Here is a 71782-nt window from a genome sequence, read left to right as displayed (position 1 = left end):
TTACTACTTTTAGGGTGTGTTCACACGTACAGGAGCCGCAGCAGATTTGATTTTGTGTTCAGTTTTTTAGATGGTGCGGACCCGCACCATCAAATCCGCTGCGATGCGTATGTGTGAAGCTACCCTTATAAAAATAAAACTTTGCATTACCATATTTTCCCATTTCCCCCCCAATCTACACAGCTGAAGCTCATTTCTGGGGGAATGGCTGGTTAATTTTACCATTCTCCCTTTCCTAGGTCTTATACCAGGGATGGGGAACCTTCGTCCCTCCAACTGTTGCAAAACTACAATTCCCATCATGCCTGGACAGCCAAAGCTTTTCCTGTCCAGGCATGATAGGAATTGTGGTTTTGCCACAGCTGGAAGGATGAAGGTTCCTCATCTCAATCCTATACTTTAGGTAGGAGCTGCTGCCCAGTTGAGATGCCCCCTTCCCATTCCTATACCTGCAAGATTATTAGTCCCAAGAAGGGGCAGTGATATGAGGGGTAAGGAGGTGTTACAGAGTTCAGTTGCTTGGGAAAAGCCTCTCTGAAATAGTGCACTGATGAAAAAAAAGTATTTTTCTACATTCTGGAAGCACAGACAGATACATGAAAGGTGCCATGTGTCTCCTTGTCCTTACAGCTATCTAACAGTGTCAGCAGTTTTGAACGTGAATTGCAGCTGACCAGTGCACTTTAACACCCATTGAGCAGTCTGAATACAACTGTACTAAACTTTCAGCTGTGAGGGGCTTTGTCCTGTATGTGTTTTATGCCTGCATGTGTTTAGGGTTTGGTTTGTTTTTTTAACATGTTTTTGAAATTCTCTTTTTTAGGTCTGAAACTTTGTCTCTTTTCACCACCATGATTTTGATGCCTCCTGAGATGTTTTATTCTCATTATGGACCAGTTAGACATCTTCCAGCAACTCATCTGTGCTATGAGGTGTATGATCAGGGCAAACTTATAGATATAGGTCACCTTACCAACACCGAAGAGTCCCACGTGGAGGAAGTATTTCTTGGTGAACGATTTCAAGGTGCTTGGAAACAATGTACTATTGTATGGTATATCTCTTGGAGTCCTTGTGATCGGTGCCTTAGGATGTTGATGGACGCATTCCTCACCGATAACCCTCATGTCAAGTTGTACATCATATTTGCCAGGAAGTATAGACACACTTCAACGACTAACATTCGGGAACTTAGCAGAAGAGGAGTTAAAATACGAGCAATGAGTCGCATAGGTGAGTATGACGCATGGGAGTTCAGCTAAAGCCACCACTTTCATATTTGTCCAGGTTTGGAGAATCTTATAGCCACCAACCCTCTTCCCATCATCAAAGGGTGACCTACCCCGATGTGTAGTGAAACTAGTGAACATCATGAGATTTTTAGTGTTTGCTTTGTGATGTGTTTTTTAATCCAAAGCAAAGGGATGATAGTAAATGAAAGTAATGTGCATTGTATGATCACCTGCTCAACAGGTCGGTACACATTCTTCAGTGATCACAGCTGTAAGACGTCAAGGAATAAATTCTACTAAGTGGCAACCATCCTTCATATTCAGCTCCAACCATGCCCAGTGAGATCAGATTTCACAGCCTATTCCAGCATATCACAATTGTTTTCAATGGGATTATAGCCCACTGAGTTTGGGGGCCAAGATGGTTTGGAGAATTCATTGTCATGTTCTTTTAAATACTCCCTAGTGATCCAAGCTTGATGACACAGAACATTGGGAAAGACTTAACATGAAGATATGGGGGAGATCGTCAGCTATTAGGTCTATATAGAATTCACCATTCACGTATTGTGATATCTCCGGCCCCCTCCGCCACTCGCTTTCCCTTCAATATACCTTGTTGGGCTCCCCTCCGGAACAGCCACCCCCTCCTTTTTCACACCTGTACACACTCCTCTTACCTGTACACTTGAACACACTCCTCCTCCATTTCTTCGCGCCTCCAGGAGGCGGGTTTTAAGCTACTATCACATTGGTACCGGGTCCCTACCCGTCTTCACTGGATCTTCCCTGATGTCTCGCCATTATGCTGGAGAAACTGTAGTGGAGAAGGCTCATTTTTACATACCTTCTGGAGCTGTCCCAAATTGGTCCCCTTCTGGAAGGAAGTGTGGTGCATCGCCTCCACTTTCACTGACCATCAACTTCCCTTTTCTCCATCGCTCTTTCTCTTGCATATATCAGACATTTCCCTTAAAACTTACCGGCGCTCTGTCCTCCAACATCTGATTAACGCTGCGCTAGCATGTATCCCGGCTCTTTGGCACCACCCTGATCCCCCTAGCATTGCCATGTGGATCCGCAAAGTCGAGGACATCAAATACATGGAAGACCTCACTGCACAGTTACACGGAAGTGACTACGTTTTTTCGGACATGGTTTTACTGGGACCAATTTACCGAGACGAATGAATATAAGACTCTTCTGGCTCAGTGAGGCGCAGCCTTTCCTACTCCCCTCCCCCACCCCTTTTTTTTTCTTTTTCTTCTTCTTTCTCTTTTCTTTCTCTTTCTCAGAGGTTTTTCCTTGGTCTTTGACCGAACGTTAGCTCACTCTCTACTTTTATAAACCCATGCAATACTATCCCTCACTGGGAGTCGTGAAGTGCACTTGTTTAGTTATAGTAGAATTGCCTGATGTTTTTGCTGTTCTTTTTGCAATTCCACATGTGTGCCTTGTAGTAGTAGTAGTACCGTTTCACCCTTTTGGTTGTGGTTTGTATTGTTGTTTTTATGAAAATGTGAATTTAATAAAATTTTGATTTTTTTTTTTAAGTATTGGGATATCAAAGGTCATACAGCATGCCAGGAAATGGGACTCCTCACTCCAGATGACCTTCTGTCCAAGGTCTAGTGACATCTCTTCTTAGTTATTAGGAGCACGGCCATCAAGTGCACCCTTCTAAGTCTCTCATTACTAAACCCCAGTCAACACAAGGAATTCTATAGTGGAAATGTGTCTTACTTGCCCACTGTGGTACTGCTGGGCCACTTGGTACACTGTGGTACATCGTTGCAAGACAAACATGCCATTTAGATACACACCTTTGAGATCAACCACACATGGCCTGCTATTCTGTGATGTTCTGTCAGGTGTCTGTCCATTGTTCTAGTCTAGTCTTGGTACACACTTGATACCATGGTTGGAAAAAGCCAGCAAGTGCAGTTTTCCACTTAGATGTCCTTGATTCGACATTTTTGCATTTCCCCACCTTCTTTTAGGCTAAGTTCCTCATAGGGAGTTGTGCTCCCTAAGGCTATGTTCACACTGCGTATGAGTCCGGCCATAGTGCGAACCGCAAATATATGCACGTAATTTTGAGGTTGATGCGTTTGCTTGAAAGTATATGATATACGTCCGCACAATGCACACTACGAAAAATGAACAAGACCATTGTTTGAGGACGGAAATGTTTCAACTCACGGCCATGGATTTCCATGCGGTCCTGTACGAAGTACTTATTTCAGCCAAATTGAAATTGATTTTTCAATCCAAAAGGTTCTGTGAGTTTTATTGGGCTGGTCGAAGATTTCCAAGTAAATGACCTGTTTCAGATCGCTTCGAAACAAGCTAGGGAAGCATAACTGTACTACGGGCGTATGTTTGTGGTTCGTACGCATCCGGCCGCATGTCGATTTTTCCCACGCCCGTAGTTTCAGCCGCACATGCACGGCGGCGTATGTAATGCGGCCGGACTCATACGCAGTGTGAACATAGCCTAAATGTTATACTGTTAAAGCAAAGGTATCACACGTAGTGCCCCTAATAAATGTGTTCCATATGCCATCATAGTGCAAAAGAAGTGTCACAAAAGCAATAATACTACAGTGTTCCCCTAAAATAAGGCACCCCCTCCCGAAAGTAAGGACATCCATTGCTACCCGCCGCCACTCACCTACTCCCTCCCTCACCGTGATTGTCCCGTGCCGCTTACCCCTCTGTCTCCCTTCCGTGCCGCCCACCCCTCTGTCTCCCTCCTGTGCCGGTCACACCTCCTCTCCCTCAATGTGCTTGTGTGGTGCGAAACAAGACACCCCACTAAAATAAGACAGAGTGCCTCTTTGGGAAAAAAAATTAATATAAGGCACTGTCTTATTTTCGGGGAAACCCGGTAATAATAATCACTTCTGCCCCCTTGTCATCATAAAATGAACCAGGCCAGATCATGTTTTCAGCCATGAGGCCCTATGAAGGTGGTGCACTGATGTTATCATGCTGACGGGACAGGGAGCCAAGCAAAACTCACCTACACAGGGCTCCACATACAGTATAGGCTACTACATCTGCGTTCTATGGACACTTATGCAGTGAAACCCATCGGGCGTCTTAAAGTCAGACATTAGGAAAGGTGGCCAAAAAGAAGCTGCAAAGAAGTAGTGCTACCCATGTAACTACCTACCATAGTGTATGTCATTGGTGGTAGTATAGTTTTCCGACAAATTAGACAAAATCTCAAAGAGCACGTGCCGTAAGTGGCTTTCTTATGCATCAAAATTGGCAAATATAAGATGCCAACAAGCCACATTTACTTGGGCAAGAGGGGTGGGAAATGGCCAAGAGGGGTGGTCTTTGCCTCTACAGTATATTGTTTGATGAAGCAGTAACTCTACAGTACATAAGACTAGGCAATAACAGAAAAAAATTACATTAATCTTTTTTTTCCCCCTGTTGATTTTCAGATTTTCGTTGGTGCTGGACTCGCTTTGTTGAAACTACAAATTCCTTTACTCCATGGCCAAATATGGACCGACATTATTGCTGGGTTTTTCGGTGGTTACTGGATGCGTTACATTCTGATTAGTACATATATACTGTAGGTTTAAAGGAAATGTATCACCACCATACCCCATATATGCCTTCTGGTATGTGGTATGATTTTCTTATTAAAATCTGTTGTGCTGTTTCGCAGATATTGTTTACAAAAAATTGATACACAAATGGGCTTGTTTGGTTTATCGGGAGTGATCCCAAGCACCCAGTGCCTCACTTCTGAAACCAGGAAAGGTGACTGCTCCCTTTACAGTTCATAGACTGCAAGGATGTCCACAAATTGCCAAGGGGGCGGTCACCTACCTCTGCTCAGTTCTCAGTGGGGCCTGGACCGGAGCTCTCCTCAGAACTGAGCAGTGTAACCGCCTGGTTGACAGTCTATGCCCCAAAGGTCCTCCTTATTTCTCTGTGTCAGGATCCTGCATCTCTTTTAACACACCACAGTATTTTGGTGGCTTTAGAGGCAGCTGGTTGACATTGTTTGGCAATATTTAGCGATTTAGAGAAACGGCAACTTGATGTATGGTCTATTTTCATATTTACAGACAAAAAGCTATATAAGTAAAAAAGCAAAAACCTTGGTTATAATAAATGAAAACAGCCTAACAATAAATTTGACTTTGGTGTCTTTTTTTTTTTTAACTAACATGAGCCTGGCTTCACTTCCTTAACTGCTATACAAAAAATTTTGAACGCTGTCTATGGGCACCAAACTAGTTTTAGGGTCTTTTCCCGCTGGCTGATAGACAATTTTTTGCAATTGCTGTGCTTGTTAGAAAGTGGCCATGTAGGTTTTTATGTCTTGTGATGACAGCTTTAAAGGGGTTGGCCACTTTATAGTAAAATTGTTTTGTGTGTGTAGTTTAAGTAATGCTGCGTTTACACGGAACGATTATCGTGCAAATTCGCACGATAACGGTCAAATTCGATCGATAATCGTACGTGTAAACGCAGCGAACGATCAAATGATGAACGAGAAATAGTTCATTTTGATCTTTCAACATGTTCTCAAATCGTCGTTGATCGTTCGCAAAAAATTCGCATATTGTTCAGTGTAAACGGTTGTCGTGAAAGTCCGGCAGCCCGGCCCCCCGCTCATCCGCAGTCCGGCTACGCATCCTACAGCCCCCTGCGCCGGCTCGATCGCCACCCCTGCCGGCCCATCAGCAACCCCGCTGCTCCTCTTCAGCACTGATTGGCTGTTTGAAATTCCCGGCTCCCCTCTTCAGCCAATCAATGCACTGAAGAGGGGAGCCGGGAATTTCGAACACCCGCTACGCCGAGCAGGTAAGGTATGGTGAGTCTGTCCATAAGATGGCCGACATAGAGGAGGATGTGACCATGACCCGCCCCCCGAGTGTCCAACATAGGTATGTACAGGCTCAGTGGTGGACACTGGAGGGCGGGCCATGTCACATGCTTCTCCATGTCTGCCATCTTATGGAAAGACTCACCACAGAGCAGGACAGCACAGCCCGCAGGAGGGGAGTCTGATTTTAGCTCTATGAGTTACACAGGGAGCTGCTGAGGGAGCTCTCAGCTGCATCTCCTCCACCCTCACTACAGTTTACTGCTTTATTCTCCACCCCAACATATTGGCAGAGTGCCTAGCTGCAGAGACTGGTGGAAGATGAGTATACAAGCTTTTTCTCCTCCCATCCTGTGCACAAATATTTCTCTGGACAGTCCTGTGATATTATAGGCAACTTAATGACAAGATGAGCTATGAATTCGAACGATAATCGTACGTGTAAACACAGCGAACAATCAAACGACGAGCGAGAAATCGTTCATTTTGATCTTTCAACAAGTTCTCGAATCGTCGTTGACTGTTCTCAAAAAATTCACAGATCGCTCCGTGTGAACAGTCATGTGAGATCGGCTTAAACGTTCGCAAAACGATTGCAGAACGAATTTCCATACAATATATCGTACCGTCTAAACGCTGATCGGTATGAAAAAAAAAATCGTTACTCCGACGTTGTTAATCGTACGATTGGGAGAATCGTTCCGTGTAAACGTAGCATTACACAGAGCGATTATCATGCAAATAATTGTCAGATCATTCCAAGTTAAAGTGAGAAATTGAGAAATCATTCATGTATCATTGATCGTTGAATTTTGTGCAGACACTAAAATCATTGTTCGCTAATCGGTCAGTGTAATTCCACATTGTTCGCTCTTTTGTTGGGATCAGATGGAGTAAATGATCATAGAAACGACTGTAACTAACAAGTAAACTAAAGAAAAAAGCGGGCATCATCTGTATATACCTGAGTGCTACACCAAGGCATATAATATATCAAATAACCCAAAAGAAGAAAAATTCATACTTTACTTGGAGGGGCTGCCCATCTTTGGCTACATTCATACGTTCCCTGTTCCGCATGTGGAATGCCTGTAACAGACTTCTCCCTTGCCCGAGCAGCATGCTGGGAGCGGGGGGAACTGTACAGATATGCGCCGCGCTGTAATGACAGCACCGCATGCCGCTAATTCATTACAGCGCAGCGCATATCAGAGTACAGTTCCCCTGCACCCAGCATCTTATTACAGATGCTGCCCAGGCGGGGGAGAGTCCGTTATAGGCATACTACGTCTGTGTTCGGTGCGGAACACGCAACGTGGGAATACAGCCTTTCTCTGCTGAACCCCACAGCCACGATAATACTTCTGTTCACTTCTGCTTAGGATTTTGCAACCAAAACCAGGAGTGGATTGAAAACACAGAAAGGCTATGTTCAAACACAGCTGAAATTGAGTAGATAGCCGCCATTTTTTAAGGTTATTACAGAGGCTCATAGTATCTGTATGATATTGTAAACATACAATCCTTTGTTGCCTGTGAGCAACTTTCTTTTTGAATATGTAATGAATTTTCAATATGTATGTTCAAATATTACATAAGCCACTAATAAAATATCGTTAAAAAAAAAGATAGCCGCCATTTAATGGCAAATAATTGCCCTTGTTTTGAAATAATTATTTGCCATTAAATGACGACCATCCAATCCAATTTTAACAGTGAGAGAACATAGCCTGTGTTTTCAATCCGCTCCTGGTTTTGGTTGCAAAATACTGAGCAAAAAAAAACTGTGTGGGAACATAGCCTTACACTGCAGTCCGTTTAATGGACCCGTTTTAAAAGAGGATTTTTTTGTACTCACCGTAAAATCCCTTTCTTGTGGCTTCATTGGGGGACACAGCACCAGTGGGGTATAGGCTACTGCCACTAGGAGGCGACACTAGACAGAAGAAGAAGTGACTCCGCCTGGCAGCCTATACCCCTCCTACAGACACCAGGCTAACTCAGTTTAGTCACAAGCAGTAGAAAGTAGTAACAAAAACAGGCAAAAAAACCAGGCTGGTCCCGGGAACGAAAAAACCCCAAGAACAGAACAAGCCCCGGGAGCACAACCTCAAACAGGGTGGGAGCTGTGTCCCCCAATGAAGCCACAAGAAAGGGATTTTACGGTGAGTACAAAAAAATCCTCTTTTCTTGTGCCTGTCATTGGGGGACACAGCACCAGTGGGACGTACAAAAGCAGTCCCAGAGGGTGGGGAAAGAAGATTACAATCCCCATGCGGCCTGCCTAACGCACGGCGGCCTGCAGAACCTTGCGGCCCAGACTGGCGTCAGAGGAAGCCAGGATATGGACCTGATAAAACTTTGAAAAAGTGTGAACTGAAGACCAGGTGGCGGCCTTGCAGACCTGGGACACTGAGGCCTGATGGCGAACCGCCCAAGAGGCCCCCACAGCTCGAGTAGAATGAGCGGTGACCCGAAAAGGAGGAGCCCTGCCACGAACGCGGTAGGCCTCTGCGATGGCTGCCCTGATCCAACGCCCAATGGTGGTCTTGGAAGCCGCCAGCCCCTTGCGCGGACCCGACGGGACCACGAACAAGGAATCCGAGCGGCGGAAGGAAGCAGTGACTGACAAGTAGATCCGTATGGCCCGGACAAGGTCCAAACAATGCAGGGACCGTTCCCTAGGATGGGAGGGCGCAGGGCAAAAAGAGGGGAGAATGATGTCCTCATTAAGGTGGAATGCAGACACGACCTTCGGCAGGAAGGAAGGAAGAGGACGAAGCACCACCTTGTCCTTGTGAAGGACTAGATAAGGGGAGCGACAAGAGAGCGCTGCCAGTTCAGACACCCTACGGATGGAGGTAACCGCCACCAGGAAGGCGACTTTCCAAGAAAGGAAACAAAGAGACACCTCCCGAAGAGGCTCAAAGGGAGGACCTTGCAGAACCTCGAGGACTAAATTAAGGTCCCAGGGCTCTAAAGGCTGACGAAAAGGAGGGGCCAAATGGACCACCCCCTGAAGAAAGGTCTTCACCTGGGGGCGGAAAGCTAGAGCCCGCTGAAAAAGAACAGACAGGGCGGAAATCTGCGAACGCAAAGTGGAATGACTGAGGCCTTTATCCAGCCCGGACTGTAAAAAGGAAAGAATCTTGGGCGTGGAACACACCAAGGGGTGAAAATTATTCTGTTCGCACCAAGAAAAGAAGGCCTTCCACACGCGATGGTAGACCCGAGCTGACTGAGGCTTACGGGCCTTAAGCATGGTTTGGATGACTGGTTCCGAGAACCCACGAAACCTCAACACCGCGGCCTCAACAGCCACGCCGTCAAACTCAGCTGAGGTAAATTGGGGTGGAATATTGGCCCTTGTGAAAGGAGGTCGGCCCGCAGGGGAAGGCGCCAGGGGGCGTCGGCCAGGAGGTGCACTACGTCGGCGTACCAGGACCGGCGCGGCCAGTCTGGAGCGACAAGAATGGCGGGAACGCCGAGTGCCTTGATGCGCTTCAGGACTCGTGGGAGAATGGGCAGAGGAGGAAAGGCGTAAACCAGGGAGAACTGCTCCCATGGGGTCACCAAGGCGTCGACCGCGAACGCGCAAGGATCCCGGGCCCGAGTCACATAGATGGGGAGTTTGTGGTTCAGCCTGGAGGCGAAGAGATCCACATCTGGGGATCCCCACCGCCGGCAGATTTGAAGAAACACCTCGGGATGTAGAGCCCATTCGCCCTGATCCAGTCTTTCGCGGCTGAGGTAGTCCGCCGCCCAATTGTCCACCCCGGGAATGTGGACTGCCGAGAGAGCTGGAACAACCCGCTCCGCCCAACGGAGAATGCGAGCGGCCTCGGTCATGACAGAGCGGCTCCTGGTGCCGCCTTGACGGTTCAGATAGGCAACGGCGGTGACGTTGTCGGTCTGAACACGGACCGGATAACCCCTCAGGCGATCGGTCCACTGAGACAGGGCGAGAAAGATGGCCCGGAGCTCCAGGATGTTGATGTGAAGCCGAGCCTCTGTCGGCGACCAAGAGCCCTGAGCTGTGTGGCTCCCGAAGACAGCCCCCCACCCGGACAGGCTGGCATCCGTAGAGACGACCAGCCAATTGAGGGGGAGGAACGAGCGGCCGAGGAGGACCACCGGAGACGTCAACCACCAAAGAAGCTCCCTGCGAACAGCAGGGGACAGGAGGATCTTCTTGTGGAGAGACAGAGGGGACCTGTCCCACTGCGTCAGAATCGCTTGCTGCAGAGGGCGCGAATGAAACTGAGCAAAGGGGATCGCCTCGAAAGAGGAGACCATCTTGCCCAGGACTCGCATGCAAAGGCGAATCGAACAGGGGGCGCCCGAGCGGAGCAGAGAGACTGCCGAGCGCAGGGAGGCAACTTTGTTTGGAGGAAGGAGGACGCGGGCCATCTCGGTGTTGAATAGCATCCCGAGAAACTCCATAGAGCGGGAGGGAAGTAGGGAAGATTTTTGATAATTGATCACCCAACCGAAATTGGTCAAGAGATCGAGTGTGATCTGGAGGCTGGACAAAGTGTCCTGCTTGGAGCGGCCCTTTACCAAAAGGTCGTCCAGGTATGGCAGGACAGCCACCCCCTTTGACCGAAGCAGAGCCATCAAAGGTGCAAGGATCTTGGTAAAGACCCGAGGCGCCGTGGCGAGCCCGAAGGGCAGGGCAACGAACTGGAAATGTCCAGAACCGACGGCGAAACGTAGGAAACGTTGATGACTGGCTGCGATGGGAACATGCAGATAGGCGTCGCGGATGTCTATAGAAGCAAGAAATTCGTCCTGCTCTAGAGACGCGACCACCGACCGCAAGGATTCCATGCGGAACCGCCGAAGGCGAACAAACCTGTTCAGCCGTTTCAAATCCAGGATAGGACGGACCGAGCCGTCCTTTTTGGGGACTGTGAACAGATTGGAATAGAATCCCTGGAAGTGCTCGGAGGGAGGAACTGGGACCACAACTCCTTGAGCTAGGAGATTCTGAACCGCCCGAAAAAGCTCGGAAAGCCGTGCCGAAGAGCGTGGGAGATTTGATGGAAAAAAGCGAGGAGGTGGAATGCACACAAACTCGATTTTGTACCCTGAGGACACCACCTCCCGAGCCCACACATCGGACACATGGGCGAGCCAAATCTCCTTGAAGGAGAGCAGACGACCCCCTACTTGAGGGAGAGACCCGAGTGGTGAAGGACCCTCAGGAAGAAGACTTGGGTGCAGGACCCTTAGAAGGGCGAGAACGGGGCTGCCAGGTGGGGCGGGGTTTGAAGGAGGGCTTCCTAGAAGGAGCTGGAGGCGTATCCTTAGCCGGGCGACGACGTGCCGGAGGCTCAAAAGAGCGGAAACGGCTGGAACGCCTGGGAGGCTGAGGGCGCCGGGATCGGTTTTGAGGAAGCAAGGAGCTCTTCCCCCCCGTAGCGTCCGAGATTATCTTATCCAGCCGCTCCCCAAAAAGTCTGTTTCCTGCAAAGGGAAGAGAAGTCAGAGCCTTCTTGGAGGCGGCGTCAGCTGACCAGCATTTTAACCAGACAGAGCGTCGGATGGCTACAGAGTTTGCCAGGGCCCGCGCAGACAAACGAGCAGCTTCCTGAGAAGCGTCGCACAAGTATTTGGACGCATGTAGAATTTGTGAGGCCAGAGACAGGAGATCCTCACGCGGGGTGTCCAGGGAGAGGTCATGGACTAACTGCCTGGCCCAAGAGGAACAAGCCTTGCTGACCCAGGATGCAGCAAAGGTAGGACGTAGGGCCGAACCAGCTGCAACAAAGACAGACTTCGAAAAAGCGTCGATTTTCTTGTCCACCGGGTCAGTGAGTGAGGCACCATCTGCCAGAGGCAGAGTAGTTGACTTGGAGAGTCGAGAAACTGGAGGATCCACAGATGGGGGCACTGTCCATGTAGTGACCAGGTCAGGGGAGAAGGGAAACAAAGCCTCGGCACGCTTAGAGGATGGAATCCGCCGGTCAGGGTGATTCCACTCCTTGGCTAGGAGGTCCTCAAAATCCTTATGGCTGGGAAAAACCAATGGCTGTCGCTTCTGGCGACGGAAGGAAACCTCACTCTTGGAGGTAGAAGAGGACTCCTCCTCAATATGTAAGGTGTCTCGCACTGCACGGATCAAGGCTTGCACTGCAGAGGCCAGCTGATCCTCCCTGTCAGACTCTGAAGCAGAGTCAGAGGGGTCCCCCGAGGTGGCGGAGAGGGGTCGCTGGGAAGCGGAACCGCCTGCAGTGGATCTGGGAGGAGAAAGGTCTGAGGAACACCTAGAGGGCGACCGTGAGACAGAGAGTCTAGGTCTCTTATGAGACCGTCCTCTGGAAGGGGAGTCAGGAGATACCCTGGAGGGTCCTGCTGCTGGAGGCGCCTGAGAGGGCAACCGCTCAATGGCATGGATCATGACCTGCGACAGCTTAGAGAGGTCACCGATCGCCTGGGACAGGGATCTAGCCCACTCAGGAGAAGCTACATCAGGACCTGGAGGGGGGGCCTCCTGGGAAGTGGCACCAGGGTTAAGGCATAGCAGGCAGAGGGAACCAGGCTGACCACAGGGGAATTTCTTATTGCAAGGAGCACACGCAAAGTGTGTCGCCACAGCCGCGGGAGCGAGCTGCCTAGGGGGGTCATCCCGGGGACCAGACATGGTAGCTAGGGCTGTTAGCCTGGGGAGTGGAGGAGGGGAATATCACCCACTGGGTGAGCCTACCAGACCCTGGAGTTGCTGCTGCACTGGATGCTGGAGCTGCTGCCGCACTGGATGCTGGAGCTGCTGCCGCACTGGATGCTGGAGCTGCACTGGAACGACTGCACTGGATGCTGGAGCTGCACTGGAACGACTGCACTGGAAGCTGTAGCTGGTGCACGCTGGAATAGCTGCACTGGATGCTAGACTGCTGCTGTGCACAGGGAGCTGAGGCTGCTGTACTGGCAGAGATAACAGCAGGAGGCCACGAGCTGAAGCTGCTGCCGGCAAGAGGAGGAAGGGAGGGGGCAAGGAGGAAAAAGGTGGGGGCTACAGAGTAGCCAATAGGAGAAAGGGCTGTGGCGGGAGGAGCCGAAAAACGGGCGGGCGCCCCGCCCCCAGTGACGTCACTAGCGTGCGCCGACGCGGCCTAGCTCCGGCAGAAGCCGGGGCCTAAATTTGTGGGGCAGGCCGGCGGCAGTGAGACGGCGGCGCGGAGCGCCAGAAAACGCGACCGGAAAGGGAGAGAGGAGCCCAGCAATCCCCCAGCTGTCCCTTATGAAGCCGCTGCGGGCTGCAGTGGCTCCTGGATGAAAGGGGGTGGGCATCAGCCCAGGCTAGGAGGGAGATGAGAAGGGGGATCAGGAGACAACCTGTCCAGTAGGACAGGGGATAGAGGAGAGAGGGCTGCGCTGCAGGGAAGTGTGCACTGTGGCAATGGGGACTAGGGAGAGCAGGCAAGAGGCTACTGGTTGCCCTAGCCAGGATGACCCCCCCCCCCCAAGGACAGGACTACTCACCTGTCCGGCGTCTTCGGGTGCTCGCAGGGTCACCCCCTCGGTAACCTCGCACCTGGGTGGGGTACCGGCATCCTGCGCAGGGAGCTGGCAATGGGGGACGGGTGACCGGCGCATGGGAAGTGAAAACTTCCAGTGCACCCTCAGGGGGAGGCTACGTCTGGTGTGGCAGCCCACGCCGACGGTCCCCCTGATAACCTAGAAAGAAAGAAAAAGAAATAAAACTAAAATAATAAAGAGGTGCGTGGCACCTGTGTCTACCTCATACGGACACTAGACTAAAACTGAGTTAGCCTGGTGTCTGTAGGAGGGGTATAGGCTGCCAGGCGGAGTCACTTCTTCTTCTGTCTAGTGTCGCCTCCTAGTGGCAGTAGCCTATACCCCACTGGTGCTGTGTCCCCCAATGACAGGCACAAGAAATGGTAACTTAGGTAATTGTGTACGCTAAAAAAGAAAACTTTTTTTTTTTAATAATGGAAGTCAAAGGAGAAATGGATCCAAACGGATGCAAACAAGTGAATCTGTTTTTTTTTCCCATAAAACGCATACGTTAAATGGACAGCAACAACACAGTGTGAACCCAGCCTAAGCTCCTATTCTGTTTTTAACCTTTTTATTTGTAGCCTTTTTGTTTTCATCTGAGAATTGTGTGTATACATATATATAATATATATATATATATATATATATATATATTTATATATATATATATATATATATATATATATATATATATATATATATATACACACACACACACACACACACACACACACACAAACAGTGGTAATTTGGTTTAAGAGTAACTTGGATTTAGAGCGTTTTGCAAGAAAAGCTCACAGATTTTCAAAATTGTGACTTGGTTTAAGAGCATTGCTTTGGTTTAAGAGCTCCCTGTACTGGGTGGGAGGGGGAGTGGGGGAGGGGCATGGTCTACACATGGTGGTCAAATCATAGCAGATCCACTTCAGGCTGGGGATTACATCAGGGGACAGGACTGTGGAGGTAATCTCTCCACAGCTGTAACCCTTCTCTTCCCGGACAGAGAGAACTGCTATACTGAGCCCACATCTGTCCTGCTCATTCCTTCATGCTCCCTGCACTCTCTGTCCGCCCTTGTGTTTCCCATCCTCTCCATTACTGTACAGTAACTTATAATATCACATATTCTGCTGTTTCTGAATGTTTGTTTCATCTGTGTTACATGTTATTCAGAATAATAAATCATTTTTTGGGGGGTGTGGAACCAATTGTCTGCATTTCTATGATTTCTTATGGGAAAATTTGCTTTGGTTTAAGAGTGGATTTGGATTACAAGCACGGTCCTGGAACGAATTATGCTCGTAATCAAAGGCACCACTGCTCAAAACACTGCTAAGGTGCAAGCAGAAACAATCACAGGCATCTCCCTAAAGCAGAAGCCAATTTTGAACAGTCTGGGGTGTGAGAGCATCATGACGGCAGAATGTGATTGGCCAACCAACCCTGCTGACAGCAAAGCCAACCATAAAACTGACTCTTTCAGCGAGGGAAGCAGCAGCAGGGAGCAGCGGAAAAGGTGTTATCCAGTCCCAGTATGGCGGTATTGGTCAGGTCTGGTGTGGCAGTGTTACCCAGTCACAGTTTGGTATACCTGTTGTGCCCTGTATATACATGTACTGTATAGATGGAGTAGGTTGCCCTGTATATACATGTAATGTATAGTTGGAGTAGGGGTCCTGTATATACATGTACTGTATAGATGGAGTAAGGGGCCCTGTATATACATGTACTGTATAGATGGAGTACGGGGTCCTGTATATACATGTACTGTATAGATGGAGTAGTGTGCCCTGTATATACATGTACTGTATAGATGGAGTAAGGGGCCCTGTATATACATGTACTGTATAGATGGAGTACGGGGTCCTGTATATACATGTACTGTATAGATGGAGTAGGGGGTCCTGTATATACATGTACTGTATAGATGGAGTAGGGGGTCCTGTATACATGTACTGTATAGATGGAGTAGGGGGTCCTGTATATACATGTACTGTATAGATGGAGTAGGGGGTCCTGTATATACATGTACTGTATAGATGGAGTAGGGGGTCCTGTGTACATGTAGTGTATAGATGGAGTAGGGGGTCCTGTATATACATGTACTGTATAGATGGAGTAGGGGGTCCTGTATATACATGTACTGTATAGATGGAGTAGGGGGTCCTGTATATACATGTACTGTATAGATGGAGTAGGGGTCTACCAGTTATTACTGTGGATGTTGTGAGGCACCTTTCCTAGCAACCATTGCTCCCTGTGGAAATGAAAGCAGTAATCCTATTGGTTGCTAAGGCTCCAACTGCCGTGTCTGCTGCAGCTAATTATATCACCTGTGTGTGCAGTGAGGAGATTTTCCAATTCATCTCTATGGGGCGCTCTTCCCCCTCCCCCTCCCCTCCTGTACATCTGGCGGGGACGGGACCTTCGCTAAAACCTTCCAGGGCACCCAATGTATCTGTGTGCCAAATTTGGGGTCAAACGGTTTAGGCGTTTGGAAGTCTATAGAGGACAGACAGACAGACAGAAGGACAGACAGACAGACTTTGATTTTTATGATATAGATAATAGTACAGGACCCCTTATAAAGACATGAGTTAACGAATTGGTCATGAAGACAACTGTTATTTGTCCCCGCGCTACTGGGTTATCCATAGTGACCTTATAGGTGACATGACCAACAGCAGTGACGTCCCTATGGACGGAATATCTTAACAATCATTGCAACGGGAAACAAAAGCAATAAATATAATACACTTTGTAATTTTTCTAGAACATTGTAGAAACCCCCTTTAAAAGGTGATGTCATGTTTGATGTGTTTTCTAATGTAATTGTGGTGCCCTATTATGCTGGGTTCCTCCATCTGACATCCCCTCCCCGGTGTCTGATAGATATTAAGTGGGATCCCAGTATAGGACTTCCATAATATTGGTTATTCCAAGATTAAAGGGGTTATCCAGCGCTACAAAAACATGGCCACTTTTCCCCCTCTCCAGATTGGGTGGGGTTTCAAACTCCGTTCCATTGAAGTAAATGGAGCTTAATTGCAAACCAAACCTGAACTGGAGACAAGAGAGGGGGAAAAGTGGCCATGTTTTTGAAGCGCTGGATAACCCCCTATGCAAAGTAGACCACTGGGACCTTTACCAATCACAAGAACAAAGATCAGCTGTCCCCACAGTGAGTGGAGTGGCAGTGTGCATGTATGACCACCGTTGCAATGATTCTCCCTTTGGGACTTCTCAGCAAAGCAACAGTGAAGTACCGTCATGGTACAGATAACTACAGCCAAAGGAGTCCCCTTTTGCAGTATATACCATTAATATTGCTGTGATACAGGATCTAGCGTAACATGAATACATGGACATGATACATAATATATAAAAAAACACAGGTTGATAATGATACGCAAAGAGAACAGAGTCACCCATGTAAATCTGCCTCCCCAAGGCTGTGCGTTCTGCTCACTGCTTCAGTCTGCACGGCTTGGCTTCAAGAACTTCTTAATAGCTCTTTATAGGAATCAAACCCTCGGTTCTTCTGATACAGAATTCCCCCCACACAGGCAGCCATTTACCATCTAGCTGTTAGTAGAGGGGGCTCAGGAGATTACTGCATAGTGTGTGTTCAATAATACTAACCAGTCAGCTCCTGAGCTCCCCTAGTGGTGATGGCAGGTAGACGAGAGAAAATGGAGCAGATATAGTACGGCTAATGCCCAAAAAACTGGCGTACATGTCTTGCACTATGGAGGAGATTTATCAAACATGGTGTAAAATGAAAGTGGCCCAGTTGCCCCGAGCAACCAATCAGATTCCACTTTTCATTCCTCACAGACTCTTTGGAAAATAAAAGGTGGGATCTGATTGGTTGCTAGGGGCGACTAGGCCAATTCTACTTTACACCATGTTTGATAAATCTCCCCCAATATTTATTGTACATTTTAGACATTTTGCTGTATCTGGCAAGTGGGTGTAACCTAGCGGTAGGGGCGTGGCCTAAAATGCCCTGGAGCTTTCACCAGACTCCTGAATGGCCCAGAAAATCCTTGTGGCGCAGAAAAGTCTCTTTGATCAGGACTCTTGTCTGTTAGAGGGGTTACAAGGAGCCCCTCTTTATCTGGATGAGCTGGTACATCCCTGCATTAGTAGTTCAGTCCACTGATTTCAATGAGAAAATGTAATGCCCAAGGAAAATCTCGAACGGAAACCTCGCTCTTGCTAACGTGTTGGTATGGGCACATCGGGTGCAACTCTGAAATGATTGCTGTGTTCTGCCTGTAAATCTGTGGTCCAGTTCCCAAGATATTGACCTAAAACTTTCATGCACTGGAGTCGGTCATAGCGCCCACAATGCATCACTTTTCCCGGATGCTAATGATGCTGCTTTATCAATATTCATGATGATTTAGGCAAGGATGACTGTCACAGCTCAAAGGGGTATTCCACTCAAACATAACTTTTGATATTTTACTGCTCATGTTGAGACTAAAAATTCCTTTCATACTTATTATCTATTTAGTCTCCTTTCCTCAGTTCTGAGCTGCTGCTTTCTACTGAAGACACAAAAATCTGTATGTGAGCCTTTCTCTCAGTCTTCCCTCCTCCCCCCTCTCTTCTGAGACAGCTGATGTAAACAAGTCCCTGGCCAGCTTTGTAGCTTCTCTGTAATGCTGGGAGGATTGATCACAGTAACTCAGGAACTTGACCTCAGATTAACCCTCCCAGCATTACAAAGAAGCTACAATGTTGCAGATAAAGCTGACCAGGTACTTGTTTACGTCAGCTGTCTCAGAAGGGAGGGGGAGGAGGGGAATACAGAGAGAAAAGCTCACACAGATTTTTGTGTCTTCAGCAGAAAGCAGCAGCTTAGAACTAAGAGACTGAATAAATAATAACAGGTATGGAAGGAATTATAAAACTCACCATGGGCAGCAACACTTATGTTTGAGTGGAATCCCTTATACTCATCATAAATTTTGATTAAAAAGCAGCATCAGAGGGCTGAGAAACTGGTGCATTGGCGGGCAATGGGACCATCTTAGGTGGACAAAAAAAACCACATTGCATACAACGCTTTAGGGCACTATATCAGGAACTGGATCAGTGATTTACAAAAGGTGCACAGCATTCACTTTAGCATCACTTTGTTCCAACTATCAGATCACAGTATAAGATTTCTGCTAGGGTACAATGATTTTTTTCCAGTGGTCGCACCCCTGCTGCCAAGTTAACCAGCAGATTATTACTGATCATTACAGGTCCCATCAGTAATAAAACCTGTGATCTCCCTATTGGTGGGCACCCCCCTATCAATATGCAATTATTTAAAAAGGGCACCCCATATAGGCTTACAGATGCATTTACAAAATTGGTCCCCATTTTATCTTTTCATATTAAGAAGAACAATGAAGTCTTAACTATAAAACAATGGGGATATCTGAAGTCACCAGGGAGCAGAGCATCCAGTACATGGTTATAAAGCTGCAGGGGGGTCACAACTGTACATTATATAAAGATATTTCTATTGCTGGTCTCCATCACTGTACAAATCCATCGCCGAGCAGCAGGATCATCGTCATCTGGCACAAGCGGAGCGCTCCACCACAAATCCATAGTCGTACTGAAAAGGATAGAGGGTTACAATGGTGGATTATGATGGTGAAGTGAATGACTGGGACTAAAAATAGATAGATATTATACAGATAGATAGGAGATATGCTAAGTTTACACAGAACGATTATAGTGGGAATTTGCACAATAACGATCGAATTCGAATGATAATCGTACGTGTAAACGCAGCGAACGATCAAACGACGAGCGAGAAATCGTTCATTTTGATCTTTCAACAACTTCTCAAATCGTTGTTGATCGTTCGCAAAAAATTTCCAGATCGTTCCGTGTGAACAGTCGTTCACCGATTTAACCAATGTGTGAGATAGGCTTACGCGATCGCAAAATGAATTTTCCGTACGATATAGCGTACCGTCTAAATGCTGATCATTATGAAAAAAAAACTGTTACTCCAACATCGTTAATCGTACGATCGGGTGAATTATCGATTCGTGTAAACGTAGCAATAGATTGATAAATAATAGATAGATATAAGCAGAAACTTCGCAGCACACAAGGTTGTCGTGAAGAGAAACTGTGATTTATTTAAAATCATTAGTGCAGCAATCCAAAGACGCAACGTTTCGGTGATATCACATCACTATTTTCAAGCGTCGATAGATAGGAGATAGATAGAGGGACATTTATTAAACATCTGCCCGAGGGGTACGCCAGGGAGAAGGTGCAGATTCGCCCCTTCTCCCTGGCATACACCTGCCCTATGCCCCGCTCGCCCGATGAGTGGGCTGGGGGAGCTTGGGGAGGGGGTGTGACAAGGTGGGGAGGAGGCGTGGCCTCATTTATCATGATTTACGCGTGTGCCTCTTAGTGAATCCTGCCAGGGAAAAGGGGACGGGGCCTAATATAAGACTTCATAAATCCCCCCCATAGTGTCCATAACATTATATCTCAGTGTTCTCTGTAAACCATTTAAAAATTATCCAGCTCCACAGAGTTTAGCACAGTGTCTGTTGAATATAAAGGTCACATTGTCCTCGGGATTTCATGTGTTCCAGGACTTACCTCATTCTCAATATCAGCCAAGGTTTTGATTCGAAGATCCATGAAGTTAGAAAAGCTTACCTACAGGGAAAGAATAAGACATTTAATAGATGCTGGAACTGACATATCAGACAGTGACCATAAGCTAACATACTGGGATCCCCTAAACTGCATAATCCAAGGCAAGAAACCTAATATTATTTGCTGTAAAGTGTATCAAGGTTTGGCGAATGGAGGTGCAGCCCACACTGGGTCACTCGGTGAGTTTTGCTTATTGAGCAGAAATCTGGCACGTCTAGGTTTTTACCAAGACAACAATTCACTGTTCTATTGGTGAGAAATTAGATTTCTATGAGTTTCGTCTTGTTGGTGGATTGGAGAGATGCTTACTGGGGAAAAACTGGTAGTATTCGACAAATTACTGCACAAGAGGAAAGTGGTAAAAGTGAATGTACCATTAGGTACATCACTTTGGTTTTTTTACATGAACAGCGCCGGTCTGTTACCGAGCACTGGCCCGACGTAAAGCACTGGGGGCAGGCCTACAGTATGACAATCTCCCCTACCCTTTGTGATGCGGTTCCATTAGAATCAATATAGCTGCGTCACAGAGGGGAAGGGAGATCATCACAGCCCGCCCCCAGTGCTTCATGCCGGCCGGTGCTCTGGAATTTATTGGCGCCATGCGTTGGAGCAGGTGTCGATTTAAAAAAATGACCACACCACCGCCATCCCCACAATGCAGTGGTACATTTGCTTTAAATTTGTCTGAAGCAACCACTTTTAAGAACTTTTTAAGATGGCCATCACATTGAAGCCACCAGCAGGCATTTTAGGAAGTAAAGCCAACCTAATCAGACACCGAAGGCTCCATCTTTAGAGAAGCCAAGTAACTATCTCTAAAGATGCCACTAGCTAAGAGACCCAACTCACCATCTCTAAAGAAGCCTCCTGTTCAGACACCCAAGCCTCCATGTCTCAGGCAGTGAAGCCATCTGCTTAGACACCCAGGCTGCCATCTCTAGAGAAGCTACCTACTGAGAGGCCCAAGCTACCATCTCTAGAGAAGCCACCTACTGAGAGGCCCAGGCCACCATCTCTAGAGAAGCCACCTACTGAGAGACCCAAGTCACCATCTATAGAGAAGCCACCTACTGAGAGTCCCAAGCTACCATCTCTAGAGAAGCCACCTACTGAGAGGCCCAAGCTACCATCTCAAGAGAAGCCACCTACTGAGAGAAACAGGCAACTATCTCAAGAGAAGCCACCTACTGAGAGACCCAGGCCACCATCTCCAGAGGAGCCACCTACTGAGAGACCCAGGCCACCATCTCTAGATAAGCCACCTACTGAGAGGCCCAAGCTACCATCTCTAGAGAATCCACCTACAGAGAGGCCCAAGCTACCACCTCTAGAGAAGCTACCTACTGAGAGACTAAATCTGTCATCAGTAGAGAAGCCACTTACTTGTCCTGACACCCAAGCCTCCATTTCTAGAGAAGCCATCTACACAGAGACCCAAGCCACCATATCCAGAAAGGCAGTAGACTCAAATATCACAGCAGGCAACATCAAGTACCATCTACTGCTCCATCATGCACCACCTGGTATACCATCAACTACCATCTAATATAATATACAATCTAGTAACATCTCCAGGACAAATTTACCATCAAGTACCAAGTACACTATATACCCTTCACACTGATACTATATACATACCTTTACACTGTATACACACCTGTACACTTAGCTGTATACATACACACCTCTACACTGTATGCTATATAAATACCCAAGGGCATGCTGGAAGTTGTAGTTTTACAGAAACTGGACAGCCAAATGGTAGAGGTTACTGGTTTACATAATCCAGATACTCACAGCAGGGTTGGAAATCTTGCTTTCAAACATAGGATGAATGGTAAAGGGGATCCCATCAATAGCTGAAACACAAAAAACACATCTGTACAATAGAAACTAGAACTAGGTGGAGAAATATTCGGTTTGGTATTACAGACTTAAAGTAAGATCTTACCAGATACACCATAGACATTAGACTCGTATATCGGGTGTTCCGATTGGGGCGATCTTACATTGGGTTTCGGAGCTACGAGTGCGGGAATATGGACTGTGCTACTGGAAGAGACGGAGGGGGTGTTACACATCTGAAAACAGCGATCACACCTTGTTCTGCCGGTGTGTGGTTTGTACTTACCTGGCCTGGGCTGGGAGGCCGTTATCTAAGGAAAGTCCTCGGATGCCCGATGTGATGTTTCTTGGCTTTGGAGTAGGCTTCTGGAAGGAGACAGGAACCTTTTTGCACCATAGAGCCAGGCCGCTCATATCACTGGGGTCACCAGAAAAACAAGACGATGGGAGGAGACGCGAGGACACCGCGATTATATTATTGATCTGGTTGTTAAAAGTCCCAAGTCCTATTCTTCTTGTCGTACACTTATTGTAGTCCAACAGCTATAGTGATTTTTATTAAAACCCAAATAGGAGAAGCTAGAACTACATTTCCCAGCATCCCTTTTTTTTTTTTTTAGCTTCAAACTAAATTTATAGGCTTCAAATAATGGTAAAAGTCTTTGGAGGAAGGTTATTAGAATCGGTTTTATATGCCTGTCTTAGGCTAGGTTCACACTACGTTTTTTGCAATCCGTTTTTAGAAGAAAAAAAAAAAAAAAAGGATGAAAAACGGATTGCAAAAAAATGGATGCAACTGTGTGCATCTGTTTTTCCATTGACTTCCATTATAAATAAAAACGGATCAAAACAGATCAGTTTTTTTTTTTTGATGGACACAAAACGTGGTCGACCTCAATTTTGCGTCTGTCAAAATAAACGGATCCGTTAAACGGATTGCAAAAACGTAGTGTGAACCCAGCCTTAAAGGGGTATTATCATCTCAACTTGTTATTCCCTATCCGTAAACTAGAGGATAAGCTGATCAGTAGGGGGGGGTCTGACCGCTGGGGCCTCCACAGATCGTGTAGATGGCTCCACAAATTAGTAATGCGCACAGTATGTGCACTATATAGGGGGAGATTTATCAAACATGGTGTAGAGTGAAACTGGCCCAGTTGCCCCTAGCAACCAATCAGATTCCACCTTTCATTTCTTACAGACTCTTTGGAAAATGAAAGGTGGAATCTGATTGGTTGCTAGGGGCAACTGGGCCAGTTCTACTTTACACCAGTTTGATAAATCTCCCCCTTCGTGCACATATGGACTCGGGAGCGCTGGGATAGGCTTTGGGTGAGAGGTTAGATAGCTCTTCACCACTTACCCGATACGAGTGTACGGTGCGCCAAGCTGCTTGCTTTTCACTGTTAGTTTGAGGTCAGCGACAGCAGAGTCGGCAGTGCTCACAGGACTCAGTTTAATGCACAGACGTTTCTTCTTTGGCACGGATACCTCTGTAAAGACAAGTAAGGCTTGGTCAGGGACTGAGATATGATTCTCTCTTCACAAGAGAACTGAAGCTTCACTTAAAGGGGTTCTCCAGAGAAAATCTTTTTCTTTCAAATCAACTGGTTTTAGAAAGTTATATAGATTTGTAATTTACTTCTTTTTAAAAATCTATAATCTTCCAGTATATATCAGCTGCTTTATGCCCTGCAGGAAGTGGTGTATCCTCTCCAGTCTGACACAGTGCTCTCTGTTGCCACCGCAATCCAAAACAGCACTGTCCAGAAGAGGTTTTCTATGGGGATTTGATACTGCTCTGGACGGTTCCTGACATGGACAGAGGTAGCAGTAGAGAGCACTGTGTCAGACTGAAAAGAATACACCACTTCCTGCAGAACATGCAGCAGCTGATAAGTATGGGGAGACTTAATATTTCTAAATAGAAGTAAATTACAAACCTATATAACTTTCTGAAAGCAGTTGATTTGAAAGAAAAAGATTTTTCCGGAGTACCTCTTTAAAGGGTTTTTGGCTTTAGGCAATGGGTTGTTATATGCTTTACTAACAGGCCTCACTTAGGCTTAGGCTGGGTTTCCAGTGAGTTTTAGCTGCTTTTTAAAGGGATATTGTGGCAGAATTATTTTTATATATTTTTTTACTTTTATTTATTTTTATTTGTATAGCGCACACGCAGCACTAATACAACTCCATTAAAGGAAATGTAAACTATATATATATATTTTTTTTAACATTGAGTGGTAGCCGTAAGGGGAGACACGACCCCTCTGCTGCTTGCAACGGCTGTGTTGGAAACTGCAGAGCTGCTGAAGCCCTGATTTGGGTCGGGTTACAGTTACAGTTATCCCTGCTCGCTCTGCCACACTGTATCGCAATTGCAGCACTAGTGACACAGACAGCTTCCCCAAGTTTAATGTCTATTCTAATGCTAACATGTATTATATAGACATCGGGGGAGGCTCACTATCGCTTGCGATTTGTAACTATGCCAGGACAAGCTCTTTTGAAGCCCTGCACTTCCCGACACGGCCATTGGTGGCAGCAGCCACGTCAACCTTAACTCCTGCTACTCAATGTATACATTTAATAAAGTTATATACAGATAGTGGATGTGATCTAGCTTCTACGACTGACCGATGTTAATCAGGCACCTATTAAAGGATACAAGTGACTTCACCCTCGTAGACTTGTTTACATGGTAGTATTAGGAGGATTTACACAGCGTGGATACACCCACTTATCTGTCATTGTCGTTGTACAGGTTTACACCATTACATAACATGGCGTGAGCCACGCAGGACATACCAGCTATGTTACTCAGCAGGAAGGATCACAGAGTGTTACATACTTACTGGGATCCACATATTCCCCGATGAAGGCAAACCCTACTGGTAAGGCGGTCTTCTCACTCAGCAACACCACCTCAGTGATCACCTGTTCTATGGTGGTCTGTAGGTACCCAAAGACATAAGTGACACAATGAAGACACCGGCATGTGAAGTCCAAGCAGAGAAACACAGAGTAAACCTTACATGACAATTAATAAACCTGTGAAACCCTAATGATCCTTTATAGGCAGCCCTAACCGGTTAGGTAAATATTATGTGGTATCTCATCCCCCCTCCTGGAGACTAATAATTCATTCCATACATGTCTTTACCTTTTCTGCCTCCTTCCCTCAGTTCTGAGCTGCTGCTTTCTGCTAAAGACATAGAAAACTGTATCTGAGCTGTTCAGTCCGTCTCTGCTCTCAACCCCTTCCTCCCCCTCCCTTCCGAGACGGTTGATGTAAACAAGTCCTTATCTGCAACTTTATAATTCCGGAGGGATAATCACAGTTAGTTCATCAGAAATTTGACCTCAGATTAACCTTCCCAGCATTACAAAGAAGCTACAAAGTTGCAGATAAAGCCTGCCAGGGACTTGTCATCTCAGAAGGAAGGGGGAAGAAGGGAGAGATGGAGAGAAAAGCTCACACACAGTTTTCTGTGCCTTCAGCAGAAAGCAGCAGCTCAGAACTGGGGGGGGGGGGGGGGGGGCATGTATGGAATTAACCCTTTGAGGACCAGGCCCAAATAAGGGCTTATTTGTTACAGGAATAGTTGTACTTTGTAATGGCATCATTCATTTTACCATAACATGTATGATGGAATTCCAAATATATTATTTATGAAGATATAAATTGGTGAAATTGTAAATAAGAATGCAATATGGTAACGTTTGGGGGGTTCCTGTGTCTACGTAATGCACTATATGGTAACAGCGACATGATACTATTATTCTATAGGTCAGTCCGAACACAACCATATGCAGGTTACACAGATTCTCTAATGTTATATATTTTTTTTAAATGAAATCCTTTTTTTTGGCAATTAATTATAAATAAAATGGGCCTATTGTGATGCTTATAATGGTTTTATTTTTTCACCTACGGGGCTGTATGGGGTGGCATTTTTTCCGCCATGATCTCTAGTTTTTATTAATACCATATTTGTGAAGATCGGACGTTTTGATCACTTTTTATTAATTTTTATATATATAATGTAACATAAAATCGGTAATCCCCGCACTTTTTTCCCTCTTTTCGTGTACGCCGTTTACCGTTCGCAATGACGCTTGTTATATTTTAATAGATCGGACAATTACACACGCTACAGTATATTATATGTTTATCTATTTATTTATTTTTATATGTTTTATTTATATAATGGGAAAGGGGGGTGATTTAGACTTTTATTGGGGGAGGGGTTTTGGGGTTGTGTGTTAGTGTTTTTAACTGTTTCTTTTTTACACTTTTGAAGTCCCTTTGGGGGACTTGTACATACACTACTTTGATTTCTACACTGATGAATGCTATGCCATAGGCATAGCATTGATCAGTGTTATCGGCGATCTGCTCATTGAGCCTGCCTGTGCAGGCTTAGAGTAGCAGATCGCCGATCGGACCGCACGGAGGCAGGTGAGAGACCTCCGGCAGTCCGTTTTACCGATCGGGACCCCCGCAGTCACACTGCGGGGGTCCCGATCGGTAAGTGACAGGGGACTCCCCCTGTCACTTACACTTAAACGCCGCGGTCGCGCCGCGATCGCGGCGTTTAAGGAGTTAATGACACGCGGCAGCGCGATCGCTGCAGCGTGTCATTACCGGCGAGGTCCCGGCTGCTCACCGCTCCGGAGCACGCTTCATAGCGGGAGAAACACCCAGGGCGTACAGTTACGCCCTAGGTCGTCTGGGGACAGACTTCCATGGCGTAACTATACGCCCTGGGTCGTCTAAGGGTTAAAGTGTCACTGTTGTTTAAAAATTTTTTGCAGAAATCAATAGTCCAGGTGATTTTAAGAAACTTTGTAATTGGGTTTATTAGCCGAAAAATGCATTTTTATCATGAAAAAGCAGTTTGAAGCTCTGCCCCTGTCTTAATGGTTCTCTATGGAGAGGGGAGGGGTGGAGTAGAACTGTGTTATTCTACTCCTCTCCTGTGGTGACGCTAGAGTAAGAAATTAACACTTTTTGTCTTGTTTTCCCCACGAGTAACAGGTAACCACTACATCTGACAGTATTAAAAATGACTGTCCAAATGAAAGATATCTTTTCTACTCCTCACGCTATAGGACGATCTCTCTTTGTTGGGACTCCCAGTGATTGAATCTGGGTAAGGACAAAGTACCAAGTGTTTAATTCTCTATAGCGCCACCACAGGGTAAATGAGGCATTGCATGATGCCCACTGAAATCAATAAAGCTACTGCCACACTGTTTGTAAAGTCTTCTGGAGCCTATGTAAGACGTATCTATAGGCTCCCATTCACCTCATGGGGTCAAAAGAGTGGCCCTCTGGGGTCATGGTATATATGGGAGGTATACATCAGGAGTATTGCCAGATTAGTACACTTTGTTATGGAGATAACTCACCTCCGGAGTAGTGCTGTAACACAGATAAAGAGCTGACTTCTGATTAAACCCCTTTAAGAAGTTGGCGGAGGCTCCTTCAGCGGTGGCTACAACCTATGGAGGGAACAAATGACAGACTTTACATATGGTAGATCATCACCCAGGGCTGCCCATACACTCTCAACAGCTAATGGCTGACTGTTCCCTCCTGTCCACCCTATATACACAAGTGTTCTGTATAAGGAGGTAAACCATTGATTCCTCTAGTGGTGGCAGCTTGTCTCTCCGAAAACAAAAGGATCAAGCAATTAAAATCCAACATGCCCAATCTTTCTTTTCCCAGGCATCATCTGTCAATGTTGGGACTTGCCCCAATACACATTAGATCACAGGTGTCAAACTCGTGGCTCTCCAGCTGTTGCAAAACTACAATTCCCATCATGGACCAGGACAGCAAAAGTTACAGGCAAGAGGGAAATTGTAGATATACAACAACTGGAGGGCGGCGAGTTTGAAGCCCCCATATTGGATCGACGGAAGATCCCGTTAAAAAGTGGTGAGATCAAGCAAAACCAATGACTTACTATGCTGTGGCCTTTGGGGCAGGTCGATTGGCCGGAGGTCCACGCCAAACTGGTCAGAGGTTTAGAGTTTTCCTCCATTTTACAGATTCGTTGAGAAAATCCCTGAAATATAATAGTTAAAGAAAATTTAAAGGGAATGTCAGTGCAGTGGTGCAAAGTTTTATACAGGTTGGGTATGTTCTCACTAAGGAATTTCAAGCGGAATCCATGATTAATTTTACACGTATGCTGCTTGAATTCCGGCTGTAAAATATGTACAAAGCAACGTCCCATTGTGTTCAGTGGGATTTTCACTCTGTTGTTCACAGGGCGAAAATTACTCGTTGCGGATTCGCTTTTCGCCCAAAGAACTGACACGTCAGGATTCTGTTAGAGAAATTACATAAAAGTCAATAGGGCTTTGAATTTCTGCTCTCCGTGCCAATTCCGCCAGAGCTGAAGAAGAGGAAATTTCAAGCATAAAACTTTCCTTTTCAATTCCTTGCCTATTCTTCGGTGTGAACATAGCCTTTCGGAGCGAACGGTATATAATGTACCTAGGGTTTGACACAGTCCCTCATGAAAGTCTGATGGGTAAGTTAAGGGTTTGGAAAGTTTAGTCTGTAACTGGATTGAAACTGGCTTAATAATCGTACCCAGAGAGTGGCGGTCAATGATTCCTACTCCGAATGGTCCCCGGTAATAAGTGGTGTACCCCAAGGGTCAGAACTGGGCCCTCTTCTGTTTAACTTGTTTATTAATGATATTGAGAATGGAATTAACAGCAATGTTTCTATCTTTGCAGATGACACCAAGCTTTGTAGTACAGTACAGTCTATGGAGGATGTGCAGATGTTACAGGCTTTGTAGTACAGTACAGTCTATGGAGGATGTGCAGATGTTACAGGCTTTGTAGTACAGTACAGTCTATGGAGGATGTGCAGATGTTACAGGCTTTGTAGTACAGTACAGTCTATGGAGGATGTGCAGATGTTACAGGCTTTGTAGTACAGTACAGTCTATGGAGGATGTGCAGATGTTACAGGCTTTGTAGTACAGTACAGTCTATGGAGGATGTGCAGATGTTACAGGCTTTGTAGTACAGTACAGTCTATGGAGCATGTGCAGATGTTACAGGCTTTGTAGTACAGTACAGTCTATGGAGGATGTGCAGATGTTACAAGCTTTGTAGTACAGTACAGTCTATGGAGGATGTGCAGATGTTACAGGCTTTGTAGTACAGTACAGTCTATGGAGGATGTGCAGATGTTACAGGCTTTGTAGTACAGTACAGTCTATAGAGGATGTGCAGATGTTACAGGCTTTGTAGTACAGTACAGTCTATGGAGGATGTGCAGATGTTACAGGCTTTGTAGTACAGTACAGTCTATAGAGGATGTGCAGATGTTACAGGCTTTGTAGTACAGTACAGTCTATAGAGGATGTGCAGATGTTACAGGCTTTGTAGTACAGTACAGTCTATGGAGGATGTGCAGATGTTACAGGCTTTGTAGTACAGTACAGTCTATGGAGGATGTGCAGATGTTACAGGCTTTGTAGTACAGTACAGTCTATGGAGGATGTGCAGATATTACAGGATGACTTAGACACACTGAGTGTTTGGGCGTCCACTTGGCAAATGAGGTTCAATGTGGATAAATGTAAAGTTATGCACCTGGGTACTAATAACCCGCATGCATCATATGTCCTGGGGGGAGTTACTCTGGGAGAGTCACTGATGGAGAAGGATCTGGGTGTACTTGTAGATAATAGACTACAGAACAGCACACAATGTCAGTCAGCTGCTTCTAAAGCCAGCAGGATATTGTCATGCATTAAAACAGGCATGGACTCACGGGACAGGGATATAATATTACCACTTTATAAAGCTTTGGTGCGGCCTCATCTGGAGTATGCTGTCTAGTTCTGGAACCCGATTCAGTAGACGGCTTCAAAATAGGTTTAGACTGTTTTTTAGAACAAAATAATATAAATACATAAGTATAGAACCTATCACCCCTCCCCCTTCCCTCCCTCCATCCCCTCCTTGGTTAAACTTGATGGACATGAGTCTTTTTTCAACCGTACTACGTAAATATAAAATGATGACGCAGAGAATTCCAAAGTCTGGCCAATAATTGTCTTGTGTAATGGTGCGTTTACACAGAGAGATTTATCTGACAGATTTTGGAAGCCAAAGCCAGGAATGGATTTGAAAAGAGGAGAAATCTCAGCCTTTCACTTATGACCTGCTCCCTGTTTAACCCCTGGTCAAAGCCAATTTTCATTTTTGCACTTTTGCTTTTTCCACTTTATGTTTAAAAGTCCATAGCGCTTGCATTTTTTCACCTAGAGACGTATATGAGCGCTTATTTTTTGCAAAACCAATTGTACTTTGCAATGACAGGCATTATTTTTACATAACAAATTCTGCGAAACCGGAAAAAAATAATTTGCGCTGTCAAATTGAAAAAAAAAAAAAAGGAATTTGTTTTGATTTCAGGGAGTGTTGCATTTACGCCGTTCGCCCTATGGTAAAACTGACTTGTTATATATGTTCCTCAAGTCGTTACGATTACTATGATATATAACATGTATAACTTATATTATCTGATGGCCTGTAAAAAATTCAAACCATTGTTAACAAATATACGTTCCTTAAAACCGCTCCATTCCCAGGCTTATAGCGCTTTTATCCTTTGGTCTATGGGGCTGTGTCAGCTGTCAGTTTTTGCGCCATGATGTGATCTTTCTATCGGTACCTTGATTGCGCATATGCAACTTTTTGATCACTTTTTATTACATTTTTTCTGGATTTGATGCGACCAAAAATGCGCAATTTTGCACTTTGGAATTTTTTTGCGCTGACGCCATTTACCGTGCGAGATCAGGAATGTGATTAATTAATAGTTCGGGCGATTACGCACGCGGCGATACCAAATATGTTTATTTTTTTATATTTATAAAATGGGAAAAGGGGGGTGATTTGGACTTTTAATGGGGGAGGGGATTTTTTATTAATAAAAAAACATTTTTACTTTTATTTTTACTGTAACTAGAAGCCCCCCTGGGGGACTTGTATATACACAGCAAAGATCGATGAGATCGGTCATAGATTGCTATGGCCTGCTGCAGGCCATAGCAATCTATTGCCGAGCCGGGATCAGCGTCATTCCGACGCTGAAGCCCGGGCCGGCCAGAAGAACGGATCTCCCCCCCGCGCAATGCGATCCGTCCCACTAGACACCAGGGACGTGAGGTCTGAAGCCTCTAAGTGCAGCTGTCAGGTTTGACAGCTGCACTTAGAGGCTTAATTAGCTGGCGCGGCAACGGGACCCGCGCCGGCTAACAGAGGCACTGCCCGGCTGCACATGTCAGCCGGGATCAGCGCCGTTCAGAGCGGGGTCCCGGCGGGACCCCGCTCTGAACACCCCCCGCGGCACCATGACGTATCAGATACGTCATGGGTCACTAAGGGGTTAAAGTCTGTTCCTGGCAACCGTATGACAGCAGTGTGTGGCTACCGGGTGCTGCTTCTTACCTGGCTGGGCCTCTGTGGCAGAATGGCGCTGATCCCGTCTTGGTGATGGATTGTATACTTCAATGATCAATTGAGAAATCAGTAAAGTGTATGTTGGTGCCCCCTAGCGGTGCTACGACCTATTACAGCTGAAAAAAAAAAAGAAAAAAGTCTTGTTAGGGTATAAACCCACACACCGTATATGCAGCGATACGCAGCAGATTAGATCTAAATAACTGAACACAGCATCAAATTTGTACCAACAAATCTGCTGCGTATTTGTTGCATATACGGTGTGTGTGTTTATACCCTAATAATAAAAAATCCTAACCCATATTAAAACATTAAGGGTGCGTTCACACATCAAGGATCCGCCGCAGCTTTGATGGCGCAGATTCAAAGCAAATCAAATCTGGGCCATCAAATCTGCTGCTGATCTGTTGCGGATGGTGTATGTGTGAACGCACCCTAAGGCTATGTGCACATTATGTAAGAGACCGGCCGTTCCATGACCCGGCCGGACCACGGAACAGCCGGTCTCTGAAAAGATGATCTTTAGGGAGTGTATACCATGTGTATACGCTCCGGCCGGGATTCCATAGAGGCTAGGTAACGTATATTTTCGTATTAATCATGCTGTTGTTGCAATCGGCAACAACGGACATACTTTTACGAAAATATACGTTGTGTGAACATGACCTAAAAGTGTAATTGACCCCTCATTAAACTGTACCAAATTGGAAAAAAAATGTACTAAAAAGTGACCAAAAAGTCGCATATACGCAAACAAACTACTGATGGAAAGTGTGGAAGAGGGGAAGTACGGCTCTATATCTCTTACCTATGGGCCCGGTATATATGTATCTCAGCAGCGACGGCCCTCCTGGACTACCATTACAGACATCAGGGCACAGAAGCCCACGGCGACGTCCTTACCCAGACTATACACGTCCATATCTACTGACTCCAGTCTCTTCTTCAGATCCGTCATCAGCCAATGGGATCAGGAATCAGCCGCTTGTTCACAACACAACGACTGAAGAACGTCCTAAGAGTTCTCGTGGCCGATGTACAGACCCCACATGTATCAGAGCCCCCCATAATGTACCACACCATATACCAGTACAGGAGCCCCCTCCTACACTAAGTGTGAGGGAATTCATGTACATATGTGAACACGGCTCTATCAGCCATAAAGTTATATAGACTTCTATGTGTATACATTAGCCCTCCCCATCTCTCTCATGTATCTATCACAGAAACACAAGCCCACCTACCTCCTGAACACCAACCGCCCGAGACAACAACAACTTCTATTTCCTGGATGGCAGTCACCTACAAAGCAGGTAGAACTACACAGAAACTACATTTCCCGGCACTCCCTGCTTCAGCAGAGGCTAGGAAGGAGTGGCTGCTGGTAGGTATGATGTCACAGGGGGCGGGGCCTCTCGGAGGAAGGGGCGGGGATTCACAGTTACTAATGCACAAGCTGTGCAGTGGGGAAAAGCTGAGGCAGGAACGAGATGGAGACTGCAGCATGAGTGTTACATGGGACTGCTGGGCAGGGACGAGATGGAGACTGCAGCATGAGTGTTACATGGGACTGCTGGCAAGGGAATATAGAGACTGCAGCATGAGTGTTACATGGGATTGCTGGCCAGGGAATATAGAGACTGCAGCATGAGTGTTACATGGGACTGCTGGCCAGGGAATATGGAGACTGCAGCATGAGTGTTACATGGGACTGCTGGCAAGGGAATATAGAGACTGCAGCATGAGTGTTACATGGGATTGCTGGCCAGGGAATATAGAGACTGCAGCATGAGTGTTACATGGGACTGCTGGCCAGGGAATATGGAGACTGCAGCATGAGTGTTACATGGGACTGCTGGCAAGGGAATATAGAGACTGCAGCATGAGTGTTACATGGGACTGCTGGGCAGGGAATATGGAGACTGCAGCATGAGTGTTACATGGGACTGCTGGCCAGGGAATATAGAGACTGCAGCATGGGTGTTACATGGGATTGCTGGCCAGGGAATATGGAGACTGCAGCATGGGTGTTACATGGGACTGCTGGGCAGGGAATAATGAGACTGCAGCATGGGTGTTACATGGGACTGCTGGACAGGGAATAGAATATGGAGACTGCAGCATGGGAGTTACATGGGACTGCTGTGAAGGGAATATGGAGACTGCAGCATGGGTGAGTGTTACATGGGACTGCTGGACAGGGGATAGAATATGGAGACTGCAGCATGAGTGTTACATGGGACTACTGGGCAGGGAATATGGAGAATGCAGCATGAGTGTTACATGGGACTGCTGGGCAGGAACGAGATGGAGACTGCAGCATGAGTGTTACATGGGACTGCTCGGCAGGGAATATGGAGACTGCAGCATGAGTGTTACATGGGACTGCTGGGCAGGGAATATGGAGACTGCAGCATGAGTGTTACATGGGACTGCTGGGCAGGGAATAGAATATGGAGACTGCAGCATGGGTGTTACATGGGACTGCTGTGCAGGGAATATGGAGACTGCAGCATGGGTTAGTGTTACATGGGACTGCTGGGCAGGGGATAGAATATGGAGACTGCAGCATGGGTGTTACATGGGACTGCAGGGCAGGGGATAGAATATGGAAACTGCAGCATGGGTGTTACATGGGACTGCTGAGGCAGGAACGAGATGGAGACTGCAGCATGAGTGAGTGTTACATGGGACTGTGCATTGCCCAGAACACCCCATTATTGGCTCTACCACAGTCACCTAATGACTACGTTCTGATAAATCTTTGAGTGTTCGATTGTAGCTTGAAAATGCAGCAAACGACACTTTTCGGTCTGCGCTAAAACTCTGGCTCACAAAATGGCCCGATGTGAGTTTTTATCATGGACCGAAAAGCGTGTTTGCTGCACTAGACGATACCAGAACATAGTCACTAGCTGACGACTTCATGGGGGCCATTGCCTATCCAATAGCAGGTGTGTTGGCAGCCAGTTTGGCCAGTGAATTTGTGCCTCAGTTGCCTATTCTAGGTCAGGGTGAGTGCCTTGAGATCATTTATATTGCAGTGTTACCATTTATATTTATTTATATGTTGGTTTTAGGGATGGTCCGAACCCTCCGAGGTTCGGGTTCATATGAACCCGAACGCTCGGCATCAGATTCCCGCTGTCTGCCCGCTCCGTGCAGCGGGCGGATACAGCGGGAGTAACGCCTGGAGAACTGGGATACAGCCTATGCCTATGGCTATGGCTGTATCCCAGTTTTCCAGGCGGTCCTCCCGCTGCACGGAGCAGGCAGACAGCGGGAATCATTACCTCGGGTTCGTACGAACCCGAACCGAACTCCGTTCGGACCGTCCCTAGTTGGTTTTAATAAAACCGTTTTGATAACCGCTTGGAATTTTGCATTTATATAACCATAAAGCTGGAGATGACAATGATGGCTATATCTCATACCATGAAGCTCTATATGATGCATAACACTGTCCATCATCCATGACTGACACATTGGTTTACAATTCATAGCTGACATCCTATACCAAAGTGATGGTATTACCATTGAAGCGATCATGCTTGTTGTTTGGAAGTGGGTATCACACTTTGCACCGACTTACTCCTATCAATTACATAATCCAAGATACTGATGACTGAGAAGATATTAACCTTGAAACTGAGCAGAGGGTTAAGGACTGCTAAACATAAAAGATGGTCACATGGTTTAGAATCGCTGTCACAAGTGTTACAGGTTCAAGTAAAAACAGGGTCCATGACATCATAGCAGGGAACGTTTTAAAGGAAGACTACATTGATGGGCCTAAGCTGGTGTTAGATTCCTGCAGAGGACAGGGAGGGCGGTGGTACTTTAGCTTTATTTAAACTTTAGTGTGTCGTACACAGTCAGCATGACGCAGTGCTTTTACAACCCTGGGTAAGCTCAGGGACTCCGTTTCAGTAGCACCAGTAATGCTGCGTTTACACGTAAGGATTATCGTGCGCAATAACTATCAAATTCGAACGATAATCGTACGTGTAAACGCAGCGAACGATCAAACGACGAGCGAGGAATCGTTCATTTTGATCTTACAACATGTTCTTAAATCGTCATTCGCAAAAAATTCGCAGATCCTTCCGTGTAAACAGTCGTTCGCCGATTTCACCAATCTGTGAGATAGGCTTAAGCGATCGCAAAACGAATTTTCCGTACGATATATTGTTCCGTTTAAGCACTGATCGTTATGAAAAGAAATTGTTACTCCGACATCGTTAATCGTACGATAGGGCCAATTATCGTTTTGTGTAAACGCAGCATAAAACAGGGCCATCTCCATCCAGTAGTACTGCCAGCGGAATCTAATTAGATATAAGCCTGGTCCGTTATCTGACTATATTAGGCCAAAAACCAGACGTTGGTAACATTAGACCGAGAACATGTATGTGTGGGATTCGTGGATCAAGATAAAAGAACCAAAGATTATTTAATTCCATTAAGGGTGCACTACACAAACGATATGTGTATGTATATATACTATGGGAGATTTATCAAACATGGTGTTAAGTGAAACTGGCTCAGTTGCCCCTAGCAACCAATCAGATTCCACCTTTCATTTTCTAAAGAGTCTGTGAGGAATGTAAAGCGGAATCTGATTGGTTGCTAGGGGCAACTGGGCCAGTTTCACTTTACACCATGTTTGGTAAATCTCCCCCACTGTGTATATGTACGGAAATGCGGGCGATGGTGACAAGCAGATGAACAGTCAGTCAGATACTGGTGTAATCTATGTCCTTAAAGTGTCCCTGTCGCTTCACAAAACTTTTGACATGTCGTAGAGACATGTCAAAAGTTTTGATCGGTCAGGGTCTGAGTGTTCAGACCTGTATTGATCGGGAGAAGACCGCGCTAAACCTGCTCCTCTCCCGACTCTGTGTCACGTGATCAGTCGGGATTATAACGAAACTCAGCTGATCATGCTGATTCTCCTGATCAGACCAGGGCCGATGAAAACTTATCACATGTCTCTATGACTTGTCAAAATTTTGTGAAACGAAAGTGACACTTTAAAATGAATCTGACTGCCGTAGTTTGCGTTCAAATGCTTTGCGTCAGTAGGTTGGGGTGCCCTGTGGTGACTGGAGGCTCCGCAGCGATGTGGGGGTTTCTTTGCCAGTGTACAGGGTGACAGCTCTGCAGTACTAGCTGTCTGGTATCGCTTCGTCCTCTTAAGTTTATATATGGCCAGGGTTGGCAAATGCGCCCTGGGCTCTTCACAGATGAAAGCTGGTTCACACTGAGCACATGTGACAGAGTCTGGAGATGCCGCAGAGAGTGATCTGCCTGAAACATCCTTCAGCATGACCGGTTTGGCAGTGGGTCAGTAATGGTGTGGGGTAACGTTTCTGTGGTTCCTCCTAATGCAGGACAATGCTAGACCTCATGCGGGTGGAGTGTCAGCAGTTCCTGTAAGATGAATGCATTGAAGCTATGGACTGGCCCGGCCGTTCCCCAGACCTGAATCCTATTGTACACATCCGTGACATCATGTCTCGCTCCATCCACCATGCACCATGCACTACAGACTGTCCAGAAGTTGGCGGATGCTTTAGTCCAGGTCTGGGAGGAGATCCCTCAGGAGACCATCCGCCACCTCATCAGGAGCATGCCCTGGCGGTGTAGGGAGGTCATACAGACACGTGGAGGCCAACACAATACTCAGCCTCATTGTGACTTGGTATAAGGACATCAAAGTTCGGTCAGCCTGGAGTGTGTTTTTCCAGTTAAATTTTGTGTGTGACTCCAAATCCAGCCCTCCATTGGTTAATACATGTGATTTCCATTGATGATTTTTGTGTGATTTTGTTGTCAGCGCATTCAACTTTGTACAGAATAAAGTATTCAGTGAGAAAATTTAAATAATTCAGGATGTGTTATTTCAGTTTCCTTTTTTTTAGCAGTGTATTTAGGACTAGTAGTGTGCTATAAACGTTGTCATCTATACCTGTATATGCCCTTCCGCAAAGTGCTGTTATAAAGTACCCCTGTATGTAGGATCAGTAGTCAGCTATAGAGTGCCCTTTCATGTAGGATCAGTAGTCAGCTATAAAGTGCCCTTCTGTGTAGGATCAGTAGTCCGCTATAGAGTGCCCTTCTGTGCAGGGTCAGTAGTCAGCTATAGGGTGCCCCTGTATGTAGGATCAGTAGTGTCAGCTATAGAGTGCCCTTCCATGTATGATCAGTAGTCAGCTATAGAGTGCCCTTCCATGTATGATCAGTAGTCAGCTATAGAGTGCCCTTCTGTGTAGGATCAGTAGTCAGCTACAGAGTGCCCTTGTACAAAGGATAAGTAGTCAGCTATATAGTGCCCTTGTAGATAGGATCAGTAGTGTCAGCTATAGAGTGCCCTTGTAGATAGGATCAGTAGTCAGCTATAGAGTGCCCTTCCATGTATGATCAGTAGTCAGCTATAGAGTGCCCTTCCATGTAGGATCAGTAGTCAGCTATAGAGTGCCCTTGTACAAAGGATAAGTAGTCAGCTATAGAGTGCCCTTCCGTGTACGATCAGTAGTCAGCTATAGAGTGCCCTTCTGTGTAGGGTCAGTAGTCAGCTACAGAGTGCCCTTGTACATAGGATCAGTAGTGTCAGCTATAGAGTGCCCCTGTATGTAGGATCAGTAGTCAGCTACAGAGTGCCCTTCCATGTAGGATCAGTAGTCAACTATAGAGTTCCCTTGTACATAGGATCAGTAGTGTCAGCTATAGAGTGCCCCTGTATGTAGGATCAGTAGTCAGCTATAGAGTGCCCTTCCATGTAGGATCAGTAGTCAGCTATAGAGTGCCCTTGTACAAAGCATAAGTAGTCAGCTATAGAGTTCCCTTGTACATAGGATCAGTAGTGTCAGCTATAGAGTGCCCCTGTATGTAGGATCAGTAGTCAGCTATAGAGTGCCCTTGTACAAAGGATAAGTAGTCAGCTATAGAGTGCCCTTCTATGTACGATCAGTAGTCATCTACAGAGTGCCCTTCTATGTAGGATCAGTAGTCAGCTATAGAGTGCCCTTGTACATAGGATCAGTAGTGTTAACTATAGAGTTCCCCTGTATGTAGGATTAGTAGTCAGCTATAGAGTGCCCTTGTACGTAGCATCAGTAGTGTATGTAGGTAGGTTCAGTTGTGAATAGAGTCATAGAGTTCTTGTAGTGCCAGTAGAGTGCCCCATAACAGTATCAGCCATAGAGTGCCCATCTAAATAATATTAGTAGATTGTTTCCTCCCAGCATTTTGCTTTCAGTACCCAATAATGACAAAGTAAAAACAGAATGTTAGAAATTTATCATCATAATTTAAAAACAGCAATTGCGTATACAGTACAAAAGTATTAAGAGCTGTTACTCAGGATCTAGGTAAAGCCTCTTTGGCAGTAATTCCGGCCTCCGGTCTACTTGGCGATGAGTAGTGTTGAATGAACCTGTGAAAATGTTCGGCAATGTTATCCAAACGCTCAGCATTTGATTCACCTTGGCTGCAGAAGCTGGATGTCCCTCTAGGGAGTCCTATGGCTATTGCTGTATCCATGTTCTGGTAGGCCTAGGGCTGCCACGGGGAACCCAGGGCCGAGCGTTCAGGTTCAGATAACGGTGCCGAACTCAAACATTTTGACAGGTTTGCTCTACACTAGCTGTGAGGCCACAGCTTTATGTTTAGAGTGGGTAAAGAACCTGCAATGATGTCATCACAGGTCCTTCAGCCAGTCACTGTAACTGAGTGTGAAGAGCCCCGAGGTAAGAAGAGATCCTACCTCTCCTCCTTAGCATGGTCCAGGCAGTCCATGTAATATATTCCAGGGGAAAGCTTGTGTGCTTCAGCATGTACACATATGAGGATTCTATTTGCTGGCGGTTCATACTCTAGAACAGATCTTTGTGCTGAGAATGGGGAGAGTGGTGAGGGGAAAGAATAGATAAGACGTTAGGACTGGCACTCGAAGGGATGCTGAGGAGGTTAGGACTGCCAATGGAAGAGGTGGTGAGGAGGTCAGGGCTGCCACTTAAAGAGTTGTGCAGAAAGTCAGGACTGCCACTGGAAGAGGTGCCAAGGAAGCCAGAGCTGTCTCTGGAAGAGGTGTCGAGGAGGTCAGGACTGTCACTGGGATAGGTGCAGAGGAAATCAGTGCTGTAACTGAAAGAGTTGCTGATGGGGTCAGTGCTGCCACTAAAAAATGGTGCTGAGGGGGCATTGCTGTCACTGGAAATGGAGCTAGAGGGGGTTAGAGGCCTATTCCACGGAGCGATAATCTGCCTGATTCGGTTGATTATCGCTCAGTGGAATAGGGAGAACGATCAGCTGATCGTTGTCATCGGCTGATCATTTATTTAGGTTTAAACCTAAATAAAGGTTCAAACCTGATTTCAAAACATCATACATTACCTGTCCAGGCGCAGGTCTTCTCCTTCTCACGGTCCCATGCTGTAGCAGCTTCGGAGCGGCCTGTCTAAGCTGACCGCCGCAGACAGTGATTGGCTGAGCGGTCTGCCAGTTCAGACAGGCCGCTCTGAAGCTGCTGCTGCCGTGCGGCACTGGGAGAAGGAGAAGACCTGCGCCTGGACAGGTAATGTATGAAACTAGGGCTGCAAGGACATTACTACTGATGTCTTTGCAGCCCTCGCTAAACAATTGTTGGGCCGTGGAATAGGCCCAGTAAACTTTGTTTACATCGTTGTTCGGGCCCTGCTTGGCCCGTGGAATAGGACCCTTAGTGCTGCCATAGTAAGAGGTGCTGAGGATCAGTGCTGCTACTAGAAGGTGTACTGGGGGATTATGTGCAATGTTTGGTGGTATGGGAAGAGACGCTGATGGGTCTGTGCTGCTATTGGAAGACATATTATGTGCACTTAGAGGTGGTATTTGCTTGGAGCAGTGTGAAGCTGTGCAGTAATACATGTTTGGCCTTAGCATCAATACGGATAATCTGGTGAGGCCCGAGTAGACAATGTTTGATAAGTCCTAAACTAAACCATTTAATGTGAACAGAACAAATGACCACCAGATCATAGCAGTACTTTATTCTTCTTGATCAGATGTCTGAAGGCCATTTTGACATCTTTGTTATTCAGGCTGTAGATTAGCGGGTTTAACATGGGTGTTAATGCAGTGTAGAATAGCATCAGAAGCTTGTCCGACTCTAAAGTGAATGATCGGGAAGGTCTCATGTAGATGCAGAATAATGTGATGTAAAGGAGGGAAACAACAGTGATATGAGAGGAACACGTGTAGAAGGTTTTATGCCTTCCAGTGCTAGACTGGATCTGAAGAACGTTCTTGACGATGAAGACATAAGAAGTTAGAGTAAGTGTGAAGGGCAAGAAGCCGACGAAGATGGACATCACATAAATCAAGTGTTCCATGTTGGAGGCCTTGTAGCAAAAAAGCTTCATGATGACCAGAAGGTCACAGAAGAAGTGGTTGATTTCATTAGACTGAAAGCAATGGATGTCGTAGATAATATAGATTGCAGGGGTGACCTCAGAAAAACCAAGGATCCAAGAAGCCGAGGTCAACAAAGAACAGACCTTGCCATTCATGATGGCACTGTAACGTAGAGGGTTACACACTGCAACATATCGATCGTAACTCATAGCGGTCAAGAGCACAAACTCACAGCAGAGAAGAACAATGTAGAAATACATCTGTGCGATACAGGCTGAGAAAGAAACCGTTTTATCCCCTGTTATGTACATGACCAGTGTCTTATGCATGGTGACTGTGCTGTAACACATGTCCATGATGGAAAGCTGAGACAAGAAGTAATACATGGGAGTCCGCAACTGGTGGTCTTTGCAGATTAAAAGTAAAATTGCCGCATTTCCACTCAGACTAGCAAGATAAATGACCAAAACCAAGAGGAAGATTGGAGTTTGCAACTGAGGCAAGTCACTTATACCTTTAATTGTAAAAAATTCAACCCAAGTTTGAGTCTTATTTTCCATCGTAGGATCTGCTGATGAAATAAAAAAAATTAAGAAACCCTAAAAAAAACAAACTCATTACTATATCCTTATACCTTTGTAGGCTCTTTTAATACCACAATACCACAGTCATTGGCTGTATCCATGTTTTCCAGACAACCTTATAGCTTCATCCAACTTCAGCAGCCCCCGCTAATCAAATGCCGAACGTTAAGGTTCAGATAAACTCGAGCATGCTTGATATTCGATCAACTCTAGAAACCTATTGCACGGCCCAATGATCGTTGAGCGAGGGCTGCAGGGGCGGTCCCGGCCAGGTGATTTACGGGAGCAGAAGAGTTAATACACTTGTCGTCCTCGCTAGTTTGCCGCAGTTCTGCCACAGCTTGTGATACTGTTTTCTTACAAGAAAATATTTTAAAGGAGTGTCCCATAATGGTAAAAAAAATCAGGCAGGCGGGAGGTGTGGGAACATAACAAAGTATTCTTATTTATTTGATGTTAATATCTTAAAGCCATCGACCACCAGTAGTTTCTGCTGCTGCAACGTCACATACCCAGCTGATGGATTACCCATTGAGCCTGTGACTGGGGTGGGTGGAACACCACTGCAGTCAGTGACTGGCTGAGCGGGCAATCCATCATCTGCTCCTTGACGTTGCAGCAGAAGGAGTCGGGGCTGTGACGTACATGGGACACAACCGAAAATTACTTTCAACGGCTGTGCAGAAGACATGAGTATAGCCCTGGACACAGGCATGGGTAAGTATTCATTTTCAATTATGATCCTGCACCCCTCTGCCTGCAACAGATTATCTAAGTTCATTTTTACCCCTTTAAGGCTAAATCAACCTTCATAACTGTCTTTTTTATTGTCCCAATCCATCTAAAATGAAACTAAGCAACTTTACAAAAGACGATAAATAAAGATGTCCTACATTTTCCTTCCTATAACTTCTATGTATGGATGTGTTAAATGCAAATCAATTATTTTTTTTTTTTTTCAGAACAGACAAACCCTGTGCGGTTTGATTCCGCACTTATATTTCCCTTTAACCGCCCTTTGCTTTCTGCTAACCAGACGTACAATAACAAAAAGGAGGACATATGACTGTAAGATGAGATTGTGCAGGGTTTGTTCGTGGTATATTGCCCAGAGTATGCATTGTCTTTAAAGGGGTTATCCAGGGCTATAAAAACATGGCCACTTTTTTTTTGCTGCTCAGTTCCATTGAAGTGAATGGAGCTTAATTGCAAACTGCACCTGAACTGAGGACAAGAGTCGTGCTGTCTCTGAAAGAAATTGGCCATGTTTTTGTAGCACTGGATAACCCCTTAAAGGAGCTGTAGAAGAAGCAAAACTATAGCGAATCTGACATTCAGACCTATTTCAAAGCTGTGTCATAAAAAAGTGTATGTAGCGTTTAGTTCATAAAAATCTCATATGAGATAAACCTTCAGCTACCTGAGAGAACCTTCAGGTAGAGTCTCGTCTAGCAAGAGTACACTGTAACGTGCAGCTTCTTCTCAGTTCCTACTAAGGCTCTGCATGGCCGTAGTGACACAGGTGAATGCAAAGCATGGAATGGCAAGGGGGAGAGGTTTTGTTACCGACAGTTCCAGAATCTTGTTATTAAATAGGCTTGAAATTGCGACATAAAAAGTAAAAAAAAAAAAGACAAGTAAATAAAGTTTTCAGAAGAAAATCATACATATATGGAACAGTTAAAAAACAGCAACTACTATACAAAATATAACCCCGTCCTATCTACCTAAGAGTGTGCCATATGTTATTAGAAAGTGTTACCTGCTCTGCCAGTGCCAGGAGCGTCACTACAAAAAGCCTCCTACTATTTATTATGATAGGGTATCCTCAGAGATTACTTTTAAAGGGAACTGTATCTCTGGAGGCCGAAGCCCTGGTTGAGTAACAACCATCCAGACATGATGTAACTTGTTATTGCCACAAAGACCGAACTAACACAAATTTTTGTATAACCTTTTTTGTATAGTTATACAGGAATGGAAAACATGGATGCTTTTTCCAAAAATAGTACCACACCTGGATGTGAATGGTATTGCAGCTTAACCCCATTTACTTTAACGGGGTTGGTCACTCCCCAGGTGTTTTTTTTTTCAAGGTGACACCTTAGCATTATGATTACTTCTAGCCAGTGAGTACATTACTAATCATCCACTCCCTTGATCACTTGCCATCCAGATGTGATCCTATCCATGACACGGCGCATATGGAGGACCATATGACCCTACAATGTCACTCAGTCTCCCTCACTTCTCCGTTGCTGGTTGCTAACGCACAATGGGCCGGATTTACTAATGTTTGTTGGGTCTTTGTACATTTTTGGTTAACTTTTAGTGGACCGACACATTTACTAAAGGCGTGCGACACAATTTGTCCACCAGACAAACCATTTTTGTCCCGAAACCTGCCAAGTGGGCGTGTCATGAGTGTGTCCTTTAATACCTGCCACAACCAACAGATTTACTAAGCAAACCATCATTTTTGACAGGTTTTCTATTCTATAAACCAGCCACTTCTAGTGTGTGTGTGTGTGTGTGTGGGGATCAGGCTTTAATTTTTTCCTGTGAAAAGCCTTCCAGATTTACATAGGGCATGCTCCACATGAATAATTTTGGCGTAAAAAACGGACACAACCGACAGCATGACGGATGATTGATGGTTGTAATGCTGTGGGGTGCAGGTGGTTCCATCATTTTTTTGTTATGGTCTTATTATTACTAATTTTAGGAGAGTCTTGTGCACCCAACTAGAGATGAGCGAATACTATTAGACCTAGTAGACCGCGGTCAAATATTCGTGCTAAAATGCAGTAAAAATTCGAGTCGCCCTCCCACATCCCCTGGAGCTTTTTTCCAGCCAATAAACATGCAGGGGGTAGGGACAGGCACTAGGAGTTGGCAGGACTGTAAAAAAAAACTAACTGTGATTGGCTGAATAAAAGAATAGTGATTTCAGATTCGTGTCACTTGCTGGTTGGAACTAGAGACGGACAGACTGTAAAGCAGGGAGAGGAAGGTTTTAGGTGAAGTTAGGTAGGGAGGGACCCTCAAAAGCTCTTGTTAGGGCTGAAACTATTTTTCCAAGCTGTTGTGAGACAGGCAGTGTGTCTACACTGTATAAGCTGTTGTGAGACAGGCAGTGTATACACACACTGTATAAGCCTGTGTGAGACAGGCAGTTTGTGTACACTATAAGCTGTTGTAAGACAGGCAGTGTATACACACACTGTAGAAGCATTTGTGAGACAGGCAGTGTGTATACTGTAATTGTGGGATAATTACTTTTATCTTGCTACCACAAATTTGCGCAGTCTGCGTACAGTGAAGGCGCTGACCAGCACTTTATTTCTATTGTTGTAAAAACAATTCTATATCCGGTATATGGCTGTATACAGTGTGTGGGATAATATAGCTTTTATCTCGCCTCTAGAGATTTGCGCAGTCTGCGTCCAGTGAAGGCGTTGACCAGCTCTTTATTTCTATTGTTGTAAAAACAATTGTATATCCGGTATATGGCTGTTTACAGTGTGTGGGATATTATAGCTGTTATCCCGCCTCTAGAGATTTGCACAGTGTGCGTCCAGTGAAGGCGCTGACCAGCCCTTTATTTCTATTGTTATTGTTATTTTTGTGATTTAAATGGCTGCATGATAAATTTTCTTTTGCTTAATATTTGGCTTTCTGTCCACGCTAATATAGAGGAAATAAGTTGTCCGAGTATTTTTTCCATTATACAAAGTGGTTATATTGTGTTCGGAGTCTATAGTTGATAGTCTGTGATAGTGGCGTAATACTGAAAGTGGAGATATATATATATATATGCAGTATATATATATATATATATATATATATATATGCTATATATTCATGTGTGCAATTTACATCACTGTATAGCAATATATAACTCTGCAAACAATTTTTATTTCACAAATGTACAGAATATACAAGAAACAAACATACGCTAATATTACGCACCACCTAATACGTAGGCAAGTACCGCTAGAACAAAAGGTACACTTGTACTTTACGGTCATGTACCCAGGCATGCTTCCCCTGCTGTCCCATATGCATCCAGAGTGGTTGGCATCATTTCCTGAGGTTTTATTGGGCACTTGGTGACCTCCTAGTGGTTGAATCTTGATTTCCAAGTCCCAAGGAGGTTTCTCCCTTAGACTATAATGGGATTCGATATTCGATCGAATAGTCGAATATCGGGAGCTATTCGAATTGAATCCAATCGAATCGAATATTTCACATATTCCAAATGCGGAAGATCACCCTCTGCGGTGTCCTTATTGCTGAGGCTCCAGTCCCAGATCTGGGGGGCCTGTAAACCAGTGAAGATGTCTGCTAACCCCTGGATATAAGGAAAGAAGCTGAGGGACCAGGGGGTAGTAGATCCTTTGTGGGAGGCTGATGCTAAGGCCAGCTCCCCAAAGAGAAGAAGCATCAGGAGCTGTACCGCCATATTGATCCATGGGAGAAAGACTGTGACCACGGTCGGTTGGGATATTTGCAGTTTTTGAACGTTTCCTGTGTTCCTGGATGTTTTGTACCCTCTGTGTAGTGGAGGCCCTACTGTGGATATTGGCAACCTGGACTATGGACTGGATTCTGCCTGTGAGCTTATTGGATGGTGGACTGTGTGATACCTATTGGATTGTGTATTCCTATTGTCGGAACTGCTAACTAGGGATGGTCCGAACCGAGTTCGAACCCGAACCCTCGGTAATGATTCACGCTGCCTGCCCGCTCCGTGCAGCGGGCGGATCCAGCGGGAGGACCGCCTGGAAAACTGGGATACAGCCATAGCCATAGGCTGTATCCCAGTTTTCCAGGCGTTTCTCCAACTGTATTCGCCCGGTCCACGGAGCTGGCAGACAGAGGGAATCTGATGCCGAGCGTTCTGGTTCATACGAACCGGAAACTCGGCAGGTTCGGACCATCCCTACTGCTAATAAAGCTCTGTGCTGGTCCTCCAAAGCTCGCTCTGTTGATTGTGTGATACCAGAGGAAAACCCTGTGACAATGAATTATTAGTAAATTAGGCCCAATGTGTTCCTATTGAAGTGACTGAGGTAATGGTCACATACTAGAGATGAGCGAACCGGGTTCGCGTTCAAGTCGATCCGAACCCGAACGTTCGGTATTTGATTAGCTGGGGCTGCTGAACTTGGATAAAGCTCTAAGGTTGTCTGGAAAGCATGGATACAGCCAATGACTATATCCATGTTTTCCACATAGCCTTAGGGCTTTATCCAAGTTCGGCAGCCACCGCTAATCAAATGCCGAAAGTTCGGGTTCGGATGGACTCGAGCATGCTCCAGGTTCGCTCATCTCTATCACATACCCCTTCACACGTGACTGCCATGTCATTAATGGGATTGCATCAGGATGGCATGGAAGGCCTAGCAATCAAGGGGGCGGTTGTCAATAATGTACTCATTGGGGAAGATATCATAATGGTTTGGCAGCATGTCGCCCTGTTAAATTATCCACGTTTTAAGAATAACACCCAGAGAGCGGACAACCTCTTTATAGGGTTCATCCAGGATTCTTAAAAGCACAGCTACTTTATTATAAAACCACACCACCTTCCCTGTTGTGTTTGATATTGCAATTTAGCTGCACTCACATCAATGGAACAGCTGCCATCGTCCAGAACACTATTATGTCGTCTTCCAGCCATGAATCTTCAATCAGACACCAGGGAAGTTATTTAAAGCTAGTGTAAAGCTCAGCAACGTCTCCATAATGTCTTACATGATCCTAGGGCAACTTCTAAATGAATAAGGCAAAGATATAAAGTAGATTCTCCGGTGTGTGCAGTGGATGCAGCCAGTCTCCAGCCACCATGTCCTGAAGAACTCAAAACTAGACTAGAGGGACCAGGTGGACTTTTTCTGCTGACAATCTTCTATGCTTCGAACTAAAAATTCACCATACACAAAAGAAAACTGCAATGGATAGCTGTGATATAGAGGTCAGACATAGGCCCAGATTTATCAGCTCTCTGTCAGCGTCTGCACTTTTCAATCATTGTGACCCCATTGGAACTAATTATACACAATGAATGTGAAGGAAAGTGATTTTCTCACCAAGTAGCCACAATCTTCGGGTAATGAAACCCACTTGGCTCCAACACTACGGAGCAATATACTCACAGAGTCGACTTGACTTCAGAATTCTTTTTTATTTTTCCCCATTGGAACTACCAGCTCAGTCAGTCAGTGACTGAAGCTGTGTCCCACCACGGTCACTGATTGGATGAGAGGGCATTTATGAGTGGGGCTATGACATGATAGTAGCGGGAGCCCAGCAGGGGACCATGAGTGTGACACTTCACTGAAGGGGCGCTGCCCCCTACTTCCTGTTTTTTTTCCCTGTTGCCCATAATACCCCATTTAATTTCTACCTCTCACTAACACACACAGCCTGCTGCAGCCTTAAAGGGGTAGTGCGGCGCTAAAAAATTATTCACAGAATAACACACATTACAAAGTTATACAACTTTGTAATGTATGTTATGTCTGTGAATCGCCTCCTTCCCCGTGTCCCACCACCCCCGCCCGTGTACCCGGAAGTGTGTGGTGCATTATACATTACCTGATCCGTGTCGAGGCCCTCCGCCATCTTGTGCCAAACGTCATCTTTGGACGGACGGCCGAATCCCTGCCGCCGTCCCCCCTACGCCGCGTCACAACTGTGCTCAGCCGCGATTGGCTAAACACAGTTATGCTCAGCCAATCGCGGCTAATGACGAGTCAGAGTCAGTACATTTTTTCCAATCAAAACTAGTTTAAAGTGACACTATCACCCCCTTTTTGCATTCTGACATCTCTACACAGGTGGAAAGGGTAAATTTAGCGTTTTTCATACCTTATTTGATATCATACGTCATGGTGCTTGTTCAAGTAAAAAGTGTCCTTTTATCAACTGCAGATTGTATTAAGTGGGCGTGGCCTCGTGGCATTAGCACCACTTAGCCCCGCCCACAACTGCACAGTTGACCCCACCCCCTTGACGCCCATTGGTTGGTCGACATAAAGGGGGTGGGGTCTAGGCCTTTCGGCCAGCCAGTTCCAATGGCCGACGAGGGGGCAGGGCCAACTGTGGTGTTGTGGGCTGGGCTAAGTGACGCTAATGCCGCGAGGCCCTGCCCACTTAACACAATCTGCAGTTGATAAAAAATGACTTTTTACTTGAACAAGCACCATGATGTATGATATAAAATAAGGTATGAAAACTGCTAAATTTACCCTTTACACCTGTGTAGAGATGTCAGAATGCAAAAAGGGGATGACTGTCACCTTAAGCTCCGACTCTACAACTCCGACTCCACAGCCTTACTTTTAGACCTTTGCCTGAGGCTGGGTTCACACTACGTATATGTCAGTCAGTATTGTGGTCCTCATATTGCAACCAAAACCAGGAGTGGATTAAAAACACAGAAAGGCTCTGTCCACACAATGGTGAAATTGAGTGGGTGGCCGCCATATAACAGTAAATAACGGCCATTATTTCAATACAACAGCCGTTGTTTTAAAATACCAGCAAATATTTGCCTTTAAATGGCGGCCATCCACTCAATTTCAACATTGTGTGAACAAATCCTTTCTGTGTTTTTAATCCACTCCTGGTTTTGGTTGCAATATGAGGACCACAATACTGACTGAAATATACGTAGTGTAAACCCAGGATTTTACAGGTTTTGATACTAGTTGGAATGGGAATAGGACAACCCAAGTTTTCTCCTACGTTTCGGGTCCCATTCAGCCTCAGAGTTAAGAATCAACCATATTTTATGTGGACTTAAAAGGATAATGCACGTATGATTTAGAGATATCTATAGTAAATCGATAACGTAAACTTTTAAAGGGAATCTGTCAGCTGTATACCATACTCAGGGCTGCAGACATGGGCAGATAGGGAGGTAAAACCAATGACACCTGCTGATGGCTGCTTGAAGAAATATAAAATTATGTTTTATGTCTAAGCTAAAGAGTCATAGAGACCGGGCTGAGCTGCAGCATGCAAGCCTCCTTCCTCCCTCACCGCTGCCTGAGCTGGTTGTTGTGAACAGAAAAATTACTACATGATCAGAATAATATTTTATTCTTCTTGACCAGACGTCTGAAGGCCATTTTAACATCTTTGTTTTTCAGGCTGTAAATGAGAGGATTCAACATAGGTGTTAGTGCAGTGTAAAACAGCGTGAGAAGCTTGTCTGACTCTAAAGTGAATGACTGCGAAGGTCTCATGTAGACACAGAATATTGTGACGTAGAGGAGTAAAACAACAGTGATATGAGAAGAACACGTATAGAAGGTTTTCCACCTGCCCGTGCTGGACCGGATCTGAAAAACATTCTTGATGATGAAGACATAAGACGTTAGCGTGAGTGTAAGGGGCAGGAAGCCGATGAAGATTGACTCCACGTAAATCAAGTTTTCCATGTTGAAGGCCTTGTAGCAAAACAGCTTTATGATGACCAGAAGGTCACAGAAGAAGTGGTTGATTTCAGTTGCTTGAAAACAATTGATGTTATAGGTAACAGAAAACACTGGGACAACCATTAAAAACCCGAGGAGCCAAGAGGCTAAGATCAACAAAGAGCAGACTTTGCCATTCATAATTATATTGTATTGTAGAGGGTTACACACTGCAACGTATCGATCGTAACTCATAACGGTCAAGAGCACAAACTCACAGCAGAGGAATCCTACATAAAAACACATCTGGGCGATACAAGATGGGAGTGACACACTTTTGTCCCCCAATATATACACAGCCATTGTCTTATGCATGGTGACTGTGCTGTAACACATGTCCATGATGGAAAGCTGAGAAAGGAAGTAATACATGGGAGTCCGCAACTGGTGGTCATTACAGATTAGCAGTAAAATGGCTGAATTACCGATAAGAATTGCAAAATAAGTGACCAAAACCAAGAGGAAGATAGGGGTTTGTAGCTGAGGCAAGTCACTAATACCTTTCAGGATGAAAAACTGTGTCCAAGTTTGGTTTTTGTCTTCCATTGTATGACCTGGTGATGAAATAAGGGGTGATATAAACAAGTGTCCATGACATAATGTCCTACGAATAGGAAAAAAAAACACAAAACCCTAAAATAGCAGATTGTGTGACAAAGCCACACTTACACTACAGCTTTTTTTTTTTTAATTCTGTGTATATTGGAACCTACTATGGGGCATCCATCATAGCCATACTCAGGAGATATACACTAGGGAGGCCCCCTATATACAGCAAACCTTCTCTGTATTCTGCAAAAATAAATTGTGTAAAGATCTTTCATATTAATGGCCTTTCCTCTGGATATGTCATCATTATCAGATTGGTGGGATACAGACATCCAGCAAACCCACTGCTCAGTTGTTTCCCATGTCCCCAGTGTATAAAAAGAAATAGCAAAAAGCCAACAGCCGTGTATATTGGATAGGGGCCATGCTGGGTTACGGCAGCTCAGCTACCATTGAAGGACAATCACTAAGCAGCGTTTGGTGTTGTCGGCTCCCCACTTCCCTGCATCAATGCAACTTAGAAGTTGCTAGGTATTGGCACCCCTCCAATCTAATATTGATGACCTATCTTGAAAATAGGCCGTCAAAAAGTGTTGACTCAAAAAAACGTTTGACCTTAAGCTTAGGTTATTAATAGAGATGAGTGAAGCAGCTGGAAATTCGTGTCGCGAGCTTCGCAAATGTTTGGTCAAACTCGTTAAGATCTGCGAATCAGGAGGGGGCAGGGGGGTATAGTGCATGCTGCTCTCAGTGTACCGGTATCTCTCCCTGCCTTTTGGGGAACCCACCTCCTTGACAGGGTGGCCCCAACCGCGATGACGATCCCTTGCCTAGTATAAGTGCCCAGGAGAAAACAACAAACTGGTGAAGTGCATACAGTGTAGGTGCATAACCAAAACTATACATATATACAAATGCAAATGCAGCAATCAAAAGTATTAGGTATTACTTGTTCAAAGAATATATACCGATATTATTATGATATAGCTTGTTTCCAACGCGTTTCACCCATCGGTTTAGAACGGGATCATCAGGGAATTAATGCACTCAATCGTGTATGTCTAGTAAACCAACAAGCTGCAAACCAACATATGGATGGGGTTGGATAAAAATATAATACAATATAATATTAACTTCCCAGATAGTGTTTAGGGGTGAAGAACATACCCGGACTGGCTCTGAATAAGTTTGTATACATGCTCAAACATATAGCAGATATAGCAATATGCAATAAACACTTATGCAAAAGCACTGATATCACTCTCCAAAAACTACCGATATGGAAAATAGCGGATGTGGATAGATGGAATGGGGTAAATGTCACTATATAATGCACAGATATATAATGCACACAATATGTAGTGGACAGATGGGGAGGGGTAGATGACAATAAATAATCCACACAGGAAAGCACAGTGAGGATGATGGACCCCACTGGGTCAGACTGACATATGATGAAAGCCAGCTAGACAGCATCATGCACAGTGTATGTACGGTGTGGTAATATAGGATAACTTAGCTGTAGCTAGTAGATGAAGTGCATTATAGACATAGTACTCCCACACCACGTTAACCCCGGTCCGGTCTCCTCACCATCCTGGATAGAAGCATTGTTCCCAAACACACTCCCCTACTTATGGCATAGGATCCGCTTACTTCCGGTTATCGGCAACCACTCGAGACGTCACTTCCGGTTGGTGTCATAATACGCGGAGCGCAACCTGCGCTCCACAGAATCTATCAAAGAGGTCACTTCCGGATAATGTCATAGTGCTCTCCAGCAAAAGTCAAAACAGGTAGATTTAAAAAATATTCGCCTGTCGAATACTGGCTCATAAATAGAACTTAGACCAAAACTGGGCAAAAAATCCAAATATTCACCTAAAAATAGGCACAAAGCCCTTGATAAATTTCCCCCTTTATTTCTTCACATAAGGCATCACATTTTGAGGCACATCAACCTCTTTTTGAAGCCGGAGTGCATGTCTTTTTTGGATTGAAAAAGAGGTTTATGCGTCTCGACATGCATTGCCTTATGTGAAGAAATAAAGTATGTATTATTTTAAACACCATTGCTTTTGTGCTCCTCAAGTCTTCTATCTCCGATCCTGCAGAATCTGGCATCTATGCACATTGATTCACAAAATTATAATATATTTTAAAGTAATTTACAAAGAAAAAATAAATATATAAAACAGAGGTAAATACAGACTCAGATTATTTTTTTTTGTTTACTCTCTGGTGAATGCAGAACATGGAATAGGAGGAGGTGGATATGATGAATATAGCTAACATTATATTTCTATTGAAAAGGCATAGAACTCCAAATTACAAAATGTAAAAAAAAATGGTAGAACTAAAGGTTTCAGATGGAATTCATACAGTTATGGAACACTTAGGAAACAGCAACTACCACACAAGATATTACCCCATTATATCTACTGAAGAGTGTGCCATATAATATTAGAAAGTGTTACCTGCTCTGCCAGTGCCAAGAGCGGCACCACTATCAGCCTCCTACTATTTATTATAATAGGGTATCCTCAGAGAAGATTCTCAGAGGGGACTGTAACTCTGGAGGCCGAAGCCCTGGTTGGGTAACAATCATCCATACATGATGTAACCTGTTATTGCAACTAACACAGAAAGGTTTCTAGAACTTTTTCCTGTATCTTTCCTGTGGAGGAAGCTGTACAGGAATCAAAACCATGTGTCAGAGCAGGGAACTGGAAGACAATAGACAGGTGCAGGCCTGATGGTTGCCCCCACCCCTACTGTCCCTGGACAACCGGTCGACAGTCCCTAACTTGTATAAGTGAACCCTAAACGAAGACAAGACAGACAAAAACATCCAAAGCAAAGTCAGAAGTCAAATGACAGAAAGTAAAAATGCCTGAGAATAAATGCAGGAACAAACGCTAGGTCAAGAGGGAACTCAAGGTCTGAGGCTCTATCGCAGTCAAGGAATAGAAGCAAGTGGAGGATATTTAAGGTCCTAGCCCCAGGAGCATTCGGAGAGCCGACTGGTGGTGCTGCCCGCCAGTTAGCTGATTTAAATTATTAATAACACCTTATGCTGATCAGCAAGGGGCGTGGAAACCCTGGTCGCGGCTACATCAGCGGGAAGCACCATTGCACCCCTAGCGGCCATCCGGGCTGGTAGTCAGGGATGCTGATGTCAGAATTCCAGCCGCACACTCTGGAGGCAAAGGGAGCTGGCTGGCTCCTGACACCATTTCTACCTTTTCCTGATATAGTTCGACACCTGGATGTGAGTGGTATTGCAGCCGAACCCTTTAAGCTTTAATGACAGGCAATACCAGAACTGTGAACAAGCTAATACACACTGATTCTCTAATGCAATACTCCCACACTACCCGACTCCAGTCACAATTTGTGGATACAGAAAATTGGTTTCTCACCATTTAGCTATGATCTCATTAGGGTAACTTTTCTTCTTGTCCGGTGTTGGCATTGTGCGAATAATAACTCATGGGGTATTCATCAACCATATATTCATTTATTTACTTACAAAAAGATGCAGCATACTTAACCCTTAGAGGACCGGGCCAATTTCGTTTTTTGCATTTTCGTTTTTTTTCTCCTTGTGCTCAAAAGGCCATAGCAGTTGCATTTTTTTTTTTTACCTAGAAACCCACATGAGCCCTTATTTTTTGCGCTACTAATTGTACTTTGCATTGAAAGGCTGAATTTTTTCATAAAGTACACTGCGAAACCAGAAAAAAATTCAATGTGTGGTGAAATTGAAAAAAAAATGCCTTTCCCTTATTTGAAGAGTATTTTTTTTTTACGCCGTTCGCCCTGGGGTAAAATTGACTTGATATATGTTCCTCAAGTCGTAACGATTACAAAGATATGTAACATGTATAACTTTTATATTATCTGATGGCCTGTAAAAAATTCAAACCATTGTTAACAAATAAATGTTCCTTAAAATCGCTCCATTCCCAGGCTTATAACGCTTTTATCCTTTGGTCTATGGGGCTGTGTCAGGTGTCATTTTTTGCGCCATGATGTTTACTTTCTATCGGTACCTTGATTGCACATATGCGATTTTTTTTATCTTTTTTTCTTACAATTTTTCTGGATTTGATGTGACCAAAAATGCACAATTTTGCACTTTGGGATTTTTTTGCGCTGACGCCGTTTACCGTGCGAAATCAGGAATAGGATTAATTAATAGTTCGGGCGATTACGCATGTGGCGATGCAAAACATGTTTATTTATTTATTTTTATTTATAACATGGGAAAAGGGGGGTGATTCATACTTTTATTAGGGGAGGGGGCTTTTTATTAATAACAACACTTTTTTTTTTTACACTTATACTAGAAGCTCCCCTGGGGTTAGGGTCATTCCCCCTGGGGTTAGGGTTATTCCCCCTGGGGTTAGGTTTATTCCCCCTGGGGAACTTCTTGTATAAGCACACTGATCTTTTCTTGAGATCTATGCTGTATAGTTATACAGCATAGATCAATGAGATAGGCACTCGATTGCTTCCGGCTGCTGCAGCCGGAAGCAATCGAGTGCCGAGCCAGGATCAGCGCCATTACGGCCCAGACCACGGACCGAGCCGGACTTGTGGGTTGCTCCTCCGGGACAATGTCCCAGAAGAGCGATCCACCCAACTAGACACCAGGGAAGGGCGGCATAAGGTAATTGGATGCAGCTGTCAACTTTGACAGCTGCATCCGATTACTTAATTAGTGGACATGGCGATCAGACCATGCCAGCTAATAGCCGCGGTCCCGGGCTACATGCGGCACCCGGGACCGCGGCTGTCCAGAGCGTGGCAGCCGCGCGGCCCCACTCTGAACACCTATAGGTGGCCCTGGGCCAGGGTCGTCTAGGGGTTAAAGGCTCACAGCTGATGGTTTCCACTCTGAGACGCCTAGGCACACCATGCTCCTGCAAATGTTTCTGAGGGTCATAGCTCCTCCTTCCTCATGCGCCTGAGTTATTATTCGCCCGATGCCAACACCGTACGCGAAGACAAATTGCCCTAATGCCTAATGCCCTTCAAAGACTTCAGAAGAAAAGGATTTAGGGGTAGTGATTTCTGACAGCCTTGAAATGAGTTACCAGTGCAACCAGGCGGTAAGGAAAGCTAATCATAACCAATAAGATAAGGGAAATTGGATCCCACTTTAGAGCTCTAGTGACACCACATCTGGAATACTGTGTCCAGTTCTGGATACCTCACCTACAAAAAGGTATTGATTAAATAGAACAGGTCCAAAAGGGTATGTCTATCTGGGTTGTTATGCCTTATTCACAGAATAAGACGTAAATAATAGATTGAGGGGCGTCCAACCATCGCCCCCCCCTCCCCCTACAATCATAAGAACGGAGATCCGAAATCCCTGTTGACTTTTAAATATGTTAAAGGTTCAGGTGGAAAGTGTTTTTAATACTGAAACACAAAAAAACTACATAAAAGAACAAGGGGCCTCAATCTGAGGTATCGGGGAAAGAACAGAGGTAACATTAAAAAATATTACTTTACTGAGCAGTAGATGGATGGAACAATAGAAAAGGTCAATATATATATATATATATTTTTTTTTGAATCAAATTAGCTTTTTCCAAAACAAAAATAAATTTGCCTTATTCTAGGTTTTTATTGTATAGAACACATGGAATTTTTTTTTTATTATGGGTTATCTACACATTAGAGTACACACCATGTCTAAGTTTGGCATGAAAAAAGTTAAACAACTTCATAGTTGCCTTCTTCACCTCATTGTTTTTAAGGCTGTAAATGATAGGGTTTAGTAAGGGTACGGCCGCTGTGTTAAAGAGGGAAAATATTTTGCTAGAATCTAAAGAGCTTCTTGATGTTGGTAATAGATATAAGCAAAAGAGAGTCACATAGAGAAGAACCACAATGGTAAGATGTGAGGAACAAGTGTAGAACGCCTTGCGTCGACCGCTACCGGTCCTAATCTTCAGAATTTCAAGTGTTATAAATATATAAGAGATGACGGTCAAAGAAAAGGGCATTAGACCTGAAATGAATACGTTCTCTGTGTGAATCCATAACTGTAGTAGCGCTAGATCACTACAGGAAATTTCCATAAGTGGTAGGACATCACAGAAGAAGTGGTTGATGACATTCGTCATGAAACAAGTTAAATTAGTTAATATATAGGAAAGGGGAATGACCTCGACGAAACCTGACACCCAACATATGGGGGCTAATAAGACACAAACTCGATAACTCATGATCATGTGATAATGTAAGGGGTTGCAGACAGCCATGTATCGATCATAGCTCATGACAGCTAATATCAGAAGTTCTGTACATTCCAAGGCCATGCAGAAGTAAGTATGGGCCATACATCCAGCAAAAGATACAGTTTTATTCCCAGTGATGAAGGTGGTAAGAGTCTTATGAAGAGTCACAGTTGTAGATGACATGTCCAGAATGGACAGGTTGCTAAGGAAGAAGTACATTGGAGTATGTAACTGGCGTTCTTGACAGACCAAGACAAGGATGGTCATATTACCCACAAGAGTGTACAGGTAAAGGAGGAAGACCAAGAGGAAGACTGGAACCTGGAGTTCATTAAGTTCTGAAATACCTTTAATAATAAAATATGTCACTGTCTGATTTTTCATGTCCATCCTTATAAACTGAATACAGATTGACCCTCAAAGGAACATAAAAGAAAATCTAATTTTTTATCACAATTTTACAAATAATTTTAAAGTTTGAGGTTTATTTTTAACGGTTAATCCAATAAGAACCATCCATCTACCTCCTTAAGAGATAATGAGGGCATCACCTACATAGAAATAATCTGTGGCGGACTGAGTATATTCATGGATGGCCATTGATTACAAATGTAATAAAAAAAAGAGAGGCAACCCCTTAATCCAGACCCATAATCAGCTGATCTCAACATCCGCTTTATGGAACAAGTATATTGGAAATGTTGTAGTAGACTGGAACATTTTTTTTCTTTTCTTCCAGAAACACAGATCGATAGGAGTTTCTTGTTCTATGATTACAAGTAGGGATGGTCCGAACCGAGTTCGGTTCGGGTTCGTACGAACCTGTACCCTCGGTAATGATTCCCGCTGTCTGCCCGCTCCGTGGAGCAGGCGGATCCAGCGGAAGGACCGCCTGGAAAACTGGGATACAGCCATAGCCATAGGCTGTATCCCAGTATTCCAGGCGTTACTCCCGCTGTATCCGCCCGCTCCACGGAGCGGGCTGACAGCGGGAATCTGCTGCCGAGAGTTCGGGTTCATACAAACCCGAACCTCGGCAGGTTCGGACCATCCCTAATTACAAGTTTAATTTAAAAAAAAAAGCGGATTTAATGTTTTTGTCAATATACCAATGTTTTTAACCCCTTAAATTAAGCAATTTAATTTTCCTCTCTTTTTCATTTATTAACTCTCCTATTTTTCCAAATGAACTTGGTTACACCACCCTTTTACCCTAAATTATTTAGCGAAACAGGGGAAAAAAACACAACAACAAGGGAATACTTAATGGTTAACAATTTATAACTTTTTTTTTTGTCAATTATTGTATTTTGTTCACGAAAGACAACATTAACAGCAGAGCGTTATCCATACAGTATACAGCGAATAATACTGCCATAATAATTACTCACATACTGTAATTGTAAAATTCTGAATGAGAATGGTATTGTGTTTTAGGGTGCGTTCACACCTACAGGATCTGCAGCAGATTTGATGCTGTGTTCAGTTATTTAAATGAAATCTGCTGCAGAAAATCAGCTGCAGATCCTGTAGGTGTGAACGCACCATTAAAGTATAAAATCCATGGTGTTTTTTTTTTCTTTATCTTTCTTTCTACTTCTTTTTTTTTCCTTTTAAGTAATCCTCGACTAACAATTTAACAGCAAGAAAATGTCAGTATTATGCACAAAAAACACACAAGCCTGGTAGATTCAAAGATGGGACTTTCTCAGCGGGAAAACACCCGACTCCAGTGCAAGAATAAGGGGTTTTTGGATTACTGGAGATCTGTTTGCTCTTTATAGCTTTGTTGAACTCTGGGGATGTGGTCAATGTGGATTCTGAGATATCGTCAGTGGGAATCTGCTTTGAAACGTATAAAATTATAATAAGATTTTTTATCTAAAATTCTAATGCAAAAAGTTTATATATTGGGCAGAAGATTATTGATTCCAATTTAGTTCTAATAAAGCAAATCATATAATGTGTTTGATGTGATGAGTGTCTTGATTTATTTATGTAATTGTATTGCTTCATATGTTGTATACCCCAATTATGGAGCCATAACTTAAAATTTTTCCTTCAATGTAGTCGTAAGTGGGCTTTTTTCCGGTACAAGTTGTATTTTTTAATGGCACAATGTTAAGTTCACATAGGGGGAGATTTATCATAGGATGTAAAATATACACTGGTGTAAACTACCCATAACAACCAATCACAGCCCAACTGTCAGCTGTGTTAAAGTGAAAGCTGAGCTGTGATTGATTGCATTCACAGGTTGGGTGTGCATGTGTGGTATGAGCTCCATAGCTAATGCTGGAGCTGTCTAAAGCTGACACCTGATGACCATGCTACTGTAGGGCTATGTTCGCACAATGTTTTTTGAGGCAAAAATACGGCCATTTTTTTCACCTAAAAATAAATGTTGTGTAAACATAGCCTGTAGATGCTGTAATCAATAGGGATCACTGCACGTATACAGTTATGTTAAGTCTCAGTGGGGGTTAAGGGGCCTGATTGGCACCCCTCAGCAATACAATTGAAGATGCTAATTGGTTTTCTTTGAAGCTGGACTCCATATCTGCCATAACTGATCTGTTGGTACAACCTGCTTCAGGCAGGCTGTACTAGCAGAGTGCCAATTTGACTATTCAATGCAATGCAAAAGCATTACATTAAATAAACAAATAATTGCTTTAAAAAAACGTCCTCACACGGGGAGGAATTTTTAAAAAATAAATGTTAGAACATGAAATCCAAATGTTTATTTCAAGTTTTTTAAAAAACTTCCTCACACAGGGAGGAATTTAAAAAAAATAAATGTTAGAACATGAAATCCAAATGTTTATTTCAAGTTTTTCAAAAATATAAGAGTAATTGGAAATGGCCTGGTTGGAAAGTGGTTAAGTATCCTAAGTTGTAACAGTATGGCTATATTCACACAACGTCAAAAATAGAGAAAAGATGGCCGCTTTTGCAATTTAAAATAACGTCCGTCATTGCCGCGCTTTAACTGACTGCAATGCATTGCATTGCAGTCAATGGAAAGATGGACATCCAAAGTACCCAATGTATTGAATAACGGACGTTATCGCAGCAGACGTCAAAATAATGGTCATGACAATTCTTTTCGGACGTCTTTTGCAAACAGTGGACACTTTTATTAGTTGTTCACACAGTTTTCTTTTGGTCAACGTTCTTTTTCCGTTTTTACTATAAACTTCAATGGACTTTTCATATAAGCCAGAAGCTAAATGACATCCATTATTTTAGACTCAAAATAACGGACGTAATTTTAAACGGAGCTGAAAAAACGTTGTTTGAATGTTTATTTGCCTTTATTTGTCTTTGATTCTCTTTCATGATCCAGTAGTTTAAATTGAAGGAATGACCAACAGCAGAAATGAATATTTTTTTTTATTTTATTATATCTATTTAGCTATACTGAAGAGAAAAATCCAATCTTTTTAGATACCAACTTTTATTTTATGAAACACATGAATGATCAATACTTAAGGTTTTAGGGTTCTTAGCACATTGCTGTTGACACATTGTTTAAGTTTGGCATAAAGGGAGCTCAACAACTTCTTAGTCGCTGTCTTCACCTCCTTGTTTTTGAGGCTGTATATGATAGGGTTGAGTAGTGGCACAGCGGCTGTGTTAAAGAGGGAGAAAAGTTTATGAGAATCTAAGGAGTTTTCAGAAGCTGGCGATAAATATAAGCAATAGAGCGTGACATAGAGAAGAACCACAATGGTGAGATGTGAGGAGCAGGTGTAGAACGCCTTGCGTCGACCAGTGCTGGTCCTAATTTTTAGTATGGCAGATATTATAAAGATATAAGGGATGACAGTCATAAATAAGGGTATAAGACCTGAAACAAATACACCTTCTGTCATTATCCAGAGCTTTAGTAATGACACATCACTACAGGAAATTTTCATAAGTGGTAGGACGTCACAGAAGAAGTGGTTGATGACATTCGTGGTGTAACAAGAGAAATGCGATAATATAGACGTATGGGGAATAACTTCGACAAAACCTGCCATCCAGCATATGGCAGCCAAGAGGACACAGAGTCGATAACTCATGATCATTTGATAATGTAAGGGGTTACAGACAGCCATGTAACGATCATAGCTCATGATACCTAATATCAGAAGTTCTGTACATTCCAAGGCCATGAAGAAGTAGACGTGGGCCATACATCCGACAAAAGATACAAATTTACCTCCGGTGACAAAGGTAGTAAGTGTCTTCTGAAGAGTCACAGTTGTAGATGACATGTCCAGGATGGACAGATTACTGAGGAAGAAATACATTGGAGTATGTAATTGACGCTCTCGACAGACCAGGACAAGAATGATCACATTACCAAAAAGAGTGGACAGGTAAAGGAGTAGGACTAAGATGAAGACTGGAACCTGGAGTTCTGGAAGTTCTGAAATACCTTTAATAATAAAATATGTCACTGTCTGATTTCTTTTGTCCATCTTTGCAAACACGATATAAAGTGACTGTAAAGATAAAATAGAAAAAAAAGTCTATTTTTGTAGCTACATTTGTTTTTATTTTGGAAAGTTTGAAATTTATATTAAAGGGGTTCTCCCGTTAGGACGGCTCTGTCCATATACATTATATGGGGTTTTCCACTTAGGAATCTTCTCTATCGTTGACCTTGCATGTCAAAAAGCATTCCTTATTGAAAGGTTGTTGCTTCCCTTGAGGAAGTTCTAAATATAGCTTGTCCAGAAATTATTACTAATCAACTGTCCATACCCAGCCATATTTCTGAGGACAAACTCTCTTACACTCAGTCAGTCCATCAACATAAATAAACTTCTTACAATGGAACAGCATCGGCTAGAATCTTTGTGAAAACCGGAGTGCTCGCCTCACCGAACTGGACCCCTACGTCCGGATACAATTCCACAAAATTCAGCAGGAGACAGCACCTCTTAGTAAAAACGTGATTCCTTTATTCATATCCTCCTTCCGCAATATTTCAGCTGGTTCTCAACCTTTCACAAGCGCTTGAGAAAGGCTGAGAACCAGCCGAAACATTGCGGAAGGAGGATGTGAATAAAGAAATCACGTTTTCACTAAGAGGTGCTGTCTCCTGCTGAATTTTGTGGAGTCCACCAATATAAGACTGAATCTAACTGCTCCTCAGGCTTCCTTCATTCCTCCTTACTGGCATCTCCTATAGCTTCAGCATTTTGACCAGTGCAGGCCAACAAGCAGACAACCCAAAAGAAAGTCCTGCCTAAACAACATACAGTGTAACAAAACCATATAGAAAACCGAAAAAAAATTGCACAATTATTTAGAAGTATAACAAAGTCCTTTATTTACATTTACAAAAATTGATAAAAACTAGGGAATTTCATGGGAAAAGACACAAATAACACAAGGCCAGAAGGGGAGAAAGATCTCAGTGTGGTAAATCAATATAAAATTAGAAATTATAAGTGCTGCAATATTATGTATACCAATTGCAACACTACCATCTAGTGGTCACTGAAATTATAGCAATGACAAGTGTTTAACCTGCAATGCATTGACAGCATAGATGTAGTGTAATATGATATAGTATAATGGAGGAGAGACTGTTTGTAACCCCTCAGCGGCCAGCCAGGTAATGAATAGAGCACCACAAGTAAGGCCCTACAGATTCCAATTCCTATGCGAACACACAAGTGAAAAACAAACCAACACTAAGATCTTACCCCCGTCCGGCCCACCAGCCCGACGCACGTTTCGCTCACTTCATCAGGAGCTAATAATTTCTAATTTTATATTGATTTACCACACTGAGATCTTTCTCCCCCTCTGGCCTTGTTTTATCTGTGTCTTTTCCCATGAAATTCCCTAGTTTTTATCAATTTTTGTAAATGTAAATAAAGGACTTCGTTATACTTCTAAATAACAGTGCAGGCCAAGGCTACCAAAACCCACATCCCGAGTGTCTACGTAAGCAGCCAGCACAGATCTCCATGAAATTCTACCTCTTATGTCTAGTTCATCCAAGAGCCCCACTCTAAATTCATTTTGTTCTAGCAACATTCTCCAGGGTTTGCTAGCCAACATTTCTATGACATTTCATGCCTAAAAGTGCTCAAAACTTTTTAGTTCCTCCACAACACCTAATCAAACTTTTTATTACCTCTGGCCCACCACCTCTTTCGCAGTGGACAAGCCACTCCACCAACACCAGGTCTTCAACTCACTGACCCTTTCAGAGTAAGTAAGCCTAGACCTAAGGCTGCCTTAAGGCTACAAACCCACTTGCCGGATCTGCAGCGAGTCTCCTTGCTGCGTTTTTGCAGCGAGACTCGCTGCAGATCCCAGCCCTATACTTTCATTAGCAGAGAAACTCGCAGCAAGGATGTACATCCCTGCTGCGATTTTGTCTGCAGCCCTCCCCATTAACCCCCTAGCCGCCGGACATTATACATTACCGGGTCCCTGTTCCTGCTTGCTTCGGGGCTCCCGGTGTCTTCACGGCCCGCCCGGCCAATCAGTGCGCTGCGGCGGGGCAGCGCACTGATTGGCCGGGCAGAACGTGCCGGGAGCCGCCGAAGCACGCAGGAGCGGGGACCTTGTAATGTATATTTTGCCCGCCCCCCCTGCAGCCCCGATTGCTCCCGGCTGCATGATCGCCCCCCGCACCCCCCGGCCGTACAATAGCCCCCCGCAGCCCCGATCGCCCCCGGCCGCATGATCGCACCCCTCGGCCGTACGATAGCCCTCCGCAGCCCCGATCGCCCTCAGACCCGGCCGAACGATCGCCCCCCGCACCCCCCGGCCGTACGATAGCCCCCCGCACCCCCCGGCCGTACGATAGCCCCCCGCAGCCCCGATCGCCCCCAGCCCCTGGCCACATGATCGCCCCCCAGCACCCCCCGGCCGTACGATAGCCCCCCGCACCCCCCGGCTGTACGATAGCCCCCCGCAGCCCCGATCGCCCACAGCCCCCGGCCGCACAATCGCCCCCCGCAGCCCGTGGGGCCGGGAGCTGGGGGGGGCGATTGTGCTGCCGGGGGTGCGGGGGCGATCGTGCGGCCGGGGGGTGCGGGGGGCGATCATGCGGCTGGGGATCGATCGGGGCTGCGGGGGGCTATCGTACGGCCGGGGGGTGCGGGGGGCGATAATGCGGGTGGGGGCGATCGGGGCTGCAGGGGGGGGCGGGCAGGATATACATTACCAGGTCCCCGCTCTTGCTTGCTTCGGCGGCTCCCGGCACGTTCTGCCCGGCCAATCAGTGCGCTGCCCCGCCGCAGCGCTCTGATTGGCCGGACGGGCCGTGAAGACACCGGGAGCCCCGAAGCAAGCAGGAACGGGCACCCGGTAATGTATAATGTCCGGCGGCTAGGGGGTTAATGGGGAGGGCTGCAGACAAAATCGCAGCAGGGATGTACATCCTTGCTGCGAGTTTCTCTGCTAATGAAAGTATAGGGCTGGGATCTGCAGCGAGTCTCGCTGCAAAAACGCAGCAAGGAGACTCGATGCAGATCCGGCAAGTGGGTTTGTACCCTTACACAGAGAGATTTATCTGACAGATTTTTGAAGTCAAAGCCTATAGCCTACAGGCTATAACCAGAGAACAGGCCATAAAAAGAAATACTGGGATTTCCCTTTTCAAATCCATTTCTGGCTTTGGGTTCAAAAACGTGTCAGATAAATCTCTCTGCGTAAAGGCAGCCTTAGAGTTACATGAGTTAACATGGTTTTTCATGATTTCTTACAAAGTCTAGCCACCCTTGACACCAAGATCACTATCCACACCTAACCTGTATTTTGGTGACCACACTGCACTACTATCAGTTACACCAGGATTGGATTGGGTTTTTTAGAAGAATAAGATCATAGCCTGCTATCCTAACCTGTATTTCTTTTGGTGTGCTACCAACAGTTACGGGACACTTGGCTTGAATTAGGTTTTTCGAAAGAATATTATTATAGCCTGGCAACCTTCCAGGTGGTTTCCCCACTCACACCACAGTCTTCCAGTCTCTTGCAGAGATAACAGTAACCCTGAGCAAATTTTCCAAAAAATTAGAAAACTGCAGAACCCAACAGCTTAGCTTTGATTGTCTGTCTGTACTAGAACATTAGAATCTCACAACATTCTCCCGTACTCCTCTTGTTTCAGAAGGTATACTTACGAGATGGACGAAAGATGGAAAATTGTCTGCTCCCTGGACATCCCCTTTAACTTATTAAATTACAAAATTGAAATATTCAGGGCATATCCAGGAGTGGGACCGATAGAGGAAAATCTATGATGGAAAAACCGATCCTTTTTTTTGTGTTTGCCAACCCATTCCTGTTTGACCAAAAATGCTGACCGAAATGCTAAGACATACATACGTATATGAGTGGGGCATTTTTGAGTGATGGCCCAAAATAATAGCTTGTGATCTAAATACAGATGTCAATATTATATTCTTGTAAACTCAGTCTAATAAAGAATACAACTCTCTTTTAAAGATAGATAGATAGATAGATAGATAGATAGATAGATAGATAGATAGATAGATAGATAGATAAAGGCTGCATATGAAATCATAGCTTAGTATAGGCAATAAACCTCTTTGGGTACCGTACTATGGTTCTATACAACTAGGCTGTCATGTATCCCCAAAACAAAAAATGTAGTAGTTTTACATTGTTGATTTCTTAATTTTTGTTTAAATGCACAATGAAAATGGGAAAATTGTAATTGATTCAAACCAATTGAATTGATTTAAAATACAAGTGAATCTTATGTATACTGTAGAATGACAACAGATTCTTTCTAGTTTATAAAGTAATAATAATTATTATTGTATTTTATCCTTGTCTTTATAATAAAGTATTACATATCCCATTGCAAATGTTTAACATAATTTACCTTATATAACATCTTTACACATCATGTAACCTGTTCTGTTACCTGCCTTTCATACAACATGATTGTTTTAAAATTTAGTTTTACATGGGAAAAAAAATATATCATACCTTCTAAAATCTAAAAACACAAGTGATAAAAGAAAATATAAAGCTATAAAAATATTTAAAAATGATCATGAAATACTTTGTGGAGATCGTTGTGTAACACAAAATTCCAACTAGATTATCAGTTTTCTTCGAAAAATATAAAATTCATAATGATGCCCAATGAGTTTTTTTTTTTTAAGAACTAACACTATGTTGTGAATATAATACACAAATGGCAAAAAAAAAACCTTCGGTATAATGTGAGAAAACACTTGTTCCAGGTAGATTCAATGACCAACAAAGATGGTTTCTCCATGAAATTACATGATCCTGGCCTAACAAGAAGGTGTTTTTGGTTTAACATCTTACCTTGCAAATCATCTAATCTTTATAGGCCAGTGGAACTCTAGAGATATAGTCCATGTTGACTCAGTCAGTAGAGGGAATCTATAGGGAAACTTCCAGGCAAAATTATTGTAAAGCTAATAATGTAAGGCATAACATCTAGAATAGAATATTAAAAAAGTTGGTATAAAGTATGTGTTCAAATAATAGAATTTTAATAGTACAGTGGTACCTTGGTTTAAGAGTAACTTGGATTGAGGTTTAAGAGCATTGCTTTAGTGTAAGAGCTCCCTGTACTGGGTGGGAGGTGGAGCGGAGGAGGGGCATGGTCTGCATAGCGGGGTCTACAGCCCTGTACTCTGACCTAGGATGTCTCCATCACCTTCCAAATCATAGCAGATCCACTTCAGACTGGGGCTTGTATCAGGGAACAGGACTGTGGAGGTATCTCTTCATAGCTGATTGGCTGATTGCTGGAAGCCATGTGATGCACTCCAGCCAATGAAAAGGCTGCCGGTGCGCATGCCATGTCCCATTCACTTTACTTGAACCTGGAAGTGAGGGAGTTCCAAAGACACCAGCTAGAGGTGACGGAGTCGCGGCCGGCAGGAGATTCAAGTGGCGATTGTCACCGGAGGGATGGTGAGTATGAAGTGTCTGTGTTTTTTTTTTTTTTTAAGGTCCCACCGGAGTTGTCCTTTAAGCCCTAATATATCTAAACTGAGGATCTGATGCTGACTGGTTTAAAAACATTGTTTTGGTTTAAGAGCTCGCTGTACTTGGTGGCGGGGGAGTGGGGGAGGGGCATGGTCTGCATAGCGGGGTCTACAGCACTGTACTCTGACCCAGGAAGTCTCCCTCACCTTCCAAATCAAAGCAGATCCACTTCAGGCTGGGGCTTGTATCAGAGGACAGGACTGTGGAGGTAATCTCTTCATACCTGTAACCTCTCTATATGCACACATATGCCTTGCTCATTCCTTCCTGCTCCTTCCTTCCTGCAGTCTTTGTCAGCCCTTGTGTTTCCCATCCTCTCAATTCTTGCTATAATGTGCCTGTACTTACACTCAGCCATACACACTGCCACACTCAGCCATACACACTGCCACTATAATGTGCCTGGACTTACATTCAGCTATACACACTGCTGCTATACTGTGCCTGCACTTACACTCAGCTAAACACATTGCTGCTATAATGTGCCTGCACTTACACTCAGCTATACTCACTGCTGTATAGAAAAGTTTTTGTCACTGTCCTCCTGCACAGCTCTGTGGTTCTCACTTCCTGATTGGTCCATGCTAAACACAGCCCCCTCCCAATTGCTGTCATGTGACCACTGAGACCTCTGACAGCAGCCCTGCTTCTCTATTCTAGCCTGTTGTACTATGCTACTGTATAATGGGGATCTGCAGCTCCATCCCGTATCTACAAACTGCTGCTGTTTTTTTAAGGTTTATCCACATACTATACATTATACTCCACATGCTGATTGCTATACTGTACAGTAACTTATAATATGACATATTCAGCTTTTTCTGAATGTTTGTTTTATTGGTTTTACATGTTACTCAGAATAAAAAATCATTATTTTTGGGGTGTGGAACCAATGTTCTGCATTTCAATTATTTTTTATAGGAACATTTGCTTTGGTTTAAGAGTGGATTTGGATTACAAGCGTGGGCCCGGAATTAATTATGCTCGTAATCCAAGGCACCACTGTATTTATTTAAAGGAAATGTCCAAATGAGGAGAAGTTTTCTATAGGGATTTGCTACTGTTTTGGACAGTTCCTGCCACAGACAGAGGTGTCAGCAGAGAGAACTGTGTCAGACTGTAAAGAATACACAACTTCCTGTGGGCCATGTAGCAGCTAACAAATACTGGAAGACTGGAGATTTTTAAATAGAAGTAAGGTACAAATCTGTATAACTTTTTTGACACCAGTTGATTTGAAAATATATTTTTTTTACTGGTGTACCCCTTTAATAAAATATAATTGTTTTTCTTTAACCCCCTTCACAACTGCCATATAGCTGTATACGTCGGTTAAGAAGGTGTCTTTGCAGGTAGCGCTCATTGCTTATGACTGACATCAGCAGTCACCCTGATGACAATCATTTAGTAACCTAAAGCGACTCTGTACCCACAATCTGACCCCCTTAAACCCCTTGTACCTTTGGATAGCTGCTTTTAATCCAAGATCTGTCCTAGGGTCTGTTTGGCAGGTGATGCAGTTATTGTCATAAAAAACAACTTTTAAACTTGCAGCCCTGTTTTAAATTGGCTTGGCCTACAGTACCCATGCCCTAGGCTTGCAACACCTCTCTGTCCCTCCTCCCCATCCTCTTCATCATTAGGAATGCCCCAAGAACAATTTCTAATAATTCATCACCTGTGTGAACACTGCACATGAGCTGGATCATTAAGGCACCTGTGCAGTGTTCAGGCGATATATAGGAAAAAACCTAGTGATGAGAATGGCGAGGTGAGGTTGCAATCCTAGAGCGGACACACACTGCTGCAAGTTTAAAAGTTGTTTTTTAGGACAATAACTGCATCACCTGCTGAACGGACCACAGGACAGATCTTGGATTAAAAGCAGCTATCTAAAGTTACAAGCGGTTTGGAGGGGTCAGATTGTGGGTACAGAGTCGCTTTAAGGACAAGATCAATACTGATCATGACATTTAGGGGGCTGTCTTACTAGTGTCCACTGTAAGACCTCTTGTCAGGTGCCAGTCTGAAGGCCTCTCTGTCTGCCATGTTCATTTTCCTGATACTGTCTTCCTGAAGTATTATTAGAGGTAACTGCTGTGTGGGGGCAATATTATGGCGTTAACTACTGTTTGAGGCACTATTACTATGTCCTAATTGGAGACACAAAGGAGGCATTATCACTGAATCCCTGTGGTCACTTCCATGTGGCTGAAAGAAGTTGTCATGATGGTCAGAATTGGATGGAAAAGAAAAGGAAAGAGAATGACTCTAATCAGACAATAATAATATTTATTTGTAAAGCGCCAACAGATTCCACAGCACTCAGATCAGACATCACCTATAGGTACTGGATATAACTGTACCGTAATCACTGTATGGGGTAATGTTGGACTATTCACAGTGTTATGTGTTAGTAACAGTGTGGCAGTATTATTCAGTCCTTAGGCGGTGGTAATAGAGTATCACCAGTAGGGACCAGAGCATGAGCACTTGATTGGAGGCAAAAACTGTCTGTATTTTAGCATAGTTGCTTGCTTTAGCAACAGCCTGGAGCCTATGGAGTTAATCCACCACTTTTACACTCACTGTACATACTCATACACACCCTGCGGACCCTTTATGGAATTAACATTTAAAGGGATATGCCAATCTTGGAAGTCATAGCATATCTAGAAGATTTTTTCTTACAAACACATTTACCCCTCATTCACACGTTGTAAGAGTGCGGCTGTATTTGCGGCTGTAATTGTGCGGCGGTATTTTTGGTGGTTCGTGTGTATGCTGGGAAGTATAGGATATGCGGCTGCACAGTGCACACTATGTATGAATCTACGGCCCTATCGTAAACGGACCCGTAAAAAATGAACAAGACCATTGTTTGCGGCTGGAGATGCGGCCGAGGATTGACAGGCGGCCCGTACGGAGTACTTCAAAAATAGCCGGCAATGATGCCGAATGCCGATGCCTCTAATAGTTAATATATTAAATTAATCAAAGACATTTTATTTGTAATCAAGACACTTTCGTTGATCAATAATTTATTTCTAACGAATCCATCATTTTGCAATTAAATATACTGTTTAAAAAAATAGATATATAAATAAATGTATATTTATCTATATATTTATTTTTTGACAGTATATTGAATTGCACAATGATGGATTCGTTAGAATTAAATTATTGACCAACGAAACTGAATTTATTTTCCAGATAATGTGTTTTATTCATTAAATATTAATTAGTACATGAAGCTCTATAAGCCGGTAATTCATATGCCGGCAATAGAGCTTTCTGTACTAATCATCACTTTACTTTAATGAAAACATCAAATGTTTCTTCTAATTATGTTATGACAATAGCATTATTAGAAGAAACATTTAGAATTATATGTGCGCTCAGCTGATTGGCTGTTCGGCTGAGCGCACATATAATAAGCCGGTCCTCAGTACAGTGACTTCATTGTGCTGCGGACCAGCGAAGAGGACACATCGGGGTGAGTATAGAGCTCTCCCCACCCCCTCCCCAGCACTGCACCCCTCCCAGCAAGGAAGGGGGGTCACTTAACCCCTTCCTTGCTGGGATGGGTGCAGTCTGACATCAGTCTGGCCCCCAGGGGGTTAAGGGGGATGCAATACATCCTCCCTTAACCCCTTGGGGGCCAGACTGTAAGCAGCGATCTGTAAAGATGCTGCATACTGTAAGGTGCACAACACCGCTCACAATGATGGGTGTTGTGCTCCTGTTTGTGTGTTTTTGTGTGTTTCTCCCTTTTTGTTTTTCAGATATCGGTATCCTGGGGATTACGTCGGATTCCATGGACTACGTCGATGACCAGTGTTTTTTTAATGTTTTTTTTAATAAAATGGTCAATGAGGGGTGTGGGGGTGTTTTTATTTGAATAAAAAAATTTGTAAACTTGTGTCTTGTCTTTATTTCTTTACTTTATAGACTTAGTAGTGGAAGCCGTCTAATAGACGGAATCCTTTACTAAGTCGGGGCCTAGTGTTAGCCGGTATAAAATGGCTAACACTAACCCCCTATTATTACCCCAGTACCCAATGCCACCAGGGGTACTGGGAAGAGCCGGGTGCCAGTGGTCCCGGAGCGTCAAAATTGGCGCTCCTGGACCGGGCGGCAGCAGGCTGGTAAGATTTAGGCTGGGGAGGGCCTAAACCAATGGCTCTTCCCACCCTGGTGTTACCAGGCTGCTGTCGTTTGGTTTTTAACCCGGCTGGTTATAAAAATAGGGGGGACCCTATGCGTTTTTTTTTAATTATTTATTTATTTAAAAAAAAAAAACGCATAGGGTCCCCCCTATTTTTATAACCAGCCGGGTTAAAAACCAAACGACAGCAGCCTGGTAACACCAGGGTGGGAAGAGCCATTGGTTTAGGCCCTCCCCAGCCTAAATCTTACCAGCCTGCTGCCGCCCGGTCCAGGAGCGCCAATATTGACGCTCCGGGACCACTGGCACCCGGCTCTTCCCAGTACCCCTGGTGGCATTGGGTACTGGGGTAATAATGGGGGGTTAGTGTTAGCCATTTTATACCGGCTAACACTAGGCCCCGACTTAGTAATGGATTCCGTCTATTAGACAAGACACAAGTTTACAAATTTTTTTATTCAAATAAAAACACCCCCACACCCCTCATTGACCATTTTATTAAAAAAAACATTAAAAAAAACGCTGGTCATCGACGTAGTCCACGGAATCCGACGTAATCCACAGGATACCGATATCTGAAAAACAAAAAGGGAGAAACACACAAAAACACACAAACAGGAGCACAACACCCATCATTGTGAGCGGTGT

At 44.5% G+C, this 71782-nt stretch overlaps 5 protein-coding genes and 1 long non-coding RNA gene across 8 annotated transcripts in view; 1 reads left to right on the top strand and 5 right to left on the bottom strand.

The window, feature by feature from the left end:
- LOC138765692 (uncharacterized) overlaps nt 1–5377 on the top strand; it is an 8174-nt gene extending 2797 nt beyond the window's left edge. The window contains exons 2-3 of the long non-coding RNA XR_011358622.1: nt 824–1233; nt 4691–5377. This is a non-coding gene — a long non-coding RNA (uncharacterized lncRNA). The remainder of the gene's footprint in view (nt 1–823; nt 1234–4690) is intronic.
- A 13595-nt stretch (nt 5378–18972) lies between these two features.
- MVB12A (multivesicular body subunit 12A) lies at nt 18973–33042 on the bottom strand. Of its 3 annotated transcripts, none has more exons than XM_069943711.1 (10): nt 32913–33042; nt 28137–28238; nt 27574–27666; nt 25014–25110; nt 23522–23651; nt 22445–22576; nt 22265–22365; nt 22111–22172; nt 20251–20310; nt 18973–19237 (listed from the first exon to the last, which is right to left on the bottom strand). In XM_069943711.1, the coding sequence occupies exons 2-10, from the start codon at nt 28212–28214 to the stop codon at nt 19193–19195; spliced, it is 798 nt and encodes a 265-aa protein (XP_069799812.1). In that variant the 5' UTR covers nt 28215–28238; nt 32913–33042; the 3' UTR covers nt 18973–19192. The 3 variants fall into 3 exon arrangements, with proteins under 3 accessions (XP_069799812.1, XP_069799814.1, XP_069799813.1); XM_069943713.1 differs by having other exon boundaries at nt 22265–22362; nt 32913–33040; XM_069943712.1 differs by lacking the exon at nt 32913–33042 and adding an exon at nt 31657–31771.
- Nucleotides 33043–40685: 7643 nt separating this feature from the next.
- On the bottom strand, nt 40686–41624 carry LOC138766487 (olfactory receptor 8G17-like). Its single transcript, XM_069944078.1, has one exon. It carries the CDS (start codon nt 41622–41624, stop codon nt 40686–40688), a length of 939 nt encoding a protein of 312 aa, XP_069800179.1.
- Nucleotides 41625–49744: 8120 nt separating this feature from the next.
- Nucleotides 49745–50332, bottom strand: LOC138766486 (olfactory receptor 5AR1-like). The gene has a single exon (XM_069944076.1). The coding sequence runs from the start codon at nt 50330–50332 to the stop codon at nt 49745–49747; it is 588 nt and encodes a 195-aa protein (XP_069800177.1).
- Nucleotides 50333–56370: 6038 nt separating this feature from the next.
- LOC138766485 (olfactory receptor 2AP1-like) lies at nt 56371–57333 on the bottom strand. The gene has a single exon (XM_069944075.1). The coding sequence runs from the start codon at nt 57331–57333 to the stop codon at nt 56371–56373; it is 963 nt and encodes a 320-aa protein (XP_069800176.1).
- A 3101-nt stretch (nt 57334–60434) lies between these two features.
- LOC138766484 (olfactory receptor 5AR1-like) lies at nt 60435–61415 on the bottom strand. Its single transcript, XM_069944074.1, has one exon. The coding sequence runs from the start codon at nt 61413–61415 to the stop codon at nt 60435–60437; it is 981 nt and encodes a 326-aa protein (XP_069800175.1).
- Nucleotides 61416–71782: the final 10367 nt, after the last annotated feature.

This window comes from Dendropsophus ebraccatus, chromosome 10 (assembly GCF_027789765.1).
Source record: "Dendropsophus ebraccatus isolate aDenEbr1 chromosome 10, aDenEbr1.pat, whole genome shotgun sequence".
Classification (NCBI taxonomy): Eukaryota; Metazoa; Chordata; class Amphibia; order Anura; family Hylidae; genus Dendropsophus; species Dendropsophus ebraccatus.
This window is presented reverse-complemented; position numbering and strand designations above follow the sequence as displayed.

What these genes read in the sequence shown, in the direction of transcription:
- LOC138766485 (XM_069944075.1), bottom strand. Translation starts at nt 57,333, where the DNA reads ATGGACATGAAAAATCAGACAGTGACATATTTTATTATTAAAGGTATT.
- LOC138766487 (XM_069944078.1), bottom strand. Translation starts at nt 41,624, where the DNA reads ATGGAAAATAAGACTCAAACTTGGGTTGAATTTTTTACAATTAAAGGT.
- LOC138766484 (XM_069944074.1), bottom strand. Translation starts at nt 61,415, where the DNA reads ATGGACAAAAGAAATCAGACAGTGACATATTTTATTATTAAAGGTATT.
- LOC138766486 (XM_069944076.1), bottom strand. Translation starts at nt 50,332, where the DNA reads ATGAGTTACGATCGATACGTTGCAGTGTGTAACCCTCTACAATACAAT.
- MVB12A (XM_069943711.1), bottom strand. Translation starts at nt 28,214, where the DNA reads ATGGAGGAAAACTCTAAACCTCTGACCAGTTTGGCGTGGACCTCCGGC. An exon ending in CGGGGAATATGTGGATCCCA is followed by an intron (nt 23,652 to 25,013) that starts GTAAGTATGTAA and finishes TTGTCTTTACAG; the next exon opens with AGGTATCCGTGCCAAAGAAG. An exon ending in TGGCTGATATTGAGAATGAG is followed by an intron (nt 19,238 to 20,250) that starts GTAAGTCCTGGA and finishes TATCCTTTTCAG; the next exon opens with TACGACTATGGATTTGTGGT.